The 70,764-nt window shown below is 41.6% G+C and overlaps 1 protein-coding gene across 5 annotated transcripts; it reads left to right on the plus strand.

The window, feature by feature from the left end:
- Positions 1-24,543: 24,543 nt before the first annotated feature.
- PIK3CG (phosphatidylinositol-4,5-bisphosphate 3-kinase catalytic subunit gamma) lies at positions 24,544-60,474 on the plus strand. Of its 5 annotated transcripts, none has more exons than XM_055807547.1 (11): positions 24,544-24,850; positions 31,024-33,039; positions 37,329-37,394; positions 37,498-37,723; positions 41,619-41,722; positions 44,049-44,195; positions 45,375-45,465; positions 50,351-50,481; positions 51,071-51,182; positions 53,152-53,309; positions 58,437-60,474. In XM_055807547.1, the coding sequence occupies exons 2-11, from the start codon at positions 31,036-31,038 to the stop codon at positions 58,716-58,718; spliced, it is 3,321 nt and encodes a 1,106-aa protein (XP_055663522.1). In that variant the 5' UTR covers positions 24,544-24,850; positions 31,024-31,035; the 3' UTR covers positions 58,719-60,474. The 5 variants fall into 5 exon arrangements, with proteins under 5 accessions (XP_055663522.1, XP_005242383.1, XP_027649574.1 ...); XM_005242326.4 differs by lacking the exon at positions 24,544-24,850 and adding an exon at positions 27,385-29,769; XM_027793772.2 differs by lacking the exon at positions 24,544-24,850 and adding an exon at positions 29,789-30,307.
- The last annotated feature ends 10,290 nt before the right edge of the window (positions 60,475-70,764 follow it).

A 70,764-nucleotide genomic window follows, 5' to 3' on the forward strand; every position in this document is an offset into this window, starting at 1 on the left:
TGCGTGCCTGGTCACAGCCATGGGGGTCACCAGAGCTTAGCAAGAGGCTCATCACCTGCTGGACCAGAGGAGCTGACCTGTGCTTACGTACTTGGCGGCAAGAGCTCCCACACAATCAGATTCAGCAGCTCAGCTGACAAATAGGGCCCTCATTAAATGGCAGAAACCCAGTTGCTTATAATCATTGGCCATAACCTTTTTCCAGAAATTACAGACATTTCTGGCATATGACTCGAAAATAATTGAGGCAGAGATGGGGAATTTTCAGCAAGCGGTAAATGAGTCACTGTAGCTACAAGTGAAAAGACAGCATTTTTATGTTAATCAGCATTTATTAATTATTTTTACTTTTTTGCTTCCAGGATGTCCAATACCATTTTAAGGCATGGGATGTAATTTCACTTTTACAACTTCATTATGAGTTTTCTGCAGTGTAACGCTCTCCTTTTAATACCTTACAAACTAATCTCAAGAAAATCCACAGTAATTGGCTATCTTTTAGTAATTTACAATAGCTCGGTATGGTAATAATGAGGAAAATAAAACTAATAATCCTTTGGAAGTGCATAGCTCTTCATTTTAATCATACTACTTCTTACAAGCATTAATTATCACTCAGGGTACTCCTGAGTTATGTAAGTAAATATTGGCTTTCTTTATGAGATAGCTAAGATGAAGAAGTGGATTAAAATGGCTTGAATAAGATACATAGACTCAATGACTCAATATTCTGTAGATGTTAATTTCTAACAATCATTATTCTAAAAATATAGTGAATGTCTACATTGGAACAGAGAAGAGGAAAAAAAATTGTAATCTTTGTTCCCAATTATTTGTTAGAATTTATTTTCTTTATAGAATTCTTGAGAAGGGGGGTGGGGGCAAAGTATCAACTGACAAATTAATGCAGGGGCACTTTATTTTTTTAAATCATTCCTGCCTAGTACCAAAACCCCACTTGTAACTGCTAATTATTTTAACTATTAATATTATATCTGTACATATGATTACATCGAGTTTGAGTCCTGCTGATGAACCGTAAAATCCTGGATACTAAGTCACACCACTTCTGCTGCTGGGGCTTTTTCTCCAGCATACTCATGCCCTTCTACCCAGATTAGCAAGGACACTCTTAATGTTCAACACCTCTGAAGATAACTACTCTCTTCTAGTATCTTTACCTCTGCTGTTGAGAAGTTGCATGAGCTGGCAGCCAGCTTCAGTTAATTTGCTTCCTAAATGTCTTTAGTGTACTTTCAGGAAAGTTTGCATGAGAGTACAAGCATGACTCCACATCCATTAGCAACTAAACTTCACATTACCCAACAGTCATCAGGTTCGTGGGTCTGGGAAGTGCCCAGACAAGCACTGGCAAAATTCCTGAAAATACTTTCAAAGGGAGACAAAAGCAAATAATTTACAAGAATAGTCTCTCAATCAGTTATTAGAAGAAAAAAACAAAACCCCAAACATATGGAATCGCTGTGTGTAGGAATCACAGTTGCAGTCAAAATGGGAAATAAGATGGTAGGAATCACTGTATCACTATAGAAGGGATATAAAGCAAAACAGAAGACAGCATTTGGCTGAATACAAGTCCATTGTGCCTCCAAAAATCTTGAATACTGTGCATTTCTAGTCTTACCATCTCCAAAAGGATATAGCAATGATACAAAGAAAGGCAACTAGATGAGCAGAAATTTGGAACAGCTCTCTATGAAAAGAGATTAAATAGGCTAAGGCAAGAGCTTGAAAAAACAGATGGCTGAGAATATGATAAAGGTTTGTAAAACTGTGATGGCACAAAGAAGGCAGATAAGTGATTACGTCTTGGTTTTCATAATGCAAGAATGACAGGGAAGCACATGAAGCTATAAAGCAGAATTTTTTAAAAGACCAGAAAGACATAGGGGTTTTTTTCAGATGAGTCATAATTACTCTGTGGAGCTTGTTTTCCAGCAAAGTTGTGGGTCCCAAAATGGAAAAAATGTACCCCAGTACTGAACATAGGGGTGAGCTCATTAAGAAGGGGTTGCACGCGTTACAGAGCACATCATTCAAAATTATTAGACATGAATGGAAGAAACAAAAATCCATCACGGGCTGTTGTACATGAAAACTAAGTGTAGCACCTTAGGCTCAGAAAGCCTGTGAGCCAAGGGCTAGGAAAGGAAGGAAGAGTACATGGAGGAAGTTAACCCTCAATGTATGCACTGTTCTCACACTCTTTCCCTAACCCTCCTCTACTGGCTTGTAACAGTCAGGGACACTGGACTAGGTAGACCCTGAAGCTGGCCGTCATGACTGGCTGTACAGACCTGCTAGGAGGCAGAAGAGGGCAACCCCAACAACAAAGTGTAGTGTTTCCTTCCCAGAGCTTTACTGTTGCAAAAGCTTGCAGCAACTGGAAGAACATACTCTAGAGCTAAAAGGCAATGAAGCATACACAAAGAAAGAAACACAGAGGTTACGGAGTCCAGCCGCAGCTAGGAGCCACACTCGGGCAGAAGCTCAGCAAGGATTGAGCCTGAGGTAAAGCATATTCCACTGGCTCTGGTTGTTGCATGCTCTTTTTTCACGTTCTTCGTAGCCTCAATACACCCTCCTTCAAAATGGTGACTGACTTTGTGCAGAGAGGAAGAAAGGATTATTAAAAAAAATAAAAATAAGCCTTTTATTTAATAACATATGTTGACGATGTTTGGAAGAGGAAAAAAATCTCTAACATATTTTAGCAGAAGACTCTTGATACATTCAAAAAAACCCTGAAGCAATAGTAAAAATAAAACTAAACAAAGGAGCATGCGTTGTGATACAGCAAGCAGTCCTAGAAGATATTTTAGCAGAAGCTGTTTAACATTTCTTTCCACATTCTGGGAAGTAATCTGTATGCAATGCACATAACCATGCAAACTGTGCATCACTTACGTCATCATTGCCCTGTTATTAATAAACATACTGATAGTCACTACAGTCTTAAGGGTCGATAATGGTCCCTTAGTCTAAAATTGTGAAGAAGTCCTTGGTTTATATATCCAAAGTGAAAACTTTTATTGCTAATCCTGGTTTTATTTCATCTTATTTCACCTCAGCCATCTGTTTAACCTCCCATGTTGGCTTTGACTATATTATACTCCCAAATCTTCTGTCTTTTTTACCTCTGGAGTAGTTCAACTGAAGTTAACTTTACCATAGACAAGGTAGCAGTACTTTAACCACTATACCATCTTTGGAAAGCCAGTACAAAGTGAGCAACATTGTGGTAGCCACACTGTACTGTCTTCGCCAATTAAGCCAGTAAGGTGGAAAAACACATGGGGGGGAAGTAGTGTAGATAGAGCATGCGGGTTTTGGAAACTTAATATGCTAGACCAGGAGAAAAAAAAATACCAAACACTCTTACTGTAGAATAAATGCTTCCACAAATGAGATTATTTCAGAATAGCTACTCCACTTTCTTTTCTGTTCCCACCTATTTTATTCTAGGACAACTTCCAGATGGCAGTTCAGAAGGAGGATGCAGCTTTGCAGGTCTCAAGCTGCAGGGAGTGCCTGGGACCCCTCGTGGGGGCAGGGGCAGGGTCTGTTAGCCTGCAGAAGACCTGCCATTGTTGAGAATCTGTGTCACCAGGTCAAGGAGCCATGAGATGTCACCACACTGTACAGCAATATCAGAAAAAAATGTTTTTATTATAATGGTGATTGTATATTCGACCAGGTTGCCATTAGTTGTGGAGTCTCAGTCCTTGGAGGTGTTCAGAATCCTTCTGGACACAGTCCTAAGCAGCCTGCTGTATCTGACTCTGCTTTGAACAGTGGGGTTGGATTAGATGATCTGCAGAGGTCCCTGCCAACCTCCACGATTCTGTGATTCAATGATTTCACTGATTGAGGAAAGGCAAACCCTTTCTTTATTTTCCTTTTTTATCTTCATTTTTAATTCTATGTTCTGCTGGTATAATTTATGCTGGAACATTCTCTTTCTCCTATTCCCTTTCTCCTATTCCCTCAGACACTTTCTGTCTAAAATGTGTATCCTACTGTACATCCTTCAAATGTTAATACTCATTTGTAAAACAGAAAGATGATCTGCACTACTTTCCAACACAGGACCAACTGGTATGTTTTCAGTCAAAACTCTGTGTTATCAAAGGTGTAAAATACATCAATCTAGTGCTACTTTCTGAATATAATTCCAACATAGGAAATATGTTGCTCCAGAACGTGGCTCTCGCACGTAACGGACCATGTCATCTTGTAATATTGATCACAGTTTCCTGAGGCACTCTATTTATTAAGTACCAAGACTATTAGAACAAATGTGAATTTTATTCACTTGTTTCAAACCAAGAAATTTTTAAAGCCTACTAGCAATTATTTAATAAACATTAATTAAAACTTATTTCTTGATACCAACTGCTGCAGACTATGTCAGTTCAAGAATTCTTTTCATGATACACTCCAGCCTGTACTTCCATTTTCCTTCCTACCAGATTTGTGCATTACCAGATGAGCTGACGGTAAAATTCACTCCAGAACAGCGGCAGTATGCAACTGATTTTTTTTGTTGAACTTGCCACAGGATACAATGCAATGTTTATATTGGATTTATGCTTTATGCTGGCCTAGGGAGGACACGATACATGGTCCAGCATAAAGTCCGTGGAGAGAAAGTTACCTTTCAAAATGCTTTGAAAAAAATAGAGCAGGGGAGCTGATACTAGCTCAGCTTTGTAAATCATATGGATGTGGTTTTATTAAATGGATACTTAGAGCAGCTTTACCATGTCACTGGACCACGTCTTAGTCAGGCTTCGCTCTTACTTGTTCTCTTTGTCCACACGAATCTTGCAAACCTTAGTGCCCGCTGTGTTTTTGCTTTAATGGAAAGTGACAGAAGCCTGTCCTTTTTCAGGTCCTCTCTGGCACTTTCACAGGACAGAGGAGTGTTGAGCTTCAGACGCCTTAGGTGAAAAACGGTCCTGATCTCTCCGTTTCAGTGAATGCTGGAAGCACTCAATTATTATGTAGATGTTGGCTGCTAGCGTTAACACCTCCTTTTGAATCTCTCTTTTTGTTCTCCGAGTTAGGCGTGGCCTTCAAAAGCCTGAAGAAAGCCTGATCTCTGCTTCCGTTTGCTAAGACACCCCTGCCCCCGCTGCAGAGGGGTGGGGGGGTTAGGTGGCCTCTGGGAGCCGGCACAAGGGACCTGGCTTTGGGAGCCGTGGAGGTGCCGGCTCACCTAAGGTGAGCTGAAGTTCTTTACTAAACTGAGATCCTGCCCCGACTTAAAACCTGCTAGAAGTCTGCCCATATTGCTTTCAGTTGTAGCATTTTCTGTTCCTTAAATGTATTTCAAATGTTATTCAATGCAGTTCTAGTTCAAAATGCCTGAATTGTGATTTATATCAATGTCCCCAAATATTCTAATAATTTACAGTTTGGTAACACTTGGTTGATAGCATTCCTTACAATCCATTTTAAATTATTGTGAATTCATGTCAGCACATAATAAATATCTAAACTGGTTTATCTGAACACGTTAATTATTTTGACCATTTTCGAGAACACTGTTAGAAAGAATGAACATAGGTTGATAATACTTTGAGAACTGGGCTTTTAGATTGTATGCTTTAAAAATGAAAGACAAGATTCTCCATAGCTGTAGATGCTCTTCATTTCAGTACACAGTGACTGATACTAGATGAGGTTTTGACCCTGTACATGATCTGCATTATAAAGCCTCTCCTCAAAAGACAGTAATATTCAAGGCAAGTTCATCCTCTGTGAACCTGCAGTGGCTCCAGGTGGATGAGTAGCTCACTTACTGGTATTTTATCTTTCAGAACTGCAGTGAATTAATGTGTTTATTCTCATGAAGGCAGAGACATTTTATGAACGCTATCAACCAGCAATTGCATTAAATACTTTCCAAAATATACAAGTGCCTCAAACTCATTATAAAGTGAAAAAGTCATCAGAGATAACAAATCACCCACATTTGATCCCCATTCCCCTCAGCTACCTGTGGAAAGCTCCTCTAAATAAGAAATGGCAGTGGTTTAATCTTTTACTAATTTAATTAAACTCATGCTAAGGCCTAGTGTGGTCACTCCCTCCAGTTTGCGTGTGGTGCATTTCAGTTTATTTTATACTGGCTCCTGTTCAATTTGAGCTCAATGGGCCATTGTTACTGATATTTAAGAGTACCCACATAAAGGTTACCACTGGTTTAATTAAAGCCATCTAATTAAGCCAGAATTTTCACTACCATTAGCATTCTCTTACATCGGCATTTGGAGTTATAAGGTTTTGACACTAGGAACCTACAGTTAAAGTCCCAGTGCATTGTCTGGAGGGAGCTGCTCAGGGTTATCATTGGCAGTTCATGGCCTGAACCATTCATTATCCCCTTGCAGGTAATGAGAACTGCAGAGGTCCCCTCACTTTGGAAAAAGTGGTCATTACTTAGACTTGTAAATGAAGATACCAAAGGAGAACCTCAAGTCCTGCCTGAAACAGAAACTGGTGTCTTTAATCTCTGGACTGTAGCAATGGATTGGAAATATCGTAACAGAAATACCACATTTATCCTCAATACTACATATTACATGCACCAGAACTATTTTTCCTTTCATATTCCTCATACTCTCCATTCCTTTTCTAGCTTCTTCCTGTTCCACATTCTTTCTGATCATCCCTCCCTGACTGAAAGCTGAATCACTGAAATTCCTGCTCATTTGCTTCCTGCCAAAATGAGCCAGTGTTTCCAAAAGCACCACTTCCTCCCGGTTACTCATATGTTACAATACAGGTTTTCTTTGCTTGCTGTGTGTTCTGTTTTGTCCCACAATGGTTATAGAATGAAAAAAATTAGTTACAAAGCAAATATGATATGCAGATCTTTATACGTATGTGCGATGTACAATAGCAAAGCTAAAGTACATCAGGAAAGAAGCAGAGAAAACTCCAGGACTGATGCAAAAGTTACCGCTAATGAAGAGTTGAACCATTGCTGAGAATGGTTGCCAGATATGATCTGTATTTGCATGACATCTGGAGGGAGGGGGAAAATCTACAGTCTATATCACCCAAGGCAGAAACTATAGAATGGCTTTCCCTGGTGGCAGGCATCTCCTAGCAGACAGCTCTTTTGCCAGGAGAGGTTAAAACACATGGAGAGTTGGCCAATTATAGAAAAGAGGAAGGATTAGAAAGGGATTAGAAAACGAGCAGAGAAAGACAAGTACATTGCAAGGAAATTGCTCACCTGATGGCAAATTAAATCAGACACATTTTAAATTGCTACAGTGTCTGATGTAGGCTAGCTGTCAGGGTGCATATGGGCATTTCATCCATTTATCTGCACTGGGTTTAGGAACGTGTTACGATTAGTTTAGATGGGAGTTCTCTGGGAGTCCTGATTAAAGTGAAATTAGTTCTGTCACAGGCATAGATATATTTCAGTCAAAACTGATAATTTCCTTCAGCCAGTCTGTCCTTTAAACTGACCACCATCAGTTACGTGACACCCAGAGCAGAAGCAGAGCGATCTGTAGCAAAATCAAATTAGTCATTGCTAAATAAGTTCAGCCTCTAAGCAGCCTTCTCCTGTCCTCATGGACTATCTTCCAGTACCTTAGCTTTCCTAGAAGACACTCACCACTTCATATTTGTTCAAATCCCTATCTACTTCCACTTTGAACAGCATCTCCAGGTTCTGATCTAGAGATGCACCATCTGGTTATGGCTGGTATAAAAGGCATTGCTCTTAGCAATATAACATGTGCTGTTATCACAGATTAATGAACCTAGAAAAAGTACGTAAAAGAGCTTTCACTGGGAAAACTGTTGGATATACAGCTCCTAGTACTACTGGTCATCTGGCACATCCATGTTTGACCCTAACTTTCCCATTGTCACTCTTCAACCCAATTGCCTCAAACTATGGCTAATATAGTGTAGGATTCCTTTAGTATAATTCATTGGCACTACTGCATTTTGTAGAGCTGACTAATCATGCACTGGTAGAAAAACATAAGCTGTGGTCTCCCAATAGTGCTGTAAGCCCTGAGCCAAGACACCTACTTTGGATTTATCACCAAAATAACTATTCTGAACATTCTGATGTTTACAGCAAGATAAAATATTTTTGAAATTTGGAAAATTTCTTCAGGACAAAAATCCCTCTTCCCTGCCAAGCACAGCTGGCATGCAAATACACTTCATGTCTAACAGATTCTCCATTTGAAATGCAGAGCTCTGTAAGATGACAGGAATGGTGCTGGGGGCAGCATGGGCAGGCTGCTCCACCAGGGAAGGCATGGAGGCCAGGAGCTGAGGGTGACAGTGACACAGGCAGGAGCACTGCCTTGCCAATAGGGTGTCACAGAGTTCAGTCAGCGAGTCCGGCTCAGGAGCAGGTCTGGAGGCAGCAATCAGAGCCAGCTTCAGGCCACCTATCAGCCAGGAGGGCTGTCATAATGAAGCAGGTCTGAGGCCAATCCAGGGAGTCAAGTGAAGCCAGGGTGTCAAGGTCCGGGTCAGAATGAGAAGGACTGAGAGGAGCTGCAGACACAGCTGCAAGGTAGCGCAAGCAGCACCAGGCAAGAGCATCAACTTAAAAGCAACTCCCAAGGGAAGGATGGGCAGGCCCACTCTCCATTTCTTTCACAACATCTCTTATCAGTGAAGAGGTGGAGCTTGACTCAGCCGGCCAAACTCCCTGGAGCTGGGGGAGGCACGGAGGGCTCCGACAGCAGTCTATTCAGATAGACTGAAGGACCATCTGCAACAGCGGCCACCTGTAAAAAACTGACTTCACCCTCTTTGTTTTGCCCTGTCGGTCAGGCAGCCTCACTTAATAAGAAGCTCTGCTCCTAGCTGTCTTTCTCTGCATTTCCTCCTCCCCTAACACCCAGGTAGGGAGAGGTAGAAACAAGGAGGAGAAGAACAAGCACCACTACGGCCGCAGCCCTCAGTGGCCCCGCCACCAGCATCAACAGTGTGAGAACTGCCACCACCATCTTCTGGAGTTTCATCTTGCGTTATGCCTGGGAAAAGCCAAGGACTCTGTGACTACTGCAGTACCCAAGACCTTAGTACAGCAAAACCCATAAATCACCACCTGAAAAAATAGCTCCCACCATTCCCAAACTTTCTTCTGAGTCCCCAGGGGGGGCTATCGGGGTCAGCCTTACTTTGTTATGCATATCACTACCCTCCTCAGCTACTGCTTCTCCTTTCCTCCAATTATTGCCTCCCTTTTTAGTGCAAACAAAAGCCATTCACCTTTCATTTTCTTTCTATGTAATGTTTCTTTTGCATATGGTTCCTTCTGCTCTCAATCTGTTTTCATTTTCTTCTTTGTCCCTTTTTTCATTTTTCTTTCACCTGTCACCAAACCACATCATTCCTTTCCACCTGTCTACAGGCAAAGGGTGACTTGCATTGTGTCAGAGCACACCTCTTGGCTCCTGCCACTTGACCTGGTTACATGGTGGTATCAGTGGAGGTTCAGCCAGCAGCGGAAGTGCTGCACATTCAGCAGCAAGGTGGAAATTGTGTAGTGCTGTGGTGGTGCCCCTCTTTTCTTTCCCTGGGCAAGGGTTGCGAGGGTGCAAGAAGAAAGCTTTAGTCTACTTGTACATGCTTCTGTTCCCCTCTGTGCTGGATGCCGAGAGAGAGAAGATCCTCTAATGTCACAGGTGGTGACAAGTGGTGGTCAGCAGCTGGGCTAGCATCCACATTAGGTGGAATGTTGCTGCTCTGGAGCAACTGAGAGACCACAGAGTTCTCCTCCTTGACTATGCTTAGGCTTCCTTCCCCTAACACGTGTTAATTTTTAGCATTCATAACATCACCTGCCCAGAAACAATTGTGGGTCTTCTGTGCAACGAACACAGTCTGGCAACCAGCAGCTGGGGGTTAGGTTACTCTGGAAAGAATGGCAAGGAGAATATAAAGTATTTTAAGGAGAGCTGCAGAAAGGCTTAAGGGCAACAGTTCGGAAGAACCTAATTTTATGAAGAAGTAGACTGCACTACTAGTACCACAAACACATGGCCTAAATGTATCCACCACACAGCATAGAACTAAAAGCATTATAAAGAGATTGAGATCAAGAGTGAAAGTGGATGCGTTGCAGTGGGTTAGCTAGAAATGTGTGGTTCAATCATTTGGTTTTGGAAGGAACATTTGTAGTTGCTGTTGGCAAAAACATTCTCCCTCACTTCACAAACATTGTGCAAAAGATGCAATGCCTCTAGACGGCTGCGGCCTTCCTTACACCACACCAATCGCTTGGAAAGCGCCACAGCAGCAGCTTCAGGTAGGCAGCAGTACACACTACTATCATCCCTTTGCTAAGTATGCATTTGTATAGCGTGCAAGCAAAGTTCCTGAAATAAATTAATCATAGCCAGCCAGCCAGCAAGGGACAAATGCTTTCTGTGCTTGTGTCTGAATTCATGGGCTTTGGTGTAGCACTGGGCCATGTGTTGAGGGTACCTCTTCTCTAGCATCTATTGTCACAACATTTCTTACATCTTCAGGTAGCATGAGACTTAGCAAGCTGCAGATCAAGCATCCTCCTCTCTCCAAGGGGCAAATGAGTCCAGGTGATGTTATTTAAGTGCAAAAGTATTTTTAATAAAGGACAGGAGGCCAAAATAGAAAAAAATACCAGTATGTGACTGTAAATCCATAGTGCACCCCCCTGAATACAATGTACAGGTCTTATTGATACCTTTGGTATAGTAGACCTAGAAAAACTGTGGGGATGAAAGTTAACATGGTAAAGAAGCAATGAGACTGTTTCTGTGCAAGGAATGAGTGCTTGGACTTTTAGCCTGTGAAAAACAGGTTTATGGCAGAGAGAGAAAATCCCAAGTGCCTGAGAAAGACAAATGGGGAATGGTTATGTGCTGTCTCTCCTAATACGAGACCTAGAAGGCATAAAACCAAATTCTCAGGTGGCAAACAAAAGAGACACTTTTCTACACAGTGCATAATTAAACTGTGGAACTAATTACAAGATGACATGAGTTTCAAAAGCTTACATGATTCAAAGAACAATTACACAAATTCACGGCTGAATATTACGTACCAAGCACTATTAAAAGAAACCATACCGCAGGATCAGGCCTTGGTCTAGATCTGCTAGTGAGAAGTCTGGTTGTGTCTCCAGGATTAAGCCCAGAGGATAGCCTGGAGATGCTGATCCTCCTCCAGGTACAGAAGTGGCAGTTGCTGTACTGATGATGAAAGTAATAATTAACATTACAGGGCTAGACAAAATTATAGTCCTGAAGGATATTGCAACAGGGTGTACCTAATTTGAGGGTGGGAAGAATGACAGAGACAGGGGCCCCGGGTCCCCCTCTAGCATATGAAAACTAAAACCTGTAAGGAAACTTGTGATTTTTGTTTACACGCTTCACACTAATTTAAAAAGGAATAAATATTGGTAAAAGACATCTGTCATGATCGCTGTAACCCATAAGCAGGCCTCAAAGGCTATAATTAGAAGCTGGGGGGAAGGGGGTGGGGAATAAAAGATTCTCACCATAACCAGGTTTAACTGGGAATATGTTAATACAAGGTGGAACCTGCTGAACAAGGTAGTTTAACAAGAGGAAATAGAAACCTGATAACAATATCAGACTTGTCCTAACGAAGCAAGCAAAGGATGTAATCACATACTTTAGGCATCTAAGTTAGATCCTGAAATGCCCATGGAAAATGCATAACTCTTCAATTAAAGAAAAAAAGCAGCCTTCTAGTTTCAGATGCTCTGAATTTGTGTTTAAAATAGGCTAAGGTAGATAGTGTGCATGCCCCAAGATGGCATTTTTGGATTTTTTCCAGTCACTGATGTGCAGCATACTCAAACATTTTCTAAGCTTTAGCTGTACTAAGGTGATGCCAGGGAATTCTGGATCCGTTACAAGCAGGAAAAATATTGAAGGCCAGTAACGAGACAGCAATCACACTTCACCCGAGATAAACCGACATCAGGATCAGCACAAAGCAAAGGGAGAACAAGAGAAATACCACCCTGAAGAGGTGCCCGTCACCTCCCTAAAGATTTTTTGACAGAATGAGGGCCAGCCAGGGGTAGGTGCTGTACAGATATTTGCTCTGGTTACCTGTGGGAAACACTGGAAGATCCTGGAATAGGGCTTCCTGTAGGCCAGGACAGGCAGATGTGTCCTGGGACATCCACCTGTGCATGGTAAACTACCCTATACCAAGTGTTGCTCTGAAACCAAGGCCACCCTTAAGATACCATGCTTCACTAATGCCAAACAGCTGCAATCTAGTTTTGAGTTCAGCATTAACACATTTGTAGCTAGCTGTTTGCATCTGGCTGTCTGTCTGCAAAGATTTGAGTAATATCAAGATTATTTTATTAACACTGAATTTCTTGATGAATGGATTTGGTTGTGACACATGGCTGTATGAGCACTGGCAAAAAATGCAAGGCATTGAATCCAAACCATAAAATAGCTACCTATCTTAAAGTATCATAAAAAAAACATTAGATAAATAGTAATAAGACAAGTTTCTGCAAAGGAATGGGAGTATGACCTCTTCATTGCATAGTGCTATATCCCTCCACTGCAGTCCAATATGCCCTCATCTGAATTCTTACCATTCATCACTACAAGCCTGGTGAGCACAAGACATTCCCTGTCTGTCACCATCCCTGCCCAGCTGCTATGAGTCATTTACCTCCTAGCTGCCTGTTCTATATCACAGATGCCTTAAGCCCACTTCTGTGCATAAATGTCTTCCTTCTCCTGATAAGTATTTTGGAGGTGATGGCATGCAGCAGTAATACAGATGACATTGGCTTCACCAGTGTGGTAGGAAGAACCATGCCTGTTGCCAGCCATATGCTCTCCTGTCACTACCGAGTCATTGAGCATGGTAAGACCTGTTCCCCCACGTAGGGCACCTTATCTGCCTGCGCTGTTCCTGTGCCTGGCAGGAACAGACTGAAGGCAGGAGCATTCCCATGTGGAAAGCCCTAGGCTGAACACATCGGCAAGCTACACCCCCTCCAACCATACAGCAGATATTTCCTCTTTCAAGATGGAAACAACTGCTTTTTTCTCTCTCTTTTCTCTAGGAGAAAACAAACTTTACATCAGCTTTTCTTCAGCTTAAGACCAACAAGTGAATGCCCAAAAGACGCATTTCCCAACAGTCTCTTGCACAGAGTCTCCCAGTGAGTTACAGCTCTCCCTGTTGGAAATAAGTTGCTGTGCTCTCACTGGTATTTGGAGTTACTTCCTAACCAACGAAGGGCCAAGACCACCTGCAACTTAAACAATATAGTCCCTCTCCCATGGCCAGTGACTGAGGACAGAGAAGCAGGGAAGGCTATGACACCACCAGCTCCAAAGAGTCAGTTCATGCTTCTACTTACCCATACAGATTTTCTGGAAAACTTTTAATCCAAGGAGGCTTTTGGGACGTCATAGCACTAGCAAAACTAGCTGGCTACAACAAGGCTTTTTTACCATCCCATACAGGTTAACTTCAATAAGTAGTTCCCACACCTTGCCCCAGCATGGCCACCAATCCCCCCACAAGGTTCCAACAGTTCATCTACTGTTTCTTCATCCTCTTCAGGCCAGTCCACCCTGCTTCTTGCCTCTACTGCATCCTGATTCTTTCTTTTCTGGACTCCTCCTTCAGCCAGCCTCTCCTCATCTAGGCCCCCTTCTTCTCCACGAGCCTCTCCTTCGTTCAGGGTGCTCTCTCTCCCCTCCCTCTTTTTCTCCTAGGTTTCTCTTCATCCCATACTCCTCTCCTATACCCCTCAGAGCTATTTAACTACTTAGCAGGAACCAGCCACAGCTGCACATTATCCACATCAGCCAAGCCAGCCCCCCAAGCCAGCCCACAGCTGTATATTATCAATGCTAATTAACCTGCCTTCATTCCTCTATAATTCTTCTACATTGTGGGGGTTTGGTATTGTTCTAAATGCATTTGAAACATTGATGGAGGTGTAACTCCTTAAATTCCCATCTTTCAACTTTCTTGTAACATTCAATTTGCTGCAGAAAAGCCTAGTGTTGAAACTAATTAATATCACTGACCACATACCATTCAACTTCATACTGTTCTCCAGAAACTGTGACTTCTCCTTTCTAAATACTATTTCCCATAAGTCAGCATGCAGTTCTACTTGTATGCTTTTCTTTCTCTTTTTTTTTGAATGCAGTATTGATCCCCTTCTCATGTTACTGGAAAAGTATTTGTGTTTCATAAATATGTTTCATTTGGCTTCTTTTACTGAACTTGATAATAGGTGCTGTATCCCTTCTGCTAATACCTTGACTAGGTTCTTTACATCTGAATTTAATAATAACTTTGTCCTGTACTCTGCATACCTGTGTTAGGTGTAATTATTATCTTATGAGCTTGAATAGAAGCCAGCTCATCAGCTCCCCACCAGATCCACTGGTGCTGTGAGGGTGCAGAGTCTTACCATCCTCCATGGTGATGTTCTGGCAGATAATATTCTGTCATAGATGTCCCATTGTGTCCAATAACTGGAGTAACAGTAGCTTTCATTTAAGGGTTTTCAAAGACTTTTACCTGAGAAGCTGGCCGCACAAAAGTAGAGGGTTTGAGGAAAAAGGTTGGGCTCGGTGCTGGGGAAGGTTTTAACACCTTTGGTTTGATGTCCAGCATCACACACGGCAGATTCAGTATTTCTGACACCACTCAGGCAGCCCTTCATGCTTGGGGTAGTTATCTGGTCCAGATATCAGGAGAAATAAAGTATGTATGTTCCTCAAACCTAGCCAATGTACAGCTGAGAGAAGGGAGAGCGCAGGGTTGATGGAAAGGTCCAGCAAAAGTACAGGCAGTGCTCATGCTCCTGGGTACACGTATAAAGCAGGGAAACATTTTGCAGAAAATTGAGTCAGGAAGATGAAAAAAGTTGAAATTACAATAGAGTTGGAAAGATTCAGGTTGCTGGGAAATTACAGCAGCCAGAAGGCCTGAACCAGCCCCAGCATCAGCAGCCACCCTGTCAAGCAACATGTTCCTCAGTGCCAGTTTCAGACCAACCTTGTACATGAGGGAGACCTCTATGTCAGCAGCCCTCAACAGTCACACTGGCCTCCACGGTGCCCCTGGATGAGTGAGTTTTGCCGGCCCTCCCAGCTGTAGCCACTGGCAGGGGCAAGTGGGAAAGCTGCTGGAGAACATTGTAGAGGAATGAAGCTGGGTTAATTATCATTGATAATATCCAGCTGTGGGCTGGCTTCAGGGGCGGCGGGCTGGCTGATGTGGGTAATGTGCAGCTGTGGCTGGTTCCTGCTAAGTATTTAAATAGCTCTAAGGAGTATGGGATGAAGAGAGACCTGGGAGAAGTAGAAGGATGAGAGAGAGTGTGCCCTGGATATAGGAGAGATAAGGAGCAGGATGCAGCAGAGGTGAGAAGCAAAGGGGCTGGCCTGAAGAGGCTGATGTAACAGCACAGACAGTAGATGAACTGTTGGAACCTTATGGGGGACTGGTGGCCATACTGGGGCAAGGTGTGGGAGCTATTTATTGAAGTTAATCTGGTATGGGATGGTAGAAGCCTTGTTGCAGCTTGATAGTTTTGATAGTGCTGTGACAGACCACAGGTCTGCAGCTGGGCTCCTTCACCCGGGCTGCCCAGCTTTGCCGAAGCCTTGGCTCTGGATGCAGCGAGCAGCAAACAGGTGGCCCCAGCACCCGTGCCAGGCTCTCCCATGGAGCCCATCCTTAGTGAGGGGAAGTCACTCTTCCCTGTCCTGCTTCTCTCTGCTGAGCCATGTCCAGGACTGGATTTAGGTGCTTACAGGATACAGTGGTGACCTGGTGGGATGCTAAAGCTCACTTTGGACAAAACACAAAATCACGTTGTCAGCTCTCTTTCATAAACACACAGATACTTTGCATTTCTGTACCATGAGGATCTTGAATTACTTCAGATATTAATGAATGAAAACAGAAGAGCCCCATGGGTAGCTTTGGCGAGTAACATTATTCTGCACATCCCACATCTGTGAAGAAGACGCCGATCCGCCGGCTTCAAGGTCTCCTCGTCGAAACTCTTTGACTTCCAGTTTCACTTCCGAGGGACGGACAGGCGAAGGGGGCGGGCGCAGCTGTCCCCGCAGCCAGCTTCCCCCGCCCGCCACCGCAGCACCGCGCCCGGCGGCCCCCGGCGCCCCGGTGATGCTCCTGCCGGCCCAGCAGGTGTCACCGCAGCGCCAGGGTCGCCTGTGTCCCGCCGGCGTGACGCGGTGCCGGCGCGGGCGGGCTGCGGCGAAGGGCGGCTCTGGAGGGCAAAAGTGCGTAGGAGCCCCCTCGTCGTGCCACCTTGCGCCAGGCCGGTGTGGCTGCTCCGCATGGCGGGGCACTGGCACCCGGGAAGGGGCCGGGGCCGTGCTGCAGGGGACACGGAGTGGCTGGCCACTGAAGCGCCTCGGCTGAACGCTGGGAGTGAGGGGCGTGCTGTGGGTGAGAGGGCAGGGGGTGAGGTACCAAAGCGCCTACACGGTGAGGGCACGGAGAGCATCTGTGGTCGGCGGTGCACCTGAAAGGCCTAGGCTCATGCCAGCCGGTGCAGCCGACAGACACACACCTCCACAGGCTGGTGTAAATCCTCCTCCAGGGGCTGAATCCACACTCGTGTTCAGGTTCCTGGCAAGCTGAAGTGCCAGAAATGGCACGTGTATCTCCCCAAGCGCATCAGACATGAGACACCCCCCCTTCTCTCTGGCTGTGACAGATTTGCTTATCTCAGAAATCCAATGTTTCAACATACATAATTTGTTTAAATGGGATTAACAGACTAACTCGGATTCAAACAGCTGTTTTCCCTAATCACTAGCAAAAAGATTCCTTGCTTTTTGTACTCGTTTCACAGAATTCAGACTGGATAATGGGGTAATGCCAAGTCCCTCTGAGATGACTCCAACACAAACACTGCCACCACTGCACATGCACCTCGTGTGTACACAATCAGATCCTTTTTGTACTTTGTACTTCTCATCCCTTAACTATATGGAACCCTAAAATAATATTTCTTTTTTCCTGTGCATTGACCATGCATAACCTAAATTGTGGTTTTGTTAATTAAGGAGTTCATTTGGCTTGGGTATAGTCCCTTGGCCTCCATACACTTTAACTGCCATAAGTTTCAGCGGGGTTAGTTCTTGGTAGTCACCTCACTGGTACTGGAGCATCATGTGAGCTAAGTCTGGGATTTCAGAGCAATCGGCCTTTGACATGCCTTCACTCTTAGCGGATGGACACTGTCCTGAGTATCTTGCTGTTTATCTAAGTGCAACAGAGAGAGTTCACTCAGCCACTATTGTTTTTTCCTGAGCTATTAACACAGGCAATTCAAGTTTTGAACCCCTTGACTCAGGTCAACGCAGGTATTGAGCATGTCACAGTCAAGCCATGGTCTTCTGGGCTGCTTCCCCTCATTAGTACCCTCCAGGATGCAAAACCTCAACTCCTAAACTCCCAGAAACACCTTTTCAAAGGTCCCTTTCATCTATAACTGTTGTGATGCCAATTACTTGAAACAGAAGCAAAAATAAGGAAAAGGATGAACTAAAGTGGGGTTGGCACCTCCAGTGCTCAGCCTGTCAAGATACAGGAGTCATTACACTCTTCTGGGGTTCACTTTTTGAAGAGAAGTGCCATCCTCTGCAGAGGTGCTGATGCCCAAGGGACGATGCAGCCTTGTGCTGGCAGGTCACCCTTCTGCAGGGCCAGCTCCATGCACTGCTGCAGTGCTCACCATCCTCGTTTCTAAGGACTGGCTTCCTATCACATCTGCAGCCACTCCTCAGGGGCAAGCCCTGCAGCACCTGCTATCCCACTCCCAGCAATTTCTGTGCCTAAAACAAGCTCTGCTATGTAGCCTTCTGTGATCCATCAGGGGGATCACGTCTTCTTGATGGATTTTCAAAATGCTGCCTTCAAAGTCACTCATTCATTTGGGTTTGTTACATATCCCAAACATCAATCATTCCTCCATGGTGTCCTCTTGCCCTCCTCCTCTGGACATAGCAGGGATTCACCTTCCCCGCATCTACTTTCTTCTCTTAGAATGGAATCCAGGAAGAGTCCAAGGACAATCTGGAGTATTTTAGATCATCTGAGACCAGAGAGGGAATACCCTCCAAGTATTCTCTCACGTGTCCCTCATCTCTATATCCTTATTCTTGTCAATCTACCAGATGCTTTTGGGGTACTATTGTACTTTGGAAAGACCACAGCATCTGGTCTATCCAGTACTAGGTCACCCTCTTCAAGGGGGAAAATCACACCATCTCAGCCAAAGCATTTTGTTATTGGAGACACATGGGAAAAATACTGGGAAAGAACATCAGCTTCCCAGAGAAGAACAATTGCTCCCTGCTGGGATGAAACACAAGGCTCCTGTATGTCTGCCTCATTATGTGAATTTAGGAAGACTTCCTGCAGCTTCTGAAATGCATCAAAGAGCCTCTGAATGTTGTTCAAGAGATTAATATCGTGGGCTGTGCCTGTTCAGTAGCTGATAGATAACCAGACAAACAGCCACAAAGAGATCCAACTCCATCCCTGGCCTGTTTTCAGCCACATAGCTGCACACAGGCAAGCTGGCCTAAACAAAGCCTGGAGGTGCATCAGTGACCAACATACTTGGGATCACTTTGTCCTGCACACTCTGGAAAGCACGATCTGGCCATCTGCCACATTCTACCTGCAGAAATAAGAGCCATTAAAAGTTTCTATCACACCTGCCTAGCTGATACCTGAGGTGGCGTGACTACGGCCGAGTCACGGTGCACAGACAGACATTGCTACGTCCCCTTTGGGCTTTGGGGTGCAGAACTGCAGATCAAGGGAGAATAAGGCACAGCTTACTTTCTTGGGCACAGGGAGTGTGCGAAGAGCAGGCTCTGACCAGCACTTTGCAGCAGTTACTGCCTTCCATGAGGGACTAGGATAGTCCCATCCAAACCAGGCTCAGTTACCATGTCCTCCCCTGATGAACAGCGCAGGCTTTGTGCTGTAAAACGAGATGACTGAAGAGGCTTCACAAAAGTTTTCTGGAGAGCCCTGGCTTTCCACTACAGGCAGGAAAGTATGGGGATGTGCATTTTATAAGTAAGGTAATAAGGTAATGTAATATTTGTGATGGTAACTCGAAATCCTAAAATAGATGGGATATCTGGCAATACCAGCTTTTTTTATCTGGGCAATGCTCCCACATTTGTCCTTAACCATCCCTAGCAGACACAGACGATGGAGGGCCATCTATACAGACCAGACTGCCACATGCTGAAGCACTAATATCCTCACCATAATGCTGCCCTCATTTTGTGTGTAAGGGCTGACACTTCCCATCCTCCTGGTTCCCAGCTTTCCTTAGCTTTTCCTTTCTAGGATGCAAAGTTCCGGGTCTGAATCTGGCTTTTTCCTCATTGTGGTTGTGCTGGCTGGCTGGCAAGGCTTTGATCTGTCTGTAATGGCAGAAGCTCTATATTCCAATGTGAAGATAGGTGTTTGTTTAGCAAAGCTACCACTATGAGGAGGTACTGTCTCAGGTGCATGAAGTGCTGTCACAGATGTGATCCTGGCACCCCAACAGGCTCACCAGCACCCAGACAGGATCTCCAGCCTCCTCGTGAAAGAGAGAGACCTGCCCAGAGGCTCTCCGTACGCGGGATTCGGCACTTTGGAAAGAAATCGTCTTACTCAGTCAAAAGAACCCTAGATGTGGTGATCTTCTGGGCACTCTGCTAAGGCCAGCCGTTACAGCTGTTGGAGAAGTTTTAGGGGTATGTTTCCAGAAAGGATCAGGCTGGGAAAGAGCTTTCTTTGTAGCTGATTTTGAATTCAACTAAACTCTGAGGAACAAGTATGTTCCTACTTGAATGTTTTCTTAGTATGCCCAAGTATTATGACAGCAGATCAATTAGCCCACCGGGTGCCTGGAACTCTGGTAACACTTTTGCATAAACTAACACTAACTAACTAACAGTGTTAGTGGATACACTAACAAATAAGCATACAGCTGAGCAAATTTTTGAAGATTAAGAGAAATAAATATCAGGACAGGAAGATAACACAGCAACACAGTTCAGAGAGCTTGTCTAGAGAAACCTCATAATGTAGTCCCTGGGCAGCAAATTAGACTCATTATTTTTGGTGTCAGAAACTTTCAGAGATTGCCTACCTGTATCTTATATTTAGGAGTACTTAATATAATGTTACTAGACTAGAGGCCTTGTTGGAAGTGTGAACTCCTTTTTTTCATACTTCTATTTCTGACCTCTTTCGTTTTCTCCATCAAGTCCCAATGCCACAAGATGATGCAATATTGCATCACCACCTAATACTGAGACCTCTGACAGCAGCCACAAAAACTCAGGAATTTCCCCCACCCCCCTTATGAATAACGAGTGGTCTTTACGCACTCTGGTACCATGAGGAGTCCATCTCTCTCTGACAAACTCATACACATATGAACAGACAAAAATAGGTATTAAAGCCAGTAAGAGGTATTATGTGAGTTTTGCATCTCAGCTGATGTGTGTACATATGTGGTATGGAGGAAACAGCTTGCGCTCCCACCCCTGTGCTTTAAATACCTAGTCTGTGGTGTAAGAGCCTAAATCAGTAAAATAGCAGACAAAGCCTTCAGCAGATGTATCTCAGAAGGGTTCTGAACACCTGCCGTTTCCTGTTTTGAAAGCTTTAGATGTTTGAAGTGAGGGATTTTGTGCAGAATCTTGATCACCAGGAGCACCAACCTAGTAGGAGAGAAGGACAGAGCAGGTATTTATTGGAGAAGGCACTAGAGATAGGCAAGACTCCTCTTTATCTTGTTTGAGCTTCCCTGACTCTGCTCTGCCTGCAGAGGTTCACAGGGATCGTTCTGGATCAGGTCACAAGGCTGCTTTCGTGCCCAGCAGATGTTAAAACATTCCCTGGGAACACAACCTCATATAGGACACATCTTACAGGGGATTTAACTGCCTGCTGGCATCCTTTCAGAGGATGGGCAGCAAAAGCCCACTCTTAATTTGCTCTTCTTCTGGACCCCCCTCTACTCCCCCAGGGCCTGCTGCTGCTTCCCCAAGCAATGACTCAGAACCAGCATAAAAAGAGATGGGCTGCCTTTCCCAGGAAATAAAAGCTGTGAATGGAGGACAGATCTGCAGGCAACACTTAGCTATCAGTTATACCCACTACATGAGCAGTTATCATACCTGGAACATGATGCAAAAGCCAAACCAAAGTCCGGCTCATTCCTCCTCTGCTTGTTGGAAAGTTAGAGTAAGAAGAAAAACTTATTTTTGATACCAAAGTCATCATATGATAGTGCATATGGACAAAGCAACTGCAATGATGTTAGCACAAGTGATCGCATATTTACACAATCAGTTTTCAGAGCACAGCCGTAAAATAAAAGGATTCTGTCAATTTATTTTAAATCCTGCATTGAATGCATCATAAAGTGCTTACAACCCAATGAGAAAATTCCAGCTTATAAATTCCACAAGAAAGGAGAAAACTACCTACTATTCCATCAGGAAGCACAATGTATCCCACAATGGTTTTTTTCCAATTTTCTTTACATAAACTAGCAATTACAAAACTGAATGTAGCTATTGCTGGGATAAGGCAAGCAGGTTCTGGCTTTGTTAGTAAAGACCTACAAAGCTTCTGCATTTAATTTTTTTTTTTCTGCTAGCAGTATAGAAAATAAAAAAACGACCCAAACTATTAGATACTATTTCCTAAATTGTAATGAAGCCAGTCTGTCAAAGACAACAGAACATTTACATCCAGTTCTAACATATGTCAGTATATAAAGCTGTTGCTGAGCATTTAATGTGGCTGTTACTCTTTATTGCAGTTCTTCATGAAACAACATAAAACCTGATGTTCGATTGTGCAGAGGACACAAAAGATACCATCTTACATTTTTTCAACCTCCCAAACTCCCATTTAAGATCATGACAGCAATTCCTTGTCGTATTTTTATTACAGCTGAAAGAGAAAGGAAATAATTGCATTTTGACTGCACCTCACAAGATTATATTAGCTAAATGATTGCTTCTTTGCATGACTAATTTTGATTAAATCAGCTTCATTTAAATATCAAATTGTGTTCTTCACCTTACTTCATTAAGCTATGGTATTCCTGACTATTTTGAAGTTCCACTTTTTATATGGTAAGATGTGCATTTCAATTTAGTGTAAAGGCTGTTATTGACTGGGGGAAAAAAAAAAAAAAAAAGACCAACAGGTAATTTATGGGAAAGGTTTTAAGTCATATTTGGAAATCAACAGGAATAAAACAACGTTAAAGTGTATACTTCCAAAGAATATGCAACCTATAAGGAGAGCATCCTTGGCAATAGGGAAGCTTGTATTACTTGATTTGCCACAAAAGGCAATAAAGAAAATTGTGCTATATATAGAGGACCTGAAGATAAACTCCAAAAAATTATTATTTTATTAACTTACTAAATCCTGAAGAGACAAAGATTTTCAGTTTGCCTCCTTTTCTTAAATATAATACATACAATACTTTATTCTTTCATTTCCAATAACATTATGTTGATTTATCGCTATTGAAATAATATTTTATACAGTTTTGGCTGAAGTCAACATCAAACGTGTCATTTGCTCGAGCTATAAATTATTACCTCTATAACTGTCTTTTGAAAATTGACAATCTTTTTTATTCAGCTGCTCAAATCTCTGTATATTTGTGCATCCCCAAATAAAGCCCATGGATTTTAACTGGATTAGTTGCCAGACTGGCTACACTGGCTACATTCCTGGAGTCATCCATCTGGGGATCCAGCCAATAACAACAAAAAAAGGCTTCCTATTTTGATGAGGTTTTTTAATCTCTTTTCAAGTAATACACACGGTGTGTGAAGCTGAACTTCTTTGACCGATATTACCCATTATACCATGCAAAACCAAGCACAAAGTGAGCGAGCCTTCACTATGTTTCCCCCATGCTGCACACACATCACGTGAAGGTTGTTAAAGGTTTTTACTTTGCTTTAGTATTTGTAAAAAGGGGAACTAGAGGCCAGTAGAGTTATGATTTCCTATAGCCACAGTTCCTTGTAACGTATATTCATTTTGAAATTCTGTGTTTATACAACAGTTTCTAAATAACTTTCTGCTTCAGGCTGATATTATGATTCTTAATGTCACACAAATGATTTTTTAAGTCAAAAGAACCCTACTGCTATAATGACAATTATCCAGCTCTTTATAATAGCATCTTTATGTGTAACACGCCAGTTATTTCCTCCTGATGTCTTATTTCTATGGAAGTTAATAATGTGTACCTAGAAAAATCACATTCATTTATACAGTCTTTGTGGCAACCTGTGGTCAGCCTATGAGTCCTGTAAAGCTCTCCCTGAAGGCGTAACCTCGCCTGGCTTTCAGGGCGAGTGTGCAGGCTGCGTGCTGTACAGGGTCAGCCTGTGAATCTCATTGCAAAACCCGGGTCAAAACAGGTCTCAGCACAGTCATAGAAGGAGTTTTGCTGTTCATTCCAAAAAGGAGCTGCAGAGATACAAACATTCGGCTTTGTTCAGAGCCAAACAGCCAGCAGCCAGGGTGGGGAAAGAGTGGTGGTGGGGGGAGTTGTGTGTTTGAATTGGATGTGAACGGTTATGCCTGGGCTGCATTTGGAGTCCTGGCACTGCAAGGCTGGTGAATTAATCCTGCCGTAGGCAGCCCTGGCAAGGCCTTAGCTGGAGTACTACTGTGTCCAGTCTCGTGCCCTGCCTTCCAAAAGCAACATGGCCCATTTGGCAAGGACCCGGAGGCAGGAATTGCAAGAGGTTTAAAGAACATGACCTAAAAGGACAGAGCCAGGATTGCCCAGTCTGGGGTTGGGAAAATGGTAGGAAAACAAGAATACAGCACCCTCAAATAAAAAGTAGCGGGGGGGTGGGGGGTGAGACAAGTAAGAGGCTCAACCTGTAGCAGGCATTTAATCAGACAGTGTGAGTATCTCTCCGGAGGAGGCCACTGTGCTCCAGAGCAGAATGCCACCCCTGGGGGAGTTGAGGGCAACTTAGACAAACCAGCCCAGCCCTCGCCGGAGGAGCCGCCGTCAGCCGCGGGCCGGGCCGCTCGGGCTGGCACTGGCCCCACCGGTGGCCGCTCCGCAGCAGCCGGCCGAGGCGCGGGCCGGCCCTTGGGGCGACGAACCCCTCTTTGAAGCCGCCTCGAGCGAGGCTTTGCTGCCTGTGCTGACCGCCGGACGCGTCCTGCGTGCCTTGTGCTGGCGATTAAACCCCGCTCAGGCAGCGGCGGTTCACCCTACCGGCGGGGACACCCGCACTGCGGCCGATGTGGCCGTACCGGGCCAGCGGACCCCGCACCACGGCTGGGCTGCCCGCTGCCTCCAGGCGGCAACGCCGGGCACCGCGCTCCGCGGACCCGCAGAGCGTCCCGGCCCAGCGCCGGCCCCTTCCCCCGAGCCCCCGCCTCGCCCGGGGGAAGGGGCCCGGGCCCGGCCCCGGCAGCCGGCTCGGCGGGCCGCGGCTCGGGCCGGTGGCAGCGGCGGGGGCCGGGGCCCGGCGCCCCGGGGCCGCGGCGGGGCAGGGCGGCGGCGCCTGAGCGGGGCGGGGAGGCCCCACAGCCGGTTCCCTCTTTGCCCGGCGTGTGATTGGCGGCGGCTCCGGAGCTGCCTACCGCCGGCCATGGAGCCTCCCCTCCGGCCCCCGGCCCGCTCCGCTTCCTGCTGAGGAAAACACCTGTCCGGAGCCGGGGCCGCGGCCGCGCCGCTGCGGTGAGTAGCTCCGTCCCGGGCGCCGGCGGGGGCGGCCTGCGGACCCTGCCCCCGGCCAGCGCTGCCCGAGGCCCGGGCTCGCAGGTGGCGGCGGGGGCGCAGGGCCGGGGCGGCGCGGCCCGGCTCCCCGCGGTGGCGGTGGGCAGCCCCGCCCGGCCGGCTCCCCGCGGCTCCCGGCTGCCTCGCCGGGCTGGGCGCGGCTCGCCCTCATGCGGAGCCGCTGCTGCTCCCGCGGGCGCTGCGGGGCGGCGCGGCCCGGCCGCCATCTCGGGGCGGCGGGCGGGCGGGGCGGGTGCGGCCTCAGGGCCCGGCCGGCGGGGCCGGGTGAGGCAGGCGGCCTCGGCCCGCTGCTCCCCGCCGCGCCGAGGCTGCCGGGCTGGGCGCAAGCGGAGCGCTTGGGCCAGAGCCCCCTTCCAGCCGGGCAGGTGTGACTGCCCGCGGTCAGCCCGCAGCGGCCGCTGCAGCCCCCACCGCCGCGCCCTGGGCTGCCCGGCCTTGGCTCCAAGCGGCCCGGCTCCCCGCGCACAGCCAGGCCCGAGCAGGAGTTACAGGTGTGGTGCGGAACCTGCCGAGGGAACTGCTGGAGTGCCGGATAACACGGTGCAAAGCGAAGGAGCATGCTAGACAGCCGTAACAGTTCCCACGGGTCTTACGATCCATGAGTCATCTCTGCTACAGCGCGGGTTTTAAACAACAACTGTGTTTCCTTATCCAACAAATAATAACCTCTTGTGACTATCCAGTACGTGTAGACTGTAAAACCTTCCCCCACCACAAATCACCTGAAATAACAGCCGAGGGCATTTGGGAGCTGGTGTCGGTCACAGCTGCCATCTACCCGCCTTGAGCTCTGCAAAGTGTTGGGCTGAAGGCAGATGGCCCAGTCACTTGTGTCACTCTGGCTAACCAGAGCTTTGCCAAAATCCTTACCCAAGTTTTCGGAATCAGCTAGAAGTCACTGTTCGTTCCAGGAGTGCCCCCCAATAGGTATCTCTTGCAGAAACCAAAATATTCAATGGTCTGTAGTGAAGGGGGGGGGGGGCTGAAAGTATTGCAGCCGTAACAGGCATCTGATTGACTCGACAACCTCCTGACCAAGATGTTGTGCTTTATCTGCTGATTTGTGTACTTTTTGATTAAGAATGTGACTGTATTATCTATGAAGTTTACTAGCTAATGGGAACCTGCTCTGATTTAATTCCCATGAGAGCTACTAGTTGCTGGAGAAGTCCACAAAAGAATCAAGCAAAGTGGGTTTGGCAGTTGTGTTCATGCTTAGGGTATCTTGCCTATGTAGTTCAGCACTGGATCATCGCAGATGTAGGGAAGATACACTGTACTCCTACCCAGCAAACGCAAAGCAGTCCTCTGCTACAAGACAGTGCTGGCGAGTAGATACGGTATGCTGCTTGGAAAACTTCAGGTCATGTACGGTCATTTTCGTTCTGGTTCTTTTTCTAATTTATCTTTAAACTTTGTGAATATTAACGCATTATTATGTTTGCATAATGTGTGCATGAGGTGAGACTTACTCCAACAGAAGTGCCTGCTTTCTTGCAGGTTATATTGTCTGGGAAAAAGTTCACACTAAAGTGAAAAGAATAATTGTAAAATAAGGTTTTCGCATAGTGGATTAAGGCAGAAGCAGGAACTAGTATAGAATAAGCATTAAAATAACCAATGAAGAATAAGTAACTGGTAAAACTCTTAACACAGTCCCAACAAAGCAGTGAAGCTTGACAGATAATCTGGAATTTTTTTGTAGCAGAATATGCAAAGTAATTAATGATAGTAACACATTGTCTCTTTAAAGCATCTAACAGCCAGTGTTTTCAAATCATTTAACAAGTTTACTCATGAATTTATCTCCTAATCCTGCTGTGAATTATGTTTCAGTCTCGGTTACCGTAAACTGCGCTGGCTCCATTCCCTTCCCTTCTCTTCCCTCCCCTGCCAAACCACTTCTGGCAGTGATGAGTCAGATCAAGGAACTGATCCAGCTGAAAATTAACCAAATTTTGTGGTTGTTCTTGTTATGATCAGTTTGCTGACCTGAGTGATGTGATAGGAATACGACTGAAGACAAAGGCAAGTCTGTTTGCTTGTCTTAGCTACCTTTTACAGGCCCACCTCCTCCTGCTCTATTGCATCCCATCAGGATTCGTGGACCAGTGGTACCACAGTTCTAATACAGGGAAATTCGGGGTTGATGAGGCCTATCAGAATTATAAATTTAAAAGAGTGATTTTTTAAAATTTTGTGGTGGTGTTGTTGCAGTAGGCATATAGAAGTGTCAATACTCTTTAAGCAATGCTTAGGCATGACAAAGGTTTCAGGAAGTTCTTTTAAATGATTTTCCATTATAAACATCAAAGTTTTCTGATGCATATCCATGAGAAAATACTGTCTTGTCATGGCTACACATGGATTAGTAGAAAACAGATACAATTTGGTGTCACCCTCTGAATGAGGACACTTTTATGTCTGTCATTGCAGAGACTGATTAGAGACAGTCATCCCTCCAAGAATTGGCTTTTAAAGGGTCAGAGCTGAACTGGAGATGGAGACTGGACTGGACTGGATTGGCCTAGACATGACAGGTCACAGCCCAAATGAATGTGGGAGAAGAGACAGTCTTGTATGGGCGGTTACACAAGTGTCATACATTTTGCATTGTATCTGCTGCAATTTGAGGGGGAATATCTGAACCTTTCACAATATTGCTCTACCTGTCTTTTTAAGTGGATAAGTGTGTCAAACAATTACATTTCTTGAGCAATGTACAGTTTTCTGCTGTCTGAGGTAGCGTTGCTGCCTTTGATTGTCTTGATAGTCTTGGTCAATGGGGTAGCGCTAGAATAGCTTAGCAGGAGATGGAATATTTGAGTATATGTGTTTGAAAAATTGATCTTTACGTGTATAGCATATGGTGGCAAGATGAGGGTATTTTAAATCAGTATGCTTTCTTAGCTCTGGCAAAACCCAATGAAATTGGCCCAGGTTTACTTAATAGGGTCAGCACAACTTCTAGAATGAGGGATATTTGCAAAAAAATCTATGTAGCCTGTTGGTGTGACCCCCCCACCCCCCCTTACTGCTAGTTACTTATGTTTAATTGAAAAATAAGCAACATGTTTTAGAGATTATACTTCAGAAGACAGATTCTGAAAAAGCCTTGCAAAGGTAAGCTCTCCAAAGTCAAGAAATTTGAAAACACAGGTTTTGAAAAATAAATTTTCCCCTTCAGCATTACTCCTTTTCCTACCCCTCCAGCTCCTTTTCCTTTTTATGTGAAACTGTCTGCTTCCATCTTCTCCGTCATCTTGGGCACTGCCATGAAGGTTGCAGGTGCTCAAGTTTTCCAGCAACTGAGTGCTTTTTTCAGATGAGAGGACGTCCAGAGGGTAAAGTGGTGTCTAGTGCTGAGATGCCCCAGAGACTGGCTGATGAATGCTGACAGGCTGCACATATGCAGAGGATGAGTGTTGGAGATGTCTTGGGCAAGATGGGTAGATTTCGTGGCAGTGACAAAATGTTTGGGGCAACTTCACCAGTGCCTTGCGAAGTTCCAAATCCTGGCTCTAAAAGATAGAGGGAGCTAAGACTGAGTATGTTTTCCTCAAACTCACTTCCTGAAAAAAAGAACCTCTAAAAAGAAGTCAGTCTTAGCTGAGAAGCAAGATGATGCTCTGATAAAGAAAAGCTACATCTATGGTGGAGGGTATTCTCTGGGGTTTTTTTTAACTTTGGCAAAATCTGAAAATTTCAGAGGTTGTAAGCAGCATATTGGAGGCAGGTAAGAGACTCAGATTTTTTTTTTTTGCCAATACAGAGAGCCCTTTTTTTTTTCCCCCTCCTTTTTAATAAGAAAGGTGCCTTACAAGATAGGAAGCATGCATATGTTAAAAAAAAAACCAAACAACAAAACAAATACATCACCATTTCACTGTTGCTAAAAGACTTCTCAGTTGTTTCAGATTTTTTTTTCTCAAAAATCTTAATTTTTGTAGGCTATGTACTGCTGTAGGATATGTTACTGCTCTTCAAAATGGTCAGTGTTTCACTGGAAAAGTCATAAAGAAAAGGGATACAATTAGAGGATTTTCTGTCTTTTCTTTCTGATTTGTACATGTTTTCCAATTTTTTCCTGTGGGGATTTTTTTTAGTAAAGGAACAGCTCTTCAGGTTGTAGTTAACCACAAGGATTAGGGTTTAAAGGCCATAGTTTAAATTCTTCCCAAATTTTAAAATATCATATTTAGTGGATTTCACTGTGTGTTTTTAATCATAAATGAGTGAGTTGAAAATATTAGGAGGAAGATGACCTGGCAGTTCTATTGCTGAGTTTACCCTGCAAGATACCTTGGCAGTACAGAGACTGGCTTTAAAAACTCGCAGGGGTTTAAGTTGGGAGACCTCAAAGGGCTATCAACATGAAAACAAAAATAAGGAAACATTGCGGATTTAATTGTCTTTTATCTACTATTTTTATTTAACTCTTTTATAAAGTAGTTAGGCTCTCCAAAATATACTGTTTTTAAAATGTTTTATTTGGATTCATTAGATTTATTGCCTGGGTTATTCTTAGGTGTTTTTAAAAGGCTTTAAGCATGTCTTCTGTGCATGTGTGTTAAAATTAAATCGGTGTACTGTTAGTGTATTTTTAATGTTGTAACAGGAAAAGCATTCTGACCTTTTTTTAAATGAGCAATCATATGTATAATCAACTTGGTTAAAACTTCCTTCCTGGTAAGTGCAGCACTTCCTTTGCATCTGGATATGAAGGCGAGCAAGAAAAGCAGAACAACTTAAACAAAGAATTTCTTTTTTTGTGAATGATCTTCCTTTAAAAATATAGGAAATTCAGCTATAAAACAAATGAATCTTCTTCAGCAATTCAGCCTTTATTTTATAAGCAGGTAATATTTCTTTGTTCTTTGTCAGTTATAGAGGTGGTGCGTCCATAGTTGTTGCTTTCCGGAACTTGAAAAAAGAATTTTAGTTAGCATGCTATGTTGTTTCAGTTTAACCTTTTACATTTTCATCTTATTATTTTGTTATCTGCTAAGGCATTGGTATATTTGATTTAGTTTTTCCAGCAGTTAAGAGAAAGATTTTGTGTATAAAAAGCGTTGTCTGGAAAAGTTCAGTGTGTTTCTGTAACTTAGCTTGTGCAACCATGCTCGGTCAGTGCTGCCTTCCTCTTCCAAGCTTTCAGTGAATAATTACCACTTTAACATTGTTCAGTGAGGATTAACTGTAACAGTATTTTTTGTTTACTGAAAGCTGATAAGGTAGGCCATTCTTGTTCGATGTTGTTTTACAGGTGTTCTAGGTGTGATTTGGTTTATAGAGTAATAAATCAGCATCAGCTTGGGAGGTTTTTTTCTTCGGTAACAAACTATTTGTTTATACTTGAAGTATTTACTTTAAAAATGGATGGATGTTATCAGTCTGGTGAGTTGATTTAGTTTAAATAAGCACATTATGCATACTAGGCTTGAATTTAGAGGCGTGTTAAATACCTGTCTTCAGAAGTAGTCCCTGACTTTTGAATCCTAAGGGCTTTTTTTGGTGTAAGTCTTATTCCTCATCGCTAAAAAGAGAGGCAGAGGAAAGTGGGAGTAGGCTCACCTCTGTCCAGCCTGCAAACAAATTGCTTGATGTTTTGCTTTCCTGGAGCTTGGTAGGGCCACTTTCTGCTCGTAGACAGTAGCATGGCTTTTGATTTCTATGAAAATACACTTATGTTAATATCAGCAGCATCAAAACAGAGGAGGCAGCAGAATAATCAGTGCTTGAGCAATAGAAGCAAGAACAGATCATTATGGAGGAAATACAGAGTCAGACTGCTTATCCTTGGTGAAATCTGGGAAGGCTGTTTAAGAGCTCTGTTTTAATTATTAAATCACTGGAGGGTTGGTGTTTTGTTGTTGGGTTTTTTTGGGGGTTTTTTGTTTTTTTTTTTAATATTTGGTATTGAATTGAATATATTACATCTGAGGTGGTTTATGTAAGTCAAGTATTTGTGACCAGAAAATCAGGGGAAATATAAAAAGCATATATATAGCAGGATTCTGACTGGCCTGTGATTTTAATTAAGAAGATTTAAAAAAGAAGAGTAAAGAAAAATGTAAATGAGAAACTAATCAAGTATTTGTATGTTTTGCTAGATTTCTTCTGGCATGGAGTTGGGGGATTATGAACAGCCTGTTGTTATGAGAGAGGAAAACAAACGAAGGAGAAGAAGAATGAAACCTCATTGTACATCGAGTAGTTTGTCATCAATGGAACTGATATCCATTGAATTCATTTTACCTACAAGCAACAAACATACTAAAGTACCGGAAATGATGTTACTTGAAATAGCTGGCAACTGTACAGTCGAGCAAATGAAAGCACAGATTTGGATGCGTGCAATAGAGATGAGTCAAACCACAGACTTCTACCATGCGTTCACCCCAGATCAATTTATTCTGCAGTACCAGAAGAAAGGGCAGTGGTATGAAATTTATGATAAACATCAAGTATTACAGACCTTGGACTGCATACTGTACTGGAAAGTACTACAGAAAAAGGTAGGCAAGATCTATGTTGTCCAGAAACAGAAACCATCAGAAGAAGTTCAGGAATTTCAGCGGCAACTTAACAATTTAATTGGTTATGACGTCACTGATGTAAGCAATGTGCATGATGATGAACTAGAATTTACCCGTCGCAGATTAGTCACTCCACGAATGATAGAGGTAGCCTGTAGAGATCCTAAATTGTATGCAATGCACCCATGGACTACATCTAAGCCACTCCCAGAATATTTATTTAAAAAGATCACTAATAATAACATTTTCATAAACATACATAGAGGAACAACTAGCCAAAAAATTAAAGTGTCGATAGATGACACTCCAGATACGATTCTCCACAGCTTTTTCACAAAAATGGCAAAGAAAAAGTCTTTGATGGACATTCCTGAAGATCATAGCGAACTGGATTTTGTTCTCAGGATTTGTGGCAGAGATGAGTACATTACTGGAGAGACACCAATCAAAGATTTTCACTGGATAAGACAGTGCCTTAAGAATGGGGAAGAAATCCACCTCGTCTTAGACAACCCCCCTGACCCGAGTGAGGATGAGGTTCAGAAGGAGGAGTGGCCCTTGGTGGATGACTGTACAGGAGTTACAGGTTATCACGAACAGTTGACTATAGATGGAAAAGATCATGAGAGAGTCTTCACTATCTCTTTGTGGGATTGTAATAGGAAATTTAGGGTGAAAATAATTGGCATTGATATTCCAGTTTTACCGAGAAATACTGATCTTACTGTGTTTGTGGAGGCTAACATTCAACATGGGCAGCAGCTCCTTTCACAGAGGAGGACTTCATCAAAGCCTTTTACTGAGGAGGTTCTGTGGAATATTTGGTTGGAGTTTGATATCAAAATCAAAGATTTGCCTAAAGGAGCACTCCTGAATCTTCAGATATACTGCGGCAAAGCACAGGGACTGTCCACAAAGACCAACCTTCAGTCACATGAGTCCCCCAACTCTGATTCCAAATGCAAAACTCAGCTTCTCTATTATGTAAATCTTTTGTTGATAGATCACCGTTTCTTGCTACGCAGTGGGGAGTATGTGCTCCACATGTGGAAAATTCCAGGCAAGGGAGAAGAACAAGGAAGTATCAATGCAGACAAACTCACATCAGCAACTAACCCAGATAAAGAAAACTCAATGGCTATCTCTATTGTGCTGGACAAATATTGTCACCCAATTGCCTTGCCCAAGCACAGGATAACATCAGACTCCCAGGGCGACAGGACACGAGCTGAAATGCCCAACCAGCTTCGCAAGCAACTTGAAGAGATCATAGCAACTGACCCACTTAATCCACTTTCTCCTGAGGACAAAGAACTGTTGTGGCACTTTAGATATGAAAGCATAAAGCACCCCAAGGCATATCCTAAGCTGCTTAGCTCTGTGAAATGGGGACAACAAGAAATCGTGGCCAAAACATACCAGTTGCTAGCTAAGAAGGAGGTTTGGGATCAAAGCACTTTAGATGTTGGACTCACAATGCAACTTCTAGACTGTAACTTTTCGGATGAAAACGTCCGAGCAATGGCAGTTCAGAAACTAGAAAGTTTAGAAGATGATGATGTTCTTCATTATCTTTTACAGCTTGTGCAGGTAAGGTGTATTTGCATGCTTGAACTCTGCCTTCTGGGAATGTTTGCATGACCCCATCATCATTCCCCTGTTGGTAACACTAGTTAGTAATCCCTGGTTTTGAAGTCTCCGGCATTTAGTCAAAGCAGTGGTAGTAACCAAATTAACCCAAAACACACTTTCTACATTTCACCTTTTGCCTGTGTTGTTATTTTTATGTTACTGTAGGCTTGTGTCTTACAGTTCATATCTTGCATTTACAGTAGTACGTTTTTCTGGAAATTGTCAACACTAGCACAGTTATGATGGGAGCAAAGCCTAACTGTGCTGTCTCTAATTCTGTTCTTATCAGGTCTGAATCACACAGCATTGAAGAATTTTTGACCAGCTGTAGCAATATTTAGAAAGAGTTTAGACAGAAAGAAAGTAAAAGCAGATGTTGACATGGGCAAAGCCTGAAGATCAACCTGGGGTTGGGTTTTAGGTCAAGAATAACTGTGTAGTTACACAGCATGTTGCAGTGACTTCAGTCTTTTACTTATAAGGGCACCAGATTTAACTAGAAACTTCTAAAAAATTTTAAAAAGTAAATAAATTGTTGCTAGGACCCCATAGTAAGATTAATTCATTCTGGGAAGTTGGGTGAAAAATTGTGGTTTTAAAGACAGTGAATCACCACTGTATCGATTTGAAGCGTTTATATCAGTTATACAAGAAAATCGGTTTGTTTGCTTTTTTGCAACACAGTGCTAGAGCTGGGCAGCCTGTCAGCGGTAAAGTTGTGTCTGATGGCTGATGAAAGGTGTAGCCCTGCAGTTCTTCCTGGTAAATGCATCCCCTGAAGCAAGGCAGCACCGCAGGCTTCCCAGCACCTGGCAGGGCACTGGTTCCTGAGGAAAGGCTGTTGCCCTGCAGAGCAGGAAACACTTTTTCAGAGAATCAGAGGACAAAATTGGCATTCAAAATTAAAAAAAAAAAGAAAAAAAAAAGGAACTGCTGCAGTCAGGGAAACTGCGGGATTGGGCTTTTAATTTCTGTGGGTTCAGAGAGAGCCCGGGTTCCCAGGAAAATGAAGTTAGTATTTCAGATTTTGCTGCACATCAGTAGTGCTTTAAACAAAGCCTTCTTAGTCTTGTCTTTGCTTGTCTGAAGATTAGGCTCCCCAGGCAGAATTTATGCACTTCTGCATTAACCAAGGGAGTTGCTACGGTTACCTCATTGGGCCTCCCACGTAGCTACTGCTATATATATGCTTGGCTTGTGAGCTTTTGCTGTCTACATGTGGCTCAGCAATTTTATTCGCTTTTATATCCAAATTAGGAGTTTGGGATGGTGATTCGTTGATATCAAAGTGCCTGAGAGAATGGGGGAAATACTAGGGTTTCTACCATTTGTTTTTGAAATTATTTGTTTTCAGGAAATACAGATCTGGAGAGTTTTAAAAATAAATCTCTCTAACAGTAATTTAACTTACTGTAGCATAAAATCATAGTAGCTTAACTTCATTTTTAGTAAGACATGTAGTAAGAAATAAAAAGATTGCCATCCCCCAAAAGGAAAAAAAATACTAGATCCCAGCTTTTACCTCTCTGCTCCTTCCTTGCTTTCCTTCCTTGGCTAACAACAGAGCATGGGCCATCAGCATCCTGCAGGAAATTTATTGGTACCACAGTGTATTTGAAAATCCAAATTTTTGGGAGAATGGATGTCAGCCATTCCTGTGCTCTAATGGACACATCTGAGATGCCTCTTCTGCAAACAATCATCACTTTTCATGTGCATGCCTTCATGAAAGCTTTATGGCTTATTTCACTCTGCAAAGGATATTCCCGTTTTACCTCCCATTCGAGTTAGAAATCAAACAAACATTTTATTTCCCCCCACATTTATCCCAAATGGAAGCAGCCATGCCATAAATAAACCTATTGAGTTTTCTATAAAGATCTGTTGTTCTCTGTGCAGTTGATAAAACATGGATAGGATAGTTAAAGTACAGCACAATCCATTTTAAACCAAACACCAACGACTGTACTGGTTGTATATGGCAGTGAGTAAAGCTCTTCTGCTGAATTGACAAGAAAAGGTATGTGCAGGGACCTGATGGAGTGCCAGCGAATGGGTTTTAATGGGTAGCTTTTATTATTGCTCTTCAAATGCTGATATTTGACTTTGTGGGGCAATAAGAAGAAGAAAAAAAGAAAAATGTGATTGACTTTTAAAATAATTATATCTAAAACTTAAGCATAATAAGGATGCGCATAATAATTTTTTCTAATACTATGTTAAAATACATTTGCTACCTTTAATCTAATGAGGTTTTGTTCTGAAGCAATGGCCGGTTGCTTGGCTGTATTTCATTCTTAAATTGTTTTTCAGGGATATACACCAAGAACATTCAGTAAAGTATATACCAGAATTAGTTTTTTACTAGGCTTTCTTGGAACTGTAAGCAGATCTGTTTGAATTTATGTAATAATTATTGCTTTTGAGTGCCTTATTGCAGTGAAAAATAACTTTTATTAAAAACGCCTTGTATCTCATAATGCCGTACACAAAGTAAAAGGGTCTATATATTTTAAAATCAGTTTACGTTTATGAGTTCTCATTATCTTTCCTAAATAAGATGGTGTTGCTTGGGGAGATAAAGCAGTATTGCAGAGATGGTCAAGACAGTTCTTGCAGAATTAAGGAACTGTAGAAGGGCAAGTTTGGTGCTTGGCTTTCTTGTCTGTCTGTTCGCCAGCAGCTGGAAAGAACAAGTCTTTGTAACATTTTTGTAAGTTGGTTCATTCTAGAAATTTGGCTGTAAAAGCTTGGGTTGTGGGGTTTTTTTCCTTTTTTTTTTTTTCTTTTTTTTTTCTGTTGAATAAACCCATAGGACAATTTACTATTTCAGAAATAGTGTTGATATTTTAATAATAAAAACTACAACTGTGTGCTGCAGTACTTGTAAGAGTTTATAAAACCCTATCATGAGTTTGATGAATTTAGTAGACCTCTGCTGATGGCTCGGTTGCTTCTTTGCAAGCTGCAGACCAAAGTGATCTTGAAAGAGCCATTATATTCTGTTGAAGAACTATCGCTAGAAGTTTGCATACTTTGTTGCTTCTGAAAGCTGAGCATACTACATGCACCCAGCTCTCTGCACATCCCTTTGTTTTCCCTTAATCTTTCTAGTGCCTCTTCCTGGTGCTCTGTTTCCAGAACCTGAAGCCATTCACCAGCCCCCTCAGTCCACAACAGGAATTTTGTGACTGTTCCAGAGACTGTATGCTTCTTATTTCTCTTTTCTTGCCATGAGATATACATGCATACTTTTTTTCCTGCCATTAATCTTAATAGAAATCTTTTATAAACTTAAGTCCCTCAAGCAACAGGGAAGAAGCTGCTGGAAAAAACACTTGAAGTGGACAAGTTCCCTGGTACAGCCCAGTACCTAGAAGTATGATAATTCTTTGGCAGACCAATTCGCTTGGTTATTGGGGTGGGGGAGAGAATAACAGCAAAAAAAGTCCAATCCTGGCACTTAAAAAAAGTTGTTGACTTTTTGTTTCCACCCTTTTTTGGTGCTAGCTTGGAAATATCTGTGAGCTTGGGTGGAGGGGAGCGGCTGTTGGAAGAGAAAAAACATATCTGTGCTCACAAGTCATTAAAAAAGCTCCGGTGAAGTTTTCTTCTTAATTGTACTCCATTAATACAGGATGTGTATCAGAGCCTTTATTCTGTTTTGTCATTCAGTGAGGGGCTAAAGGCCAGATTAGGTGCTCCAAAATACTGCTCCAGTATCCCATGCTTGCTGCGGAAGCCAGCAGTGAACCCTAGCACCCCAGTCCCAAAGTGGTGGATAAATAAAAAAACCCAGTGCTTTATTATTGAAAATTTGTATTAAAAGAGTGATTACAAATACATGATTTCATTTGCCAGTAGTCTTTTTAAGCCTTCACAGTGTCAGTCAGACCACAGACTGTTTTCTGATCTTGTTGGTTTTTGCTGTGCCCTGAGAATGATGCTGCTTTGTTCACATGCCTTCATATGCTCGGATCAGTCTCGCTGGTTAGCAACTCTCTGCACTGCTTTATTTGTCATTAATAATATACCTGAAAATAACCTGTTGCAAAGAAAAAGTGCTTCTTGAATCAGACACAAAGAAGCTTTGCTTTGTTTTTTTCGACTTTGTTTCCTCAAAAGACCTGCTTTGTTACACATTTTCTACTCCTGCTGCAGTGTTCTCTAGATGTCAGTGGTAAAGTGTAAGTGCAATGGGATCATAAATGTGTTAGTAACATGTCTTCTATGCTTGTATTACTTAGGCTGTGAAATTTGAGCCATATCATGACAGCGCATTAGCCAGATTTCTGCTAAAACGTGGTTTGAGAGTAAGTACTTCAAAATGCAGCCAACTTGCGCTGAAGTTATGGCATTATTAAAACCCTTTGTCAAGAAATGTGTGCTGATTGTAGTATTTTTCTTTACCTCTAGAACAAAAGAATTGGTCACTTCTTGTTTTGGTTCTTAAGAAGTGAGATTGCCCAGTCCATGCATTACCAGCAGAGGTTTGCAGTCATCCTAGAAGCCTATCTTAGGGGCTGTGGAAAAGCAATGCTACACGATTTCATGAAGCAGGTCCAAGTAATCGAATTGCTGCATAAAGTCACAATGGAGATAAAATCAGTTTCTGCAGAGAAGTATGATGTCACTTCTCAAGGTATTTGCTAACAGGCATTTCTTTGTTTGTAATAATACTGCTTTTTCTCTTTAGGTGTAAAAATCTAGGCAGCAAATTGCACTGTTTATTTAGAAAATTAATGGATAAATTACTGTCAAAGGGCATCATTATTACTTCTTTTAAAATGCCAATGTAATAAGTTATTAGTGATTGAACCAATAATACACTGTTTGCTCATTCCACCCCAAAAGGAGAAGTATATCAATGTTATAGACACCCAGTACTTCCCCATGCGTTGGCTTATCTTCTTGAACCTCACGCCATAAAACTGGAAACAGCTAAGTTCTTGTACATAACCCTTAGCTGACTGCCAGCACTGAAGAAAGAAACAACCCGGGACACAAATATTAATGGAAAATAAAGAGGAAAAGTGACACTTGCCAAGAAACACGGCCTTGCCTAAGCAGTCACTAAAAGACTTTTGGCAAGAGGACTCGGGAGGAGTCCAGTACAGCCTCTGCTATGCCGCAAAAGTAGCTGGTGGATCAGCATATCGTTGGGGCTTTGCGATATGCTGAATAGGAGTCCTGCGAGACACAGATGTGGTATTGTTTTTTCTAGTTTTTGGAAGCCACAGTAAGGTTATGCAATGTCTGTTTACCTCTGGGTTTTGCCTGCCTTTATTTTTTCCCCCCACACTTCCTTAAAAGCTTGTTTGTCATCATTCCTGTTAGTTGCTTGATGTTGGGGGTAAATACGAGAAGACATATGACAATATTCAAATTTTAAAAGCTGCAGAGAGACCAGCTCTTCCTGCATGTTCAGCCTGGTATGTTCCAGCCCAGGAAATCCTTGGTTTGGAAAGCCTTTCCACTCTGGTTATGCAGAAGTGGCTGTGGTGGTGTTTAAAAAAATATTGGAGGAAATACGCATTTATTCTTCAATATATAATGTAATACCAGTTAACATTACCACATAGTATGAGTTAGGGGTCTTACTGAACCCCCATATAAAATATTCTTTCTAAACAACTTTCTAAAATTTATCTTAAAATGCTATATTATCTAAGTGTATTTGGTCAGAATCCTGTATTTTGGAAAGAAACTTTACAGCCTTGCAGATGGACATGTCCGTAACAGCAGTGGTTTCCATAATACATTATCTTTGAGAGGTATGTGGGCAAAGAAGAAAAGTTTCAAGGAAAAGCAATCACATTAACACCCACCAGGTTTTGAAGTTAAAGAATCTTTGCATGTAACGTACAGCAGAACATTGAAAGATGACTTATATAATTGTCATTTTCACTGAATAAGGCTTCCTGAAACTGTGGAGTGTCCTACTAATGCTATATCTAATTTAATTTATTCTCAGATTATTGAGGATATGATTTTTCCTACAGGCACTCTGTACTTCTGACATTTTAAAAAATGTATATCCTAAAATTTCTTCTTTATTACATTTTTTCCTCCCTATCATTTCTAATGTTTGTCGTTGTTTATGTTTTCAGTCTGAATGTTTTGGACTGTTTCACTTCATTCTGCTATGCAGCCTCATCTAATTCTTGTATATATTTCTCTTCCTCCAGTATTTGTGGATTTTTTAAAAGAATACATTCTTTCCTGTTAGGTCCATACTAGTCCAGTAGTAATAATGCTGTCAAACTTTCTTTCGCTTTCCATGCAATCTCTTTGCTTATGTTTGAACACAGAGAGTAGTCTTAAATAAATCCTTAAGATCTTAATGTTACATAGGTTTATCTGCTTTCATCACCACTCTGTTAGACACATTCTTGGGAGACAAATCATCTATGCAACTGTTTCTTCTCTTGAAATGCATAGCACTTTGTTCTTAAGCCAGATCAACTTGAAAATTGTTTTAGCAAGCGCCTTCACTTGTGTTTTAAAATCAGCTAATTCCTAATCTTTACTAGCTTCAATTGGTTGGCATACAATTTTCAAATTACATTATATTACAATGAGGAGACTTACTGAAATAAAGCTGGATTTGTCTAGGAATTCAATAGTAACATTTTAGAAAGCTGTTTTGTAACCCAAGTTACTACAACCTAGGTTTTTTTTGGGTTTGGTTTGTTTGGGGGTGGGTGGGTTAGTTTTTGGGTTTTTTTAAGATGGCTGATTATAAAGTCCACTCACTAGCTCCTATATATTGCTGTCAGATTTATTTATGTTTTACCAGAAATGATACCACATTAGTCACCTGGCACTGCTGGGTAGTTCTTTTCTAAAAGCCTTTAGAATAGATGTAACATTTGTGGTTTGAGTTCTCAGGTAATCCCTTTGGCTTGACTTTTTTAAATTGATAGCAGCTTTTGAAATGTCTTCATTTTCTGGACATAAGACAGCAATATGTGCTCACAGCCCAGAAAGCCAAACATATCCTGGGCTGCATCAAAAGCAGCGTGGCCAGCAGGGTGAGGGAGGTGACTCTCCCCCTCTACTCCACTCTGGTGAGAGCCCCCCTGCAGAGCTGCATCCAGCTCTGGAGTCCTGGACAAAGGAAAGACATGGACCTGTTGTAGCAAATCCAGAGAAGGCCACAAAAATGATCAGAGGGATGGAACATCTCTCCTGCGAGGAAAGGCTGAGAGAGTTGGGGTTGTTCAGCCTGGAGAAGAGAAGGCTCTGCGGAGCTGGGCAGACTTTGTAGTAGGACCTGCAGTGTTAGGACAATAGGTAATGGTTCTAAACTAAAGGAGGGTAGATTTAGACTAAATACAAGGAAGAAATTTTTTACAGTCAGGGTGGTAAAACACTGGAACAGGTTGCCCAGAGGGATGGTAGATGCCCATCCCTGGGAGCACTCAAGGTCAGGTTGGACGGGGCTCTGAGCAACCTGACCTAGCTGAAGGTGTCCCTGCTCATTGCAGGGGGATTGGGCTAGATGAGTTTTAAAGGTCACTTCCAACCCCAACCATTCTATGACTGTATGATTTTAGAATTTTGTATATTAAGATATCTAGGTCCATTTCCTATTACAAATTTTTTGCTCTTTAATTTTTATCTCCAAAATTACTTGAACATGTATATGCAGCCTCTGCTGTGTGGCTGCAGTTTCTTTTAGACCAGTGTACAAGTCTTTGTTGATGAACAAAGTGCATCATATGTAGTTTGATGCATACTGTTCTAAGCTGAAGATTTAGAAGCTTGAGGTTCTGAGTGAAAAGATTCAGTTCATATATGAACATTAAAATTCTTGTTTTTATAAATATACAACATTTTTTCTTCTTACTGGAATGTGAGATTAACAAGGCTGCACTGTGAAACTAGTTTTAGGAGGACAGGAAATTCAGTATCTCCATAGTTGGAGGCCTTATAAATGAAATATAATTGAATCCAAGAATTCAAAAGCCAGGAGTCTATCTGCAAGAGCAATAAGATGTGTCAAAATAATACTGGAAAATGCAAGGTGCTTTTAAATGCTTCCTTCTGAGCCTTTGGTGGATAGATCATCATCTCCTTGGCTGGAAAGGAAAAAGGGCAAAATATTTTTTAGTGTGTTATACTGTGTTTTGTTTTGTTGTTTAAACAAAAGGTGACATTTTAATGTAATCTCCTGAGTCTTCAGAAGAACACCAAGTGCTGTGCAGTGTTTCTAACACTTTGTAGAGGGCACATGACTTTGTGAGGTGCTTGAAGACTTTACTTTTAGGTATCTGAAACAGCCCTGGCCATTAATAGTGTAAGTTAAAAGAGTTTTCCTCCATTCCTCAAATCAGAAGATCCTTGAGGAGAACAATTTAAAAAGTAGCTTAACAGAGGAGGTTTTTAGCTAAATCATCATGGTTAACAAGTTTGGTTACCTGTAATGGTTGGACTTGGTGATCTTAAAGGTCTTTTCCAACCTATATGATTCTATGAGCTTTTTTTGCCTTCCAACTTTTGATTTCATTGTGTTGTCTTACTTGTAATTGCAGTTATTGCACAGCTGAGGCAAAAGCTTGAAAAACTACAGAGCAGCAAACTTCCAGAAAGTTTTAGAGTTCCATATGATCCTGGTTTAAGAGCAGGAGCCCTAGTGGTAAGTATATTCTGCGTTTCTACAAACCCTTTTGGAAAAAAATCTCCTACTTGCAAGTATGTGTCACTGGATAAAAAAACTTTGCTAATATGTCTAAAGGTCTTATTTTACTGAGACTATAATGACATTTCATGGTCTCAGAAAGTTTTTATTCCTAAAGCTATTAGTACTTTTCTGAATGTAATGACATGCCACCAGGCGCTAAAAAAAATGCAACTACCCATAAATTCCTAAACATTAAACAGCAGTTATGATTTTTCCATTCATTTAATCCAGGATTTAACCAGGTAACTGACACTTTTTTTACATTTAATACCTGTATCACTCTTTTATCTGACTTCAGGGGCTTTGGGATACTCAGTTTCTGTTCTTCCAGTTACTTTCTTTGTCTTGCCCTGATTTATATCTGTCATTAATGTTTAGGTCCAGACATCTTAGTAGCAAAAACGTCTACCTTATCTGTTTCTGATTTTTCAATATCTCTATGTTGCTTATGTTGCTTTTGTTGCTTTGATTAGAAAATACATTAAGATTTTGTTAGAAATACATTAAGAAACACTTGGCGTTTTCTGTGTTGCTGCCTCAAGTTTTGTGGTGAGATTGCAGTGGATAGTTTTGACTCAGAGTTAAAAATAAGATTAATAAATCAGCAGATGTGTTGTGAAAGGAATTGGCTCCTGCATCTGCTAGGCAATGTGATGTTTGGGTAAAGAAGCACACCTTGGGTTCACTTGATGTGCAGCAAGGAGCCTAAAAGAAAAGAATCCCTTGATTTTTTACCTTAGCAAAGGATGACAAACCATCCCACCTAAGGAACAGGTTGCTGAATATTAGGGTAGTCAGTTGGGTATTAGTTGTCTAGATCTGGCCATTTTTCTGTTACTTAAACCTGTGCCTTGACAGGCTATAAGCTAGTCTATCTTCAAGCTGAGAGAGTTAAACCCCTCCCAGCTTATCATGACAGAGGTGATGTCAGTACAGAAGTCAATTGAAACATTGTTTACTCAGAAATATAGAATTTGTGGCTTCTTAAATACCATTTTCTTGACTGTGTTTCTCTCTCTTTAGTCTTTTGTGTACAAAAATCATCAACTGCTTGATAGGAAGTAGATTTCAAAACAAAATAAAAGATCTTGCAGGATTTTCTAGTTTTCCTTCACTTAGGAAGTATTCAGCCCTACCAACACCTTCCTAGATGAAGGAAGCAGTAGATTTGCTATGGAAAGTAGTTATGTCCAAAAATAGATGGGTTAGAGCCTTTTTCTTTTTTTTCCAAACTATATAAACAAAAACATTTGATATAGCAAACTGCATTAGTAAGCTTTTGTTTCATCTTTATTCTAGCAAGTGCTACTTGTCCATAATCTTCAAACCCTGAAATTTGACTAGTCTAAACCAAATATTAGAAGCAAAATCAGTGTTTCTAGTAAGTTCAAAGATTTAACAACTTCTTTCCTTTTTAAAAATAAGGATAGTAAAAACTCTTTTGTTTTAAGCTTCAAGCTCAGAACTCCAATCTATGAAACATGAATATTCCAAAATACTTTTCTTTGATTTCATTGATTCTGTTGGCTCTCAAACACTAATGTGCAATTGCTTTTATTATTTTAGATGGCTTTGTTGTACACAGTAATGTTCAACAATGGGCCATGAATTCCAGAATAGAAAGTACTACATACTGCAGTTGTATTAGACATAATAAGTTGAGAAAACATTTGAAATAATGCAATTTCAGTAGTTTTAATGCTGAATTTCTCAAGATGAAAAATGTAATAAAACTAAACAGGGAATTACTTTTCTTATTTTATGAATGAGTATGTTAAATTAGTTTCACAAATGCCATTTTCCCCATGAATTTGAACGATTTGCTAAGGGAGTTGAATCAAGCAGTCTGGAATAACTGAAATTGCTGGAAGTCACAAGGGTGGATGATGTGGTAAATAGCATTGAACAATGTTTCAGTTTTGCAAAGCACCTGCCAGAGTGCTGTTGTGAGGGTACATATTTACCATTTTTTTTCAGAATCTCTTATTCCTGGTTTAAAAGTGTGGGGGTTTTTTATTCTGTCTGAAGCAGATTTCCAAGCTAAATCCAGTTTCAGAGAGTCAAGGCGTTTCCTTTATCATGAACAATGTTAAAAGTTGTGCAGGTTTAGTATGGCTTCATGTGGCAATTGAATACCGTTGCTTGCATGTGCTTTCAGTATGTTTCTTGTGGTATAACTGATTGGAAGTCAGTAAACTACTCTGTAGCTGGTGTGTGAAAAGCTTAGTTGTGTTGATGTTGGAGTACAATGGCTAGCAAGCAATAAATGTGTCTTTCACAGATAGAGAAATGTAAAGTAATGGCATCTAAGAAGAAGCCCCTCTGGCTCGAGTTTAAATGTGCAGATCCAACAGCTCTATCAAATGAAACCATAGGCATAATCTTCAAACACGGAGACGACCTACGTCAGGACATGCTTATTTTACAGGTATGGTAGCTAAAATGTATAAAATAAGTAACGTGAATATTTTAAAATCCTTTTACTTTTCAGAAGTGTGTATATGTTGTCTTTACTGTCCATATGAAATATGAGGATGTCTTTTGTTTTTTAAACTGTGTATAGCAAGGCTAACATAAAAACTGGATCTTCTTTCTTGTACTACAGTTTTTATGTTGTTGTGCTTTGGGTTAACCCTGCTGGGATGGGGAAAGAGGAAAGGAAGAGTAAAAGCAAGAAAACTTGTGAGTTGAGGTAAAAATTTTGTAAGAAAAGGAGAAGTGGAAGAAGAGAGAAAGCAAGCAAAACAAGTGATGCAAAGGTGGTCACTCACCACATCCCATGGGTAGGCCAATGCCCAGCCAGTTCTTGTGCAAAAGATGGTTAACCTACCTAACCCCCTTCCTCTCTGGTTTATTGTTGAGTATGACATTTTTCAACATGGAATATTTCTTTGGTTGGTTTGGGTCACCTACCTGGTTATGTCTTCAACCAACCTCTTGTGCACCCCTGGTCTATTCACAGTGGAGCAGTGAGAAACAGGCAGCCTAGATGCTCTGCAAACACTGTTCAGCAATAGCTGGAATATCAGCACATTACCAGCGTTGCTTTGGTCACCAGCCTAAACCACAGCACCGTGCGAGCTGCTCTGAAGAATATCTGAACGTCATCGCAGCCAGACCCAGTACATACTGTTACCCTGTTTTCCCCTGCCATGTGCCGTGCATACTTCACAATTTGGTGTTCTAAAGAATCTTCCTTAGTGCAATATGGCCTGTTTTTCTGATGAAGCATTTTTATCATTTATTTATACAATGAGTGAAGTTAACAAGTGAAAAAGAAATCAGCAGGTATCAGTGATTAGTCTGACCAGCTTTGACAAAGTTTGTTAGAACTTTGGGGGATACTTAGGGGAAAAAGCTGGACATACCTGTTAATGTACTCAATTTCAGCCCATGTAGAAACCATACAATATATTTATTAATACTTTATTAAAAGTATAGATTGCCTGGGCACAGGACAGATGAGAAAATACAAACCCTGGTTCTGTAACTGATAATCTTGAACAGCTGCATACTTTCTGTATTTATTTCTTAATCTGCAAGACAGACAAGTAAGTAATGTCCAAATAATTCGAAATATCTTAGCTTGTATGTTTGTTTTTACTAGATTCTTCGGATTATGGAATCCATTTGGGAAGCAGAATCCTTGGACCTCTGTTTGTTACCGTATGGTTGTATTTCTACAGGGAACAAAATAGGTACGTGATCACACTGCGATTATAACTACAGTATTTTGAATTTCTAGAAGTTGCATATAGGAAAACTTTTCTGGTATGCACTGCAGTCCTGTGATAAGTAGCAGTTCAGTATACTTTCTGTGAGCAGCCTTCAGTTGTCTCTTAGCGATGGTTTCTGCCCTTCCGATGATACTTCACGGCTGCGCTAGGTTAACTCAATGCAATTCCTGTGCAAGTCCAACTGTTCGGGTCCTGCTCCAAGTTGCTCTGTTGTTATGAAAAAGCGCTGAAAGTGACCTACTCAAGATGTGTTTTAATGTATTGATAAGAATAAAACAGAGAAAAGAGTTAAAATACCAAAACATTTGTTTTTTTCCTGACCTTCATACCCTATACTACACAGAAGCATTACTCAAGAGGATGCGCAGGCAGTATTTCTCAGTGGGCATTAGCTCCTGCAGTGCAGGTGAAATTTTCCAGAATTTGTGGTGGGAGAAATCGAGTAGTTGCTTACAAAGCTTCTGGAGAACCGATGCTGTGTAGATGTACCGTGTTGGGGCGTCAGGCGTGTGCGGCGGGCCGGGGCGGCCGCTATGCGCAGGTGCCCGCAGCCCCCCCCTGCCCGCCAGCCCGTGCCCGCCGGCTCCAAGGCGGCCCCGCCGCTGGGCCAGGCCGAGCCCTCAGCCGCGGCGGCGGCGCCCGCGGGGGGACAGATGGCGGCGGGGGGGAACCCCGGGCCGGGGCAGGGGGTGCCCGGAGGGGGCCGCGCCCCCGGGGGCGGGCAGCCCGCGCCGCGCCGCGCCGGAGCAGCTCCCGGCAGCGGGGAGCCCCGGCCGGGGCCGGGCCGCGGGCAGGGCCGGTGCCCCCGGGGGCGGGGGGCCCGGGCTGGAGCAGCCTGTGCCGGAGGGGCTGCGCCCCGCGGGAGGGCCCCGCGCAGGAGCGGCCCGGGCAGAGCCGCAGCCCCCCGCGGGAAGGGCTCCCGCTGGAGAAGGGCCTGCAGGAGCGGCTCCCGCCGGAGGGCCCGGGCTGGAGCCGGGCGGCGTGTGAGGAGCCGCCCCCGGAGGCGGCCGCGGCGGCAGAGGCGGCGGGGGACGGACCGGCCGCAGCCCCGGCCCCTCGGGGGAAGGAGGTGGAGAAACTCGGGAGTAAAGTTAAGCCCGGGAAGAAGGGAGGGGTGAGGAGAAGGTATTTTTAAGATTTGCTTTTACCTCTCATTATCCTCCTCCGATTTGATTTGGTATAAATTAATTTCCCCGAGCAGAACCTGTTCTGCCCACCGGTGAGTGATCTCTCCCCGTTCCTATCCCGACCCACTGGCCCCTGTGCCATGGGGCAGTGACAGAGCAGCCCGGTGGGCACCTGGCAGCCAGCCAGGGCCGACCCACCACAGCAGAGCAACCTGATCGGCTCTGCAAGACTCCAGTGACATCCAAAAATGCCAAACTGTTGCATAATTTATCCGTCCTGATGGCTCCAAACTGACTCTTGGTGGTTGGATTTTTATGTATTATGTACCCCAGCACGTCCACGTTGCAGAGTTTCCTGGTATCCAGATAATACAAAACTGGCCATAGAGTCAATTCTGCTGAGCAGTTCTGGAGCGATGGGCTCGAGAAAAGCCTCCTCAGTATAGAAAAATTGGCCATGCGCAAACGCAGCTATTGTGCCGAAAAAAAATGCTTTGGCTGGTATAAGCAGCATGTCAGTGAGACGGATTAGCAAATACAGCTCTGCCATTTACTTACAGCTTGAACATGTGTAAAAATTAGCAAGTTTGTTAATTCCTGTCATCTGTGTAGCTGGCAGTGTGAGAGTAATTGCATGGATTAGTAAAATAATGATATACTGTGTGTCTCCCGTGATGTCCAGCTTTTTAGTTCTTTTCTTTTTCAGCAATATATTTTGTTTTATGGATTGAACAATAATGAACTGAGTCCCAGTAAAATTAAGAACTCTTTGTAATATACATCTGTAATGTAATTCCTCTCTGAAATCCATTGCCACATAGAATTTTTATCATCCTTTTTTTTGACTTCAAGATATCTCAGCAATGTAGAAAACCCAAACTCGTTGATAGTGTGATACTTGGTAGTGTGGCACAAAAGAATTTCCTTTCTCCTAATGTAAGTGTTTTAAAATTATATAAATTGTATTGATAGAATTCTAATAGTAAAGGAAATGGAAAATTATATATAAAAATACTAACTAGATATAAGGAGGGTTGGTTTTCCCCCTCTCCTTTAGGTAACCTGATTTTTAGAGAGATTTTTAGGACTTAACTTTGTTTAAAATCATCTCAAGACAATATAATGTATCAAAACAATGGAGGAAGGTGGAGCAATTCTGCAGTCCTAGCATTCATATGTTGAAGTTACAGACTGCATTATTCTTTCATGAATTTTTAATTGACTCCCCATTCTTTTATGTCAAGGAATTAATTGTTTATTTTCCTATACACATGGGGGAGATGTAAGAATTGGGCATCTCTTCAGCACCACAGTAGGAGCATGGTTAATTACATAAAGACTCCAGTTTGCTGAGAATTACCTGCAGCCTAAATTAGTAATACCCAATGTGGGACACTTTGATGTAGAGCTTATGCTTGTTTGGAACAAAACCAAAGAGTAGTGGCATGCAAATGTTCTTTCACAGTATTCATATGTGGTTTTCTCCCAAGCTGTTTCTTCCCTCCCTCTTAACATTTCCATGGAATCTGGGGTAGTTTCTGTGGGTTGACACAAGGACGGTACCCCATTCTACGCTGAGCCCAGGGAAATAGCCTGGTGTTTTACACCTGGGGCTGGCATCCCCTCCTGTGTAGAGCTTAGTCTGCTGGAGACATCTGCATTCAGTGTAGTTTGCAGTTTTGGAAACCATCCGTCTTCTCTACTGCGCCACCAAATTGACCTCTGTAGGAGCAACTTGCGCTTCTGTGTATGACTGGTAAAAGATCGTGCCCTATTCTCTCTCCGTTTGACATGGCCATGTGTTGTTCATGGCTCTGCAAGGCAATTATCACTACTTACTATGCTGCGTCACTGCCAAATTTTGAGAAGTTCAATCTGGCACTTAGTTTAAGAGTCACCTGCTTTAGTACCACAGATCCTCAGAAACACGTAGCATGGTGTGTTTACTGCTCTACTTCCTCCCAGTTAAATACAGCCCAGCTGAGATCCTCTCTCCAGTTACTGAAGCCTCCTCTAGGGCTAACCAGACCTACTGAGAGGCATGTCTGTATTTAGAAGGATTTGCCAGTGGAGCTGTACTATTCCAGCGGATAATTTTTTTTACCATGCTACCTTTGAAGTGTTTACTTGGGCAGAATAAGCTGCACAACATTCTCTGTAGGTTTTACACCACTCTTGGCAGTGCAGTGAAAAATGATCAGTAAAGGGTTTTCATTAACAGCTGCTTTAAAAGCTGGGGACTTTTCACACTGCTAATCTGCATGGTTATCCTGGGAGAAGTTTTAAATGCAAGGGGAAGCAGAAGATGCCTCTTGCCACAGCTCTGCTCCCCTGAAATCCAGGAGCTGTTGGCCGGTAGAGGGAGATTTGTGAGCACAAGCGGGGAAGCCTTTTCCACAGTTGGAATGTAATCTGGAGCTCACTCCCAGGAGGAAAACAAGAGCTTGACAAGCACAGACCAAAATGCAGAGCTTTTTAATTTGGTGGTGTTGGTGATGGGTTTTGGAGGTCGTGTTTCCACAGTATTTTATTACAAACAAATCCAGGCCACTGTCAAGGCAGAAGAAATACCTCCGGGGGTATTCAGCTATGAATTCAGCCATGTGTGGAAGACAGGGGCAGGAAGAGGTTACTGTGTCATTACTCTGTTACTGAAAAATTTGCACATAATTCAGTAATTTCAAAAGAGTAGGACTGTGAATAGATAGAAATTCATCCATTTCAGAGAGAGTCAAACTGAAACCAAATGAGAAACTGCTTTGAAACACTTTGGGAAGAAATGTTTGCTTGCTTATCTTTGAGCTGGAGCTGAAGCCAGACTTTTACCTAGAAGACACTACTGAACTTGAACCAGAGGAAGAAAATAAAGTATTTCCAGTTACCAAATAAGTTCAACTAAAATCTGACCTTCTGCCATACAGGTATGCCCAGTATGAGGGCAGACTGCGTTTGCTGGTCTTGGCTATAGTGCACAGTTGTGTTGCAGGGCAGAGTTGCGTTGCAGCCTCTCTTTCTGCTTTTCTCTGTAGCCTTCATTGCATGCCATGTTAGTATGAACAGTACTTGTTTCTGCATCATATTCCTGTGATCTGCTGATTTGCTTTTGCAAGGATCTGTTCAGTTTAGGGACTGACCTCTGGGCCCCAACAGCCAGAGCTTTCCATCAGCAATACTGCTGCTGTACCTCACTGTGTCATAGTGTTTCTGAACTTTCTGTGCATATGCACACGTAAGCTTAAATTGGATTTATCGCAGGAAGCCCAGCTCTGTTCCTCTGCCACAGCTCTAGCCACACTTGCATCCCTATGCTGCTGCAGTGCTGCAGTGTCTCTTCAGCTGCTCAAATCTGTGAAGTTGGAGAGAAGCTGGTGAGAATGTGAATGGTACACGGGCTTCTGCAGGGGATCAAAACAAGAGATAGTTCCTCTCCTTGAGAAAAATCTTATGCAGAGGGTCCCCACTCATCATCTGACTCTTTCCATTTTAAAAGGTTTTAAAGTCTCCTGGAAGAGTTTAGGATGCCAGGCTAGTTACAAGCTCTGGCTGGTTTCAGCTGGGAATGAGCAAGAACCACTGTTGATTGTAAAATAAATTTCTGCTCATAACCTATGAATTTCTGCAGTTGATTTTAAAACCAGAGTTTAAAATTTAATTTTGCATATTTATAATATGTTTGATATAAATGTAATAACTTATAACTTCCTTCTTATTTTCTCTAGGAATGATTGAAATTGTGAAAGATGCGACAACAATTGCCAAAATTCAACAGAGTACAGTTGGCAACACTGGTGCATTTAAGGATGAAATACTAAACCAGTGGCTCAAGGAAAGATGCATGATTGAAGAGAAGGTGAGTTCTTTGAATTTTTAAGTAGGATTTTCAAATGCACCCTACTAATTTAGGAGCATGGAGCTCACATGGTTTTCTTTGTGTTACATGAGTTTGAAAAATCCCTTCATTTTCCCTGTACTCAGCCACAGGTGTCTGTGAAAGAGCCTTTAGCATCTAGCTGGCAGGAGAGCTGCTGAGGAGCAAGATGCTTTGGAAGTGACTCCTTTGTCCATAGTATTTAGAATTGATACATGAGGGGCAAATTGAAAGGATAGCTAAGAACACTGAAAGGCAGTGTGGTTTTAGAAGACTTAAATACAGGTTTGGGTGCTCACAGTTCCTTTGCTTATGTAGGTCCACTGACCTACTAGAGCTTTCTGACAGCTTTTTTTCTCATAAAGTGTAAACAACTATATGCTTATTTTATTTGTGCTAAGGGATAGGAGCCTTCTCACACGGTAATCCCAGCTGTGCAACAGTGTATTTTAAAGGACAGGTTGTCTAACTGTTGATAGGTACGTGTTGACAGAAGGGTACATGACTTTGAGAATGACTGAATTTAGTTTCTAGCATCGAAGTATTAAGCATCTCTAAGATTTGTTTTTAGTTTCAGGCAGCTGTGGAAAGATTTGTTTATTCTTGTGCTGGATACTGCGTGGCAACCTTTGTACTTGGAATAGGAGACAGGCACAATGACAACATTATGATTACAGAAACAGGTGAGTTATTTTTTGAGAATTTCATAGAAGTGGGACTTCGCTAGATTTATCTTTCATTTTAATAAATAATGTATTTAACAGTGCATGAAGAGACACAATCCAGTTCTGTCAGCATTGCTTACAAGTTCAGCTCCTCCTGTGACATAGAGATGTACAGGCACCCCTTTTGGCCTTCAGGTTGGCTCTAGTTATTTACCATTCATAACGGCATTCTTTTCAAAGGACAACTTTGTTACAGACTAACTCATGAGGAGTAACACTGATATTTTTTTCTTAGTGTCTAGATCTAAGATCTAAAAGCTAAAAAACTTTAAAAAGCAGACAGCTGTTCACCTGTCTGAAGTGTGGATGTGGTTCTGACAGCGTTCAGTGGAACTGTGTCTGTGTCAGAATTCAGATGTTACTGGACTATTTTCACTCTGAGGAACATAATTGATTTATGTACCTTTGTAAAAAATCCTAGAAGGTAAGCGTACATGGAATGTATTTGTTTTGCTACTGGAGTCTGTGGGATGGTTGCAATCCTCCCAGAAGAACTGCAATTTTACAAACTTTGGTAATTATTTCTGTTGCCACACGTTGGTTCATCCTTAATTTTACTGACCTCTGGAAGCCCTGGAAAGGACCCCAGAATGAGCAATACATATGGAGGAGTTTTATTTAGTCTAAGAAATTCACTTCCAGTTTCATGATCCCCTTACTTCATAAGCGGTCTTTACATAATGCTAAGAGACAGAAAATACTTTTGAGCTTAGTTAGAAGGCTGTATATTTAATATTAATCATATTATAGTTAAAGTTTTACCAGTTGAAGGTTAGAGAGAAGATGTACCCTGAAGGCAGAAATGAGCTAATTGAAGAGTACAGTAAAAAAGTTCCCCAGAACTCCTTGAGGACAAGAAGACATGAAAATGCTTTAATTGCAGCATTATATATAACATAATGCGATGTTAGTGGCCATTGGCAGAAAATAAGGGACAGTTCAGTAGAAAAAGAGACAGAGAAAGAAAGGTTATTCTGTTGTGGCCAGGAGCAGATTTGCCTTAGAATCTTTAATGGGAGCTGTCTTGAGCAACAGAAGCCAGAAGGATTTCAGTCTGAGAGGTCTACAGAGCGTGTCAGATTCGGTAGGTGGGTAGGACTCAAAAACTGGCTGAAATGCTGGAACACTGAAGGATATTCCACTGAAGGATATCCACTGAAGGATATCCACTGAAGGATTTTGAAGGATGTAACACTTGGATGAGTGTTAAGTCTCGCCTTACATCATTTGATGTCTTACCTTTTTTTTTATACATGTACCACTATTACAAATCTATGTTTTTAAGTAATCATACTCTTTTATCCTTACATCTTTTCTGCCAGTGAAAGTAATAAAGTAATTTGAAGAGCAGCGGCACACTCCAGTCCTGTAGGTGTAGTGGCCCTTAAAAGGGGAGTTTTTCATCATTTTCCTGGGAGCTGACACAACCTCAAGGTTATCCAAAGGGTGACAATGCACGGTACAGAGTGGTTTAGAAATCAGTAATGCAGGTCTGTGAGGAAGAAGCATGTTCTAGTGACTGAAGCCAAGGAGCTGGATAGCACCAGAATCCCATGGGTATTTGAAATGTAATCCACAGCCTTTTCCATGTAGTGGTGTACTGCGAGGTGATTGTTAAGGTTCTGCGGCACAAGCTTTCCTTGGTTGATTTTTGAAAAGCTGTTAAGTGTATGGTTAGAAAATACAGCAGTTCTGCCAGGTTTTTAACAACTGCCAAAGAGAAATAAAAAAGTAACTTTGCCAAAAGGACAGAATTATATATTTAAACAAAAAGAGAGAGAGAGAGAGAGAACAGTCTTTTCTGCTGAACTAAAGAGTAATCGTGTATACCCCAACAAAGAGTTTTTAGAATTATTGTCGATACAAGTAAGTGTTCCTGGCAGATTATTGTATTTGAGCCTAACTGTGACTTCTTCTCTTTACAAAGGTAATCTTTTCCATATTGATTTCGGTCATATTCTTGGGAATTATAAAAGCTTCCTTGGAATTAATAAAGAAAGAGTTCCTTTTGTGCTGACTCCAGATTTTCTGTTTGTCATGGGGACTTCTGGAAAGAAGACAAGTCTCCATTTCCATAAATTTCAGGTAAAGAGTGAATATCTAGCTGCAAATCAATTAAGCAGTGTTTTTTTACCCTCTGAAATGAACATTAGTGCCTTAGTATCCAAAGGTCTAGGCTCCTGGGTATTATGTTAATAAAATTTACTGAATAATAATACAATTCCAAGATATTTTAGGCCAAGCTAAGAGCAAAAATTATCAGTAGGATTATGGGAACTAGAATTCAAACATCAACAAAGCCACAATGAAAAGATTCAGTTAGTAGCCGACCAGATAGGCTGTCCTTTCTTGTCTTGATTAAAAATACTTTGTAGAGGGCTTCAGTATTTGTGCAGTTGGAGGAGACTCAAAGCACTGAGCAGAGCCTTTTGTGTAGTACGAGCAGGTGCGAGGCATTCCTCAGCTGGCTCTATCGTGTTATTCCCTCCTGATTCTGCCTTCCTGTTCTGGGGCTGAGACTAGTGCATCTGAATAGAAATCTGCAGTGACCCTAAGCAGTGTCAGGTTCTGCTTTTGTGAAGTGGATGGACTTAACGCTCTGGAAGAAAAGAATGGTGTTAAAGATCTGTTCCATTGCAGCTTCTCTTTGAAACTGAACCCCTCCAAAACAGTTGCTATTTTTCAAGCTTGTGTAGGACCTGGCCAAGGAGGGAGCAAAGCAAAATGTTCTTTAGTATGTTTAATGAAATGGCTAGAGCATGGCTGAGCAGGAGTAAATGGATGTCTGCGGTGTTACTCCTGTGCTTATCATTAGGGTCTTTAAATTCTTTAAATAAATGCCTGATTTAGAAAGCAGGTTCCCTATAATATCAAAAGAAAAAGTTTCCTCCAGAGGGTGAGTCAAAGCAAAAGCCTGACTTAGGTGTTCTGGATTTCTCGTGGATGAACCAGTCTCTCTGTCCTTGTAAGGAGTCTGTTTTTCTAACTTGAGTACCTAATTAAGGATAGTGAATATGTCACTTTGAAGATATACATGACTGGACAGCAAACAGCAAAGCAGTTGTCATCCTTGAGCCCAGACATCTGAAAATAACTAAAGGACCAGTTGCGTTTTTTGAGTCAGTTTTGCACAAGGACTGGTTTTATCACAGTGCAGGTGTTTCGAAGGAGGCTTGTAGCTCAAAAGATTTAAAAGCAGGGTGGTTTTGCTGTGGGAGGGGAATGCTGAGCCCATGCTCTCAGAGAAGCCTGTGAGCTGTGCTACCTACAGGAAAGATACTGCTGCTGCAGCTGTAAGCTGTGTGCAAGTGTGGGGCTGAAACACCACTCTAGGGTATGTCATTTCATAGAAGACCTCTGTTCTGGAAGCAGAAAATAACTGAAAATGTGAAACTGCGCTAATGGAGAATTGGAAGGCTAGCAACCTGTTAGTGTCCGCAGTGAGGTGATGGATCGTCCAGCTTTTTATAGAATATCTGACCTTTACTTCAGCAGCCCAAGTACCAAAAGCCATAGGAGGTGATTTTGGTCTTAACCTCTCTTCCGTAAGCCATGCCTTCATCATACACTCCTGGATTTGACTGGATACACATTTTGTTAGTCTGGTACACGTTTCTAAATACTGCTACCATCCCACTAATGTGGATGGTTTAGGAATGCCGTGATAGTGCCAGTGTCATTTCTGCTGGTGTCGTTAACCAGATGAAAGGTGATTGATGTGCTTTACCTTTGTGAACTGTGACCGTGATATGTGACCTGGTCATTTTAAGTGGATGATTTAAGCACAGGCAACAATAATACCAACCAAAATGTGTAAGTTCATGTACAATTCTACTACATTAGATACTGTTTATAAACTTCTATTCCAGTAGTACATTGAAAGGCTTTTCTGTCTTAAACACCAATAAAAAGTTAAAATACTTCCATACAAGTAAAATAGTAATACAGAGCAAGATCTGCATCGCATATTTTTTGATAAAAAGAGTATGTTTTAATTATATAGTCAGAGTACAAAAATAAATGAAATATAGCTTCACTTTTCAACTGGCTGATTTCATCATGTTTCCGAATATTGAGGGATTCATGCAGTGTGCCTGCTGACTCATTCATGTATTAATGGAAAAGTCTCACCATTTATCCTTCATTAATTTTTAAGAGCATCTCTCATTAATTTGTACTTCAACTACATTAAAATAGGTTGTACTTTAGAGGAGTCCTTTGTTTTTTACAGGCTTCAGTGGTTTTAATATTTTAAAATATCTACTTTAAAAAAAAAAAGTATTTCTCTGTCATCTGTTGGATACAGTCCATACAGATGTGTTAGCTATAGCTCTTGTTGCAGGTGTCAGAGGAGGCTAATTAGACAAATAATTAGAACAAACAGTGTTGTTCACTGCAACAGAGCATAGTTTGTTATTAGTGAACTTCTAAAGCTGTCAGTGGCCTGGCAACTTTTCTGGAACTAGCAATAATGCTCATTCCTATAAGCTTAATCTAAATTTTGCTTCCCTTTTTGTTTGTCTTCACTGTGATGGTTTAATGAAAATTAGAGGCCAGAGGTTATTAATGACATCACAGAAATGCTTAGTAGGAAGCAGTATTTGATGGTCTGTTGTCCTAATTGCAAAAAATGTATTTAAGCATGACTTAATCTGAGAAGACGAGTGTTTTTCTGTTCCATCTATGAATTTTTCAGCTGCCTTAGTACTGTCCAGATTTCTCTTGCTGTGAGTATCGTATGTGGTGGCATTTCCTTTCCAGCCTTTAGCTGAAACCCATGCAACTCTTACTCCTATGTGCATGTGATTTTTTCACTTCTTACTTGTAGAAACCCTTGAGAGAACCTCATCTGAGATCTTTGTAGTCTTTTGAGCTTTCTCCACCTACCTATTATTAGTTTGCCTAAAATTGTCTTTGCTAGTTTTTGCATTAGATTTTGAATGCATTTGTATTCATTATATTTAATTTAATTCATTCATTTTCATTCTCTGCTGACTTGATAATAGACAGCTGTATTTTCAGTACTAATCAAATTCTTCTATACCATTTGTTTACAAATCCTCATGTGTTTGTCAAATAAAGGTGACAGAAAGCAGAAGGGTGTCCAATTCATGATTGAAAAATACTTACTTGTAGTACGCTGTACAGGGAAGGGATGGCTTATAAACAGAACTTGGACACTTTGTATTATAAAAATGTCTGACCTTTAGGATACTAATACTTTGAACAGTTTCAAGCTCTCAAAATAATTGGGTTTTTATTTTCTGTTGGACAATGGGATTTTCGTTTCTTCTCATTTTGCCTATGGCTTATGATTAGTTAGCAGCTTCCTCCTTAACCCCATGGTAAACATCTACATATCCATGACACATAACCATGTGTTATTTTTAGTTCTCTCTGCCTCTCTCAGAAGTGTAAAAATTAGTTTTCTTGGAAGTTGTTAATTCAAAATTCCATTCAGTTCCTGTCTGAATAAATAACTGTAACAGGCAGATACAGATTTTTTAAATCTTCTGAATTCCTGGAAAGACTGCCTTTGAGATGCAGTGATGCCAGGTTCTTGACTGCATAATTGTTTTACTGTCTCAGACACCGCAGTAGTGAGATGCATCATCCATAGAGAAATATAAAACCTTTGATATAACTATAAAGAGCTTTCATCCCTTTCAAGGGGAACAAAACACACACTAACTCTTGTGACAAGATTTCCCTGTTTGAAGTTGATAATACATAAGTAGAATTTGTTTTTTTTTACTTTTCCCCTTGGTGTCATGGAAAGAAACTAATCCCTGTGATAAGATGATGATGGTTTTTGTTGCAAATTGTGCTTTGACCATTGCGATTTATCTTCTGCTTCACTAGAGCTAAACTAACATTAGAGATCATAAGTATGACCTTATTTCAGGACAGGGTTTATTTGGAAACAGTGAAAGATTTAAGGGCCCAGGCAATAGGAAAAAAACAACCCTACAGACAGATCTTCAACATATCATCTTCCTTCCTTAGTATCTTCCTAACCTGTCTGGTTGGTTGTCCTGGTGTTGCTGATAGGAACAGTGATAGATGTTAAGACTATTCGGGTACTTAGTGTTTCTAAGGAAGAAAGATACCATAGACCTTGTCAAAAATAAACTGTGTTCTAGAGGGCTGATGAGATTTGGTGAAACTTTACATGACAATATTTGGATTTCTTAAGAATTATTTAATAAATTCATGTACATTTCTGGAATTATTAAATTGGATATTTAATTGGTTAAAAATTAGCATTGCTTAAGCTTTGATTTTAATAGCAACAACTTTCTTAGAAATATTTTTAACCTTTTTACATTAGTGCATTACAGGCTCAATTTTCTATATATGATTGATTTCTTTGCATTGTATTCCTTAAGATGTTATTTCTAAAAGTAAATGAGTAATAAATTTAATATAAGACATAATAATGTCAGTTTATGTATTAGTCACTTAGCATTAAATATTCTTTTAAAAAGCATTGCATGTTTTTCCAAGCTGCAGAATTTTCATTCTTCTAAAGGTTATGTTGTTAAGCACAAATTACTTATATGTGGAAGTGAAAAAGCTATAAAAAAAAATATCTGTGGAATCCAGTATGACAGTACATAAACATAGAAGTCCTACAGCAAGGCAGCGTGCTTGAAAACTAGAACTGTCAGATGGAAAAATTTATCAGAACACCAAGCCTGAAAAATCTTCTCCATTAAAAAACCCGTCACCTCTGCAAAGTTAATAGACGTATATATGAAATAAAGAATGGTCCCCTGGAGGTACTGCTTTATTCAGTATCACTTGCCAGCTATGGTCTTTAAATGGGAACATACAAATTGGAAAGAAAGATAGTGAATTATTGCTGTCTATTTTAACAGCCACAGAAAGAGATTATATGACAGGTAAATTAATTTGAAGTTTTTGTGAAGCTAAGGTTTTATGCTTTAGCAGTTAATATTATTAAAAAGAGCCTTTAGTTTGTACGTCAAAACAGTACCTGTTGCCCCAAGGTGTGGTGATGAATGAATATCAAATGACAGATGCAGAAGTTTGCTTCATGTTTCTGCTCAGATGAACGTTTCTGTTGGGTCTCCTCTCTCTGATGTACTCGAGTGATTCAGTAGTGTTGGTTAATGAGAGTCCTGTGAAATTCCTACACCATCCCTCTCAGTTCACTCATCAACTAACAAAAAATCTTCTCTCTTGTAGGATGTATGTGTGAAGGCTTATTTAGCTCTTCGACATCACACAAACCTGCTGATCATCCTGTTTTCCATGATGCTAATGACTGGTATGCCCCAATTAACCAGCAAAGAGGATATTGAATATATCCGGGATGCACTGACAGTAGGGAAAAGCGAAGAAGATGCCAAAAAGCATTTTCTTGATCAGATAGAGGTTTGCAGAGATAAGGGCTGGACTGTGCAATTTAACTGGTTTTTACATCTTGTGCTTGGAATTAAACAAGGAGTAGAAAAGCATTCTGCTTAATATTTTATGTAAATTAACTGTGGGTGTGAATAGGAGGTTAGTTAATCTACATGTTATTTATGAATTTTGAATAAATGAGCAGTCAAAATTGCATTTACTTTGCTGGCAGTTTAAATGGATCTTCTAAAAAGGCAAGGACTTTTGCTCTGCCCCTCCAGAAGATCTTCCTGCAGTTAAGATTTTATTTTTTTTTAATGTCTAATGACAGTTCAAGTTGCTGGATTCTTTTAACTAGTTGCTTTGCTGATGTTGCCTGCATTTTTCTTGTTTTCTTTAGTAATAATTTCAGATAAATATGAAGGAGGAGCTTGAGTAAGACGATAACCTGCAAATTCAAATAGCGAATTCCCTGATGTTACCTCAATTGTTCATGAGGGTCAAGTCCTTCAAAAGAAGAAGAATCTATTTAAAATCTGTGGTTGTATTGAAATCCCTGTAGGCAATTCGCTTCTTTCTCGGGATGACTTACACTCAGGTGTTGTTCACCCACATCCTTCTCTTTTGTCCCTTCCTTAACACTTTGTCCTTTTTGGTTTTTAGTATGTTGTCAGTAGAAAACAGCTTTGGCTCTACCACTAGAGGAAATTACCTTACTATTATTGTAGTCTCCTGACATAGACAACTGAGCTTGCCTGTCCTGCCAGGAGAACATCGTAGTTACCTGGAAGTTCCTCAGGTTTGAACCTGAAATTTTGAAGGTTTCATTTTGAAAGTTTTTTACTGTACTTTTGAATGAGGAATGTCCATATTATATCGCAGATTATATTCTTACTGTAAAGTTATTAAAATTCCACCTGTATAGTAAAAGCTTTGTAAAAAGCAATGGTACTTCCTTATTCCTCAGAGAAAACTCCTTATGTAAGAGTAATTGACATTTTACCAGATATTTGAGAAACCCAAAGTTATTTATTCTTTGGTAATATATTTTCAGGATATACCTAGAAGAAATTAAATGTAATCTTTGAAATTGTGTATATTTTGCTATTTATTTTTAAATTCCTGAAGAGACTATACTACTGAAAAACTATTTATGAAAGAAAAAAATCCTTATCTTTAATTTCAATATTTAAACTTAAAAGAGGAAAAAATGGGCAGTGTTAAGTAGAATTGTAATTTCTCTACTGTAGGATGCTTGCAAATCATCAAGTCTGCCTATGGTAGGAAAACAAAAAAAATATATAGCATGAATTAGTCTTCGACTTGAATTACTATGGTATACTTCCTGCTAATTGATCTTTACCAAAGAGAGAAGATGGCTTACACTATTGCTTTTTTGCACTTGTGCCCATGTAATTTCTTCTTTCATTGTAGTGTTACATGGGTTTTACATTACATATAAATGATTAACTGAATTTTTAAATTCTGTTATCATTTGCTTTGATCATTTCACAGAACTTAAGATTTTAACTACTGCTACCACTGTTACTACTGAGTGTGTTCTTGAAGGATTTTTGGTAAATGTACTGTAATTGGTGTCTCAGTTATGAGATATAGTCAATCTATTCTTGAAATGTAGATGTTTAATTGGTTACTGTGCACAATTTTTTTTTTGATGATGTATATGGTAAGACTCTAGTTAAGGAAATTTCAAAAGTTAAAATGTAGACTATTTTGTTGTTCTGTTACATTATAATTCTGTGCAAGATAGGCTTAAGACCATACTAAAATATAAACTAAATGGTGAATATTGTCTGTAAAATGATATTTTTTAGATTTGTATTTTCTAGATCTGAAATAAATTTACATGTTCTATTCATTTGATTATCATTAATGAATAAGCAGCTTAGCCCCAAATACACATAAATATTTTATGTTCAGTTACATAAAGACTATGTAACCTCAGTAAGAAATCATATTCAAAGTCTCACACAGAGGAATTGGTTTAGCTCCACATTAATAACTCCATATGATGTCAGATAACTGAATTTCAATAGGCTGTCATATTAGAATTGCAGTTATTATAATTGTAAAATGTGAATAGAATATTATCACATTCTAAGACAACTTTATTGATTCCTAGTTTATTCTATAAAGAAAAATCTGAAGATTTTAGTAAGGTCCTAGTTTTAAAAAGCAAATCTACTGCTAAATTTAACTGCAGCATGGGGAAATAAATGCTAGTCACAACTTCAAGGGAAATGGCATTTTTGAAGCAGCCTGCATTTGCAGAAAAGATCTGTGAGAGATCAGCACCCAGAGGAAAGCAGTTTAGTCCTGCACTAAACCGATGATTTTTATCAGCAGTTTACAATGTTCTGTACCGAATTGTATACAATGTTTGTTACAGACATCTGAAATCCTCTGTGCTGAACTACTTAGCAGACTTTTGCATTGCTTTCCTTGCCCGTGAAGCCCACCCTTGGGCTGCCTGGGCAGAGCTAAGCTGCCTTGTGCCTTCCTTTGAACACCCCTTCTGCATCAGGCATTGGGTGTTCGCCAGCCTGACTTCCAGGAGATCAAAAGTAGCTGCCAGATCTCCTTTTTACCTACAGAACAAGCTATTAGGCAGCTTACCAGCACTTTATTTATAAATAACTGTGCATTCATGTGGCTGATTTTCCTTTGGCTTTCATGTGCTTCTGGAAACCTCCACCCGCACTGACTGTTTTCTGGCAAGCCCTGACACAAAGGAGAACAACGCAGAGATGTGGTTTCAGGCAGCCCAGATTCAAGGCGAGTGGAATTGCTTTTTGGGTGGTGAGGGGGTGGGCATGAGTACATGTCTGCCTGTCCCAGTGCAGCATTCTGCGGTGGCAGCTATGTACCCACGGCCTCGAAAGCTGGAGCTTTAGCACAGCCACCACTGCTGGAGCAAGAGTCTGAACCACGTTTTCCTGAGGTTGGGCCTGATGTCTTCCAGTGCATAAACACACCAACTCTTCAGAATAGCTGTGTGACAAGGGCCATAAAACAGGAAATGTAAATTAGTCACTGACCACATTTTGCACAGGCTCTAACACAGCCTGCAGAGAAAGAAAATTACTAAAATTTCTGAGCAGGTCTCTATTATCATCCTTGTTTCCTGTTAGCCTCAAGATTTTTTTTGAAAAGTATTTTTGAGGGCTACTTTTTCTTTAAGACGTATTATATTTTCTTGGTAGTCTAATTTTGTGTTACTACTCTGTTACTAACAGTGGCAATTTGTATCTATTCTTAAGAGTCAGTGCCTCGAACTCAGCTATGACTTGACCTGTACTTTGGCTCCAGCACAGAGATGTCGGTTAGTGATGAGTGTGTCCCTAAGGTTCCTGCCTAATTATATTCCAGGACAGGATGAGAAGTTGAAATGGACCTCAGGTGTACAGTGTGATTATATTGAGATTAAATACACTGGTTGCACTTGTTAGAGGTATTTAATCTATCATTAGCAGGATATTTAGTCTTATTTAACACATTTAGTATAATTTCCTCTAAAATGTGACCGATTATACAGAAATACAGATATGAACAACTGACGAGAAAAAAAAATCAATGGAAATTAACTCTTTTAGGGTATTTTTCATTATAAACTTTTTTACTGTCTACCACCAGTGTTCTGCAGATCCCCCTGAGTAGTCCTAAGGATTATGCAGATTACAGACTCTCTGCTGATGACTTTCTAATGCAGTTTGTGTAAAGTGATTTTGAAAATAAGAAATAACTAAAAGAAAAATGTGGGATACTAAACTGTCTGCAGGGCCTGGTGGGCCCTTTGAGTCTTCCAGTAACACTGAAGTATTTTAAAAACAGTGATGTGCTTTCATGAATTTTCTGATTGCAATTTATACAATATATGTTGGCAACAGCATTCCAGAAATCACCTATTCTGGACAAAAGTCTGCAGAAAGAGGTTCCTGCTGTGCTCACCCCACTCCACATTTTGGAAGGAGGATTGGCCAGAAAAAGTGCTCATGTGTTTTTAAAGTGTGTGGCCCATTTACAGAAAATAAGATTCATGCTGCAGAAGAGAAAGCAGTTCGTCTGCAGTTACACCATTAATAATAATGACTAACCAAAGATACAATTACATGGTTATAACCGTGTGAGGTTTGTACATTATTATGCTGTTAGAGAAGAGAGGCGTTGGCGAGCGGTTCTAGTAAAATACAGGGAGGGGGTCAGAAGGACATGGCTTTTCCTGGCTTTTTGAGCATCAGTGGGGGGTCTCATACCTGGTGAGAGAGAGGCTGGTGTCCTGCCTGTTGATGATGAGCAAGTGGGCACTTGACAGGAAAAACTTCCCTTCCTGCCCCTGGGAATGGTTGTTTCAGCGGGTGCATGGCAGCACTTGACATGGCAAGAGCCCTTTGCATACTGGAGATGGCAAGTAGGCAGTGTTTAGAAAAAGATGTAGCGCTTCTCAGGTGTTCTCTTGGGGATGCAAAAGAAGAAGCTGTCACTTTGGAAACAGCAGCAACACAGTGCCAGAAACACATGCCAGTTAATTTTAGCTACCAAGAAAGACCTACGTATGGCAGAAGTGCTATATCTAGTAAGTATGAGCACAACCCACGCTTTGGTGCAATCTCTCTGGTATTCAGCAGTAGGAGTCACGGTTTGCAAGTGTTGGTCACACCCTCAAAGCTGTAGTGTCTATGGTCAGACTTTACCACCGACCCATTTATTAAAAAACAAATGGAAAATAATCGTATATAGATAGCAGCATTTCTTGAAAAGATAAACGTAGAGTAGATACACAAAGTTCAAATCTAATGTTATGAAAAATAACCAGGGTAGATCCCTGAAAGGAGGAAGAAAATAGAAATGTTAATGGCCCGTCATACAAAAGAGTTTTAAAACTATAGCTCAGATTTTGTATCAGATCCTCCTTTGCCTTTGAATATGTCTTCCTTTATTGAGACTAACTAATTTTCCTGCAAAAGGTTATGAGGGCTATGGCTGTTTAATAAGCCAAGAAATCTGCTGCCACAATGCAGTTCCATGATAAAGACTTCATTAACAAATCAAGATATGGCCAGAGCTGAATTTTGCTCAGAATATTTACTGTTAAATTAGTTGAGATTAAAAAAAAAAAACTAAAACCCAACAAAAATCAAAGAAACCGTTAGTCTTGTGCTTCTTGCCCAAATCAACCAGCAAGTGTCTGGGATTGGCATTAAATACATCACATGGAGAAGTTATTTCCCATCATGATGGAAACGCATTTTTCTCTGAAGCTTCTGGAGCTGGCCCTCATCAGGGACAGGATACTGGCCTGGACAGACTCTGGCTCTGATGCAGGATGGCAGCTCTTCTGCTCAGCTGTCAAATGTCTCCGCACAAAAGAATCTCAGTGAGATAAGCAGGTCTCCTCAGGAAATGCTTTCCCTCCATCCAAAGTTATCCTTCATTTTGATGAAGTTCATGACAGCATCTCTGTTTTAAAAACCTGCTTGTTTCCCACAGAATATAATGTATTTTCCAAATCTTATAAAACAGTAATTCTGCCTGCCTGGAGGTAAAAATATCCAGAGATCTCAGTAACTTCAAAGCAGCCTGAAACCAAAACACTGTAGGCAGGGACCTTTCAGTTCAAGGTGATGCCTCATGCAAAGGCAGGCAATTATTTTTTCATGCCACCACAGACCCTGCATTCTAGAGAGAAGCCAATTCGCTAAATATGGGCCCTTTTCAGGGTGTCATTACAACAGCACACTGAAGTGAAGGTGAAGAGTGGCTTCTATGAAAACCAGACACTTGAAGGTCCCGTGGAGACTGACACCAGCTTCTGGGGACTAGGTGGCCATTGGGTGCAGCTGCATCTCTCCCAGGGCAACAGGGACCCAGTAGCAGCAGCCTGGGAAAAAATGGGTGTTAGAAGTCAGGGTTTATGCACCAGGATGTGCTGGGTGCTCTGGGGCTTCGAGGCAAGGGTAAGCATGTTGCACTGAAGGCCCGACAAAAGCCATTTGATGACAGATTCTGGCCTCATCACTCAGGTTTTCTGAAAAAGGGAAGGCAGACCCCTGACCCTCCACCTGAGGGTCGCCCCCCCTTGAGGGCGCTGTGTGAGCAGCCAGCACCACCAGCCGGGTTGAGACCTCAGCAGATAAGGTACGTTACTGAAAGGACCCTTTCATGGGATGCATGCAACTGCTGTGCACAACTGCAGTTTGTTAACTCAATGTTAGTTAAGCATCCCTCTCAAGGGTTCAAGGAATGCATCTCTTGGAAGACTTTTTCCTCAAGTCTCATTTATTCCCACTATTCTCCTTCTATTATTCTGCCCCTTCTTTCTTTTGTAAATGCTAACATGAGCTCTTCAGAGATTAGTGTGTGCTTAAAATCCCTTATTTATCCTTGTATAAAAGTTTGTTAAGTTTTCACTGTCTCCTGGAGTTCTGTGTTCCCACAAGCCATCTAAACACAAGCAACAGTGTATAGTGTTAGGATTTAAAAAACGGACCAAGAGGACTGTTTTCACAATGTTGTTAGCACTAGAAGAAAGGGACCAACTATCTTCAAGGGGGCTGACACACAAGACCCTCACCCCAAATCGGAGATTAAAAACAACCTAACTCATCAAGTGTATTCTTAGAGTGCTGACTACTTTCACTCCCTTCTTTTCTGTCTCTGTGTACACACAGTCACCTTATTCTGAAAAGCCAGCTGTGGGTGTGCACATAAATACACACCACTCCGTGGCTGCTCCGATGGTGTCTCCTCTAACCCTCCACCAGTCCTCCGAGAAGGTGAGCACCATTCACTCCCTGCTCTCTCTTAATTCTCTGTTGGACTGCTTTCCCACAGGGCCCCATATTCCTTTTCTATATCAAGCCTACAAAGTGCATCTGGAGAAAGAACAATGAACGTCCAAGAAAAATAAAGCATTCTTCTTCTACCTCATGTTTCCCAATAAAGATTCACGTGAGCTGCAGAGATCTGTATGTGGAGGAATATTTTTATGACATCAGCCACCCACAAAAATGCTGGGAGAAAACCAACCTGTGCAGAGTGGTTTTTAGTTAATGCCAAACCTAACCTCACAGTCCTTAAGTACTGGTGTTATCAGAACTATTCAATGAGAATAAATACAGTTTATAAAATCTAAACTTGCTTCCTTTTTTTTTTCCTCAGTGAATTCCCTGCTGCTACTCAGGATCTTTGCCCCAATTCCTCAGTTCTATTCTCTTGTTGCTGTTGCTTGGATCTCACAATCTAAAACCAGAACAGACTGTCCACTCCTTATAGCCAGGAAATGCAAAGCTGAATGTTAGCAAAAGAATCAATTGTCCAAAATACAGGTAACTAGGGATGCTGTCAACAACTGCACCGCGAGAAACTTGTTAAAAATGCTCCTGACTGTGAATCTCTTTAGAAAAGGCATCTAACAGCAAAAGAAATGAGGAAAAGCTGTGTGTATGTGCTTCAAGGTGCAAAGCACTGGAAGACCAAGCTTTCCCAAGTTTGATGTTCTGTTTTCACCCTCCTGACTACTATCATCAGTGGGCTCAAGGTGGAAAAGGAACTTTATAGTGAATACACATTTGACTGGAAAAGTTGAGTAATCTTAATGCAGTTAGTGCAGTAGGAGCAGAAATACAGCTCTTCTCCAGGATGACCAAGACTCAAAAAAAGCAGAAAATACCCAGCTGGTATTATGTGTGCATCCTAACCAAAACTGTGATTGATCTAGCTAGTGGCATCAGCAACTGGACCTGCTCAGAAGCAAGTTAGCTACCTTCAGTACTCCTCGTAAAGCAATACTTCACTGAGTACCCTTTAGTATACCATCTTCACGAGGGACAGGCCAATAAAAAAGATACATGGAAAAGTCTTTATCATAATTGCAATATCCTAATTTACAACCGCATCAGAGGCAAAGCGCAAGAAATATCAAAAGATCAAGATGATATGACCTGAAACTGAATCACAGGAAAGCAATTAAAAGCACCATTTTGCGAACAAGACATGGAAACTGCAGTACAGATGGTAACAATCTGCCAGGATTTGTTTAAATAACGCAGATACCACGTAGTCCACAGCAAGACCCCCCAAAAAAACTTAAAGGATACCACAACCCTTGGAAAACAACTTAAACACCACTAGCAGACAACTACTAGCACAACTACTGGTGTCTACTAGTAGCATCTACTAGTAGACAACTTGTGGGCACCAGGGAGAACAGCACTGTTAAATGGAGAAGCTCCATGAGTGCAGGCAAGGGCACAAAAATCCATATAGCAACATTTCTGTCCAAACAGGGAGAGGAAACATTTGTAGATGTCAGAAATTTCACAAATCCACAACGGGTATGATTAGTAAGGCTTAAAAGTATGGCATGAAAACACAAAAGTCAACAGGAAAAAATACCATTATAGAAGGCTGGAAAATCCCCTAACATCTGGAGAAACACAAACAGGTAATTCCCACCAGCTGCTCAGCACCTACTAGAAATCAAGACAAAATAAGTCCAATGAGACAATGAATCTTCTGGGACAATCAGTCCTTCAGGAGAATTTAGGAAATCTGGCTAGCTTGCAGGATGATGAAGTATTCTTGGCTACCAAAGACTTTTGGAAACAAGAAACAGAGCTAACTCTAGAGTATGGACCGCAGAAACGGAGTACCTAGTCGTCACAACTGAAATGCTTCAAGGGCTCTGAACAGGACACCCAGGAGACCTCTCAGAACGGTACACATAGGGAAAGGTGGGCTGTGTGCTTCCCCAGCAGGAATGATCAAAAACACTTAGAGACTGTTCCCTTCATTCTAAGCACCAGACCCAGAACTCAAGGAGCTTGATGGCAATGCCCGACGCACCCAACAGAGCACAGCAGGAGCTGGCTGCCATGTTATCATACCTGTAACATGGAGGATAATCAGGACGTTTCAGGGCAGTGTGTTTTTTTCCAGGTGAGAGACAACTCATTGAAGTGCAAAGTTAAGAAGCAGTGCCATCATTTAAAAAAACAGGGCATAATCTAGTGAATCTTCACACCATGTTTTAAGGTCCTAAACCCTCAAATGAGACTGCTCCACCTCCAGCTACTTTTAATATATGTGTTGGTACGTACTAAGCTCTGTGACAAACAGATTGTCACAGCTGTCAGAGTGGGTCACAGAGAAATGAGCTGCATTTGAGAGGGAATTGGCTTATCCTTTAAAGAACAGGCATGCAAATAAACTGTGGGAAACCTATTTAACTTAGTATATGCATTTACTTTGCTCAGAAAATGAGCTAATCCTGGGGGAAAACCCCAACTTCTTTGTAAACATCTTTTGATAGATTATATCCTCATAGACAGACTGGTCCAATTTTCAGTAGCTTAGTCATCAACAAGGTCAAACAACAGACTTTAAACTAACACAAAAACATGACACTTCCATTTTTTCAGGACCCCTGATCTTTCCCCCAAGAAAGCTAATCAGTTGCAGTCTTACACTGGAAAAGGATTATTTACAAAAATACTTCTGAGAAATAAAGTACTAAGACTTTCAGCCAACCGTGAAACAACGAAGGTCCGTAGGCACACATCTGCTTACAACATCATGACCTAGAACAACAGAGGAAACCACTGAGTCTAGAGAAGGGGATTGCTCGGTTATTCCAAATACAACAAATATGTTCACCGATATCCAGAAGTAAAGAAGGAAAGCAGCACTGCCTAAAAGTAGGTCTATACATACATAAGGGGAAGAGTCTGTAGAGTTTCCCACATAAGCAGCTACACTAGACATGTTCAAAGAACCATTTTTTCCAGTTGAAAAGGCTGAGGAGAAGGAGAATTGAATGCACTGGAACGATAGTAAGGATTTTTGTATTGCCCATTAACTTCTTCATGAGGGAACCACCACAGTGGGCTAAGCGAAGAGCTTTGCACTGGAGAATTTGTTTTTGTTTCCAACCTACAGCTAGGGAGCACCTGCCATAAACAACAGATAAGAAGCAAGTTAAAAAGTTAGTTAATTATTCATGGGATCATCACCTTTCAGAGGGGAAATCAGAAATGCCACAAAAGGAGTAAATAGCAATGGGACCAGCAATTCAAAAGTTTAGATGCCCTTTAGTAGGCTGAGAACTACTACCTGCAATTCCATTAGCTGTGATGTTTTGAAGGATTCAGAATTCTGGACCTTCCTCTGTGGTAAATGCCTTTTGCTACAAATGGCTTTGAAACTGGCCAGGTGTGGCAAAGTCCTCAAGCAAGGTCTGGTCACACCAACTAGACTGTCTTTGAATCCCAGGAATGGGGTGCTGCCTCTTCTAGCTAACAAGGTGAAGATCAGTGTAGAGGTGCTCAGAACCAGAGAGGATGGTGCTCCAGGTAGAAGAGGGCTAGAGAAGAGAAGATTTGTGGGTTTGGGGATTCACCGCCCCCCTCCTACCTCCCCCAACCCCTTTCACTTGGAATAGTGAAAGAAGAGACAGAGTTCTGCAGCCTATTTCAATATTCTTTAATCACTGTCAAGCTATGAGTAATGTTCCCCTTTAAAACCTCCGTGACACGTACCATGGTTTTCAGCTGAGTGCTCTTTGTCTGGAAAACAGCTATTAGGCACTCACCCTCATCTCAAGAGTCAGACAATCAGTATTGTGGTGTCATGATGTGTTCATTCTCTTCAGGTTCCTTATGTACAAGCTGGATTGCTTGGAATAAAAGTGGCTTTTCTCTCCTACTGTGTCAGGAAATGGAGATATTTCTGCCATATAATACTTTTTGTCCAAGGATAAGGTCATCTTACTGTGCCAAGGAAACTCTTTTTAAGGACACAGAATGAAGTAATTCCAAAAATGCCCTAAGTCTTATTTATGTTAATACATAGTTTTCAAGCTTTCTGTCTAGCCCAAGGCATTGTTAATATTGTCATGAATACATATTTGGCTTCCAAACTGGCCTGCAATCACTGTAGCTCATCTATATTAAATATAAAAACTTTAAAAAACCCCAGTTGTTAAGACTTCACTGCAGTCTAACCCTTAGCAGGAGATTCTCATCTGTTTTCAAAACAGATTTCCAGTGGGTTTCAGCTGTGATCACTTCTTTAAAAATCACAGATTTGTACACTCCTGCTTGTCCTGTTTCATCAGTGTGAATAATCTTTTCCATGTTTGAGTTATTACCGTTTTAGTAGAGGAGCTCAGCCTCATTTTGTAATTTCTGCTGGATGGGTAACTCCTCCTTACCCAAGTAGTTCCCTTGAGTTTCCATTTGAGCAAGAACTTGCAAGATCAGGACCTTTCACTCAGCAGCACTGCCCCTTTATAGAGTGTAGCTATTTTTATTCTCCAGCTTCCAGGCATAAAATGTTGATATCTAAACTGAGGAATGACAGTCAATGAGACACAAAAAGAAAATAAAAGCCATTAATTAAATCATGCTGATTTTTTTCAAGACATCATACTGTTAAGCAAGGATTTGTTTACACAATGGAGTAATTTTAAGATATCTGTGTGTTTTAAAAGTTAAAATCTTAAATGCTGCCCATGTTTAAATTTAATTAATCTTTAATGCTTTACTGAGTAGTAGATACTTTAAAATAGTAGATATTTTAGTAGTAGTTATTTCAAAATAAATTCTAGCACTTATTAGTCTGTTTCCAATAACATACACTCTTCCATAACCATTTAAAACTCTTCTTACATTTCCATATATTTACAAGTAGAAATTAAACCTTCAAGGGACAAAATCCTTATCTGCTCCTTAAAACAACTTGGGTAGATGTTAATCTGTACTTACCTATAATGAAAATGCGGAAGCCAGTCACTAGCGCCATCCCCAGAGGTCACCCTGTACTAGGGTGCATCTGTGTGAACAACCTGGGTGGTGGGACAGAGTGCACCCTCAGCAAGTTTGCAGAAGACACGAAACTGGGAGAAGTGGTGGATACACCAGATAACTGTGCTGCTATTCAGTGGGACCTGGATGGGATGAAGGCTCTCCAGTGTTTTTAGTGGGGTGCTCCAGTACAAGAGAGACATGGAGACACCACAGTGAGTCCAGTCAAGGGCCACTGCCATCGATGAAGGGCTTGTAGCTTCTGGCATACGAGGAGAGGCTGAGTGAGCTGGGACTTCTCAGCCTGGAGATGGTGTCAGACTGTTAGTGGAGCCCAATGACAGGGC

The sequence above is a fragment of the Falco peregrinus genome, chromosome 6 (genome assembly GCF_023634155.1).
Source record: "Falco peregrinus isolate bFalPer1 chromosome 6, bFalPer1.pri, whole genome shotgun sequence".
NCBI classification, from domain to species: Eukaryota; Metazoa; Chordata; class Aves; order Falconiformes; family Falconidae; genus Falco; species Falco peregrinus.

What these genes read in the sequence shown, in the direction of transcription:
- PIK3CG (XM_027793772.2), top strand. An exon ending in AGGACATGCTTATTTTACAG is followed by an intron (nt 44,196 to 45,374) that starts GTATGGTAGCTA and finishes TGTTTTTACTAG; the next exon opens with ATTCTTCGGATTATGGAATC. An exon ending in CATTATGATTACAGAAACAG is followed by an intron (nt 51,183 to 53,151) that starts GTGAGTTATTTT and finishes CTCTTTACAAAG; the next exon opens with GTAATCTTTTCCATATTGAT.